Source organism: Phyllostomus discolor, chromosome 5 (genome assembly GCF_004126475.2).
Source record: "Phyllostomus discolor isolate MPI-MPIP mPhyDis1 chromosome 5, mPhyDis1.pri.v3, whole genome shotgun sequence".
NCBI lineage: Eukaryota > Metazoa > Chordata > Mammalia > Chiroptera > Phyllostomidae > Phyllostomus > Phyllostomus discolor.
Window position 1 is genome coordinate 59,221,776 of NC_040907.2, and position 72,089 is coordinate 59,293,864.

The window sequence follows — 72,089 nt, forward strand, 5'->3', positions numbered from 1 at the left end:
GCTTGCCTCTCTCTTTCTCTTAAGCTCTAAGGGCCCTTCTTTTGCTTCTGTAACTTCTTTCCTGAGTCCACACAGCTCAACCTCCTCACTTCTTCCATGGCTTGTTTCTCCTATCACTGTGACTTTCTAAATAAACTTTTGCTTGTATTTGAGTTTTGGCTTTGAATTTTTTCTCAGCCAGAACTCAAGTACCAAGTTTGCTAAACCAATGTCTGATCCCCAGTAACATTCTGGTGCTGTTCTTGCCACCATCTGTTTCAGAGACATTGTCTATTCGTTGGGAAGTTAAAAGCAATTAAAATACCTATTGAGTGTGGCCTGAAGTTACTGTTTTAGTAGGATTACTGCTAATTTTGCTTTATGGAATAGAAAGAAATTAGAATTTTCTTATGAGAGAGAGAGAGAAAGTTGAGTGATAATTTAACAAAAAGGAAAACCATAAGTTCAAGAGTTCCTCTTTATCCTTTAGCAGTTTTTGTTTTCATTAGGGACATCCACCATGGTAAAAATTTCAGCTAAGAAAGGGGGAAGTGTAATATTCTGGACTTCATTCAGGGCTCTTTAGGCCGCATTCTCTAAGGGTGCTACTCCCTTAGTTTAATTGAAAGCCTAATTTTGATAATTTTTAATGTCTTCCCTGTCCTTTCTTATATCTCAGGATCTTATAGCTCTGGGCTTAATACAACTGTAACCTCTAAAAAAGTTTTTTAATGAAAATAATATATATTAATGTGTGTGTTATTTAAACATTAATATATGTAATAATTTTGAACTACATGCTGTGAAGTTCTGATGTTGACTCTTATTTTCTTCTCACTGAGCTTCTAGTGATGACTGCTAATCAGTGCTGCTGAATCCTCTATTCTGACTTTCCTTGAGTTGTTCAGCTAATTGTTTTCTCTCCTTTTTCTGACCTCGTTAACTACGTGCAATTTGGTTGGGGGTTCTTAGTCTTTGCAATGCAAATGTTTAAAGTGAATTTAAAATTCAGTTGGTGAGGAAGTCTTGCTCCTTTCCAAAGTACTCAGAAAAATGCCAGCTGCCTGCTTTGCTTGTTAATGGAGAAGAGAAGCCAGTTCTCGTCTCTAAGCTGTTCCTGCAACTCTTCCTCCAGCCTGCTCTGTGTCTGTGTTCTTTCTCCCGCACCAAGGTGAAAGGAAGAAGTGAGTTGATCTCCAGGGTGGAAGAAACACTTCCTTGTTGGAGACAACTAAAAACAGATCTCCCATTGAGGGGTGCCTTGTCATTCCCCATGTAGCAACATTAAACACACTTCTAAAGAAAGAGACTTGAGTTGTTTTTGCTTAACCACTTTATAGGCCAAATCATCTGGTGCAGGGAGTCCCTGTCTGGGCCAAAGGGATCAAGGAAAGGTGTTGAGGTAAAAAGAAACTATGCAGGAACATCAGAAAAAAACTTATTTTTTAAACTAATTTCTTCAGTATTTAGTGTACAACAATTATATATACATACATATATATATTATACATATAAAATTTATATATATTTATATATAAATAATAAGACAAGTACTGCAGGAAATTAAAGATAAACTAGACATATAACCTGTCCTTAGGGAACTAGCAGTCTAAAATAAGAGAAAAATCTATTGCATAAATAACATGAGTGCTAAATAAGAGGACTAAGTCAGGGTCATTGATGATGGAGGGAGGTGGTGCCAACTGGAGTTGGGGTCAAGGTAATAAGGGGAAAGCTGCCTGCAAGAGGTGATCTTGATTTGGCCTCTAAAAATAAGAATCTGAGTCTACACAGGGAGAAGTTTGAGGGCCAAAGTGGTTCGAGCTAAAATGGTTTTGTACATACAGTAATGTGGGGTTCTGCTTGTTTAGTGTAATTTACATGGAAAGGGGATAGTGATATAAGTTTTAAAAGGTGAGTTTGAGAGGAATTGCATAAGGTTTTATTTTAACTACCTGGGAAAGGAACTTAAAATTTATATTCTAGAGCAGGTTTTCCTCAAATGTGGATTCCTTCTTTCAGACTCTTCAGTGTTATGAGTTGAAATGTGTTCTTCATAATTCTGTGTTGAAGCCCTAACCTTCAGTTCTAAAAATGAGACTGTGTTTAGAAATAAGGTCCTTGCAGATGTAACTGAGTAAGATGAAGTGATACTGGAATATGGTGGCCCCTGGTCCAATATGATGAGATTATACAGGAAGGTGATGGACCCCTAGTCCAATGTGATTGGCATCATATGAAAAGGATACATTTGGATACAGAAATGAACACAGGGAGAACACCATAAGAACACAAAAACAGAGATCAAAATAAACGTATCTTTTCCCAAAGAACACCAAAACTACCAAAAGCTAGGAGAAGGGCACAGAAAACATTCTTCATTACAGTCAGCCAAAGGAACCAAACCTGCTGACACCTTAATCGAGGGTGTCTAGCCTCCAGAATTGTGACACAATAATTTGTATTGTTTAAGATACCTAGTTTGTGGTACTTTATTAAAGCAGCCCAAGCAAACTATAAAAGATAGCTGCATATGTCCACATGCCCCCCCCTCAGTGGTGAAATGTCATTATTTTGAAACACGGAGGAAAAAGCAGCATGGCAGCTCATCGGCAGTGATTTCACTTGGGTTCTCAGCAGTGTTTGCTGATGTAACAGACCTGAAAACTGCTTCTGATTCCAATAGCCTTCTCCAGTTGAGCACCCATGTTGTCATGATATACAGAATCATCTAGAATCCCAGCCAAACAAATCCCTGAAAAATAACAATTTTTCTATGGAGGTGATGATGCGCCTGAACCCAGAACCAGTGGTTAGTGTTCTGTGCAAATGTTACTGATGAGCTGACCAAATCTCTCACCACACTAACTCTTTGTGGCCCTCCATGAGGCCCCCACTCACACAAAGATTCCTGAGAACTCGGACCAGAGGGAGGATGTGCCTCTTCAGTCTTCAGAGCCCGGGCAAACCTAAGCATCATCTCAGATCTTGTTCTGTTTCTGCCTCTAAACATAGACCCAGGATATCTGAATATCACTCCTCCACAGTGCTGCTGGATTGTCTTTAACTCCAAAGGTGAAACAGGAAATAAAACATCGCCAGTGAGACTGTTACTCACTGCGTTCTGGACAGCTAGATGGTGAGATCCGAGTCACTATCTGAGTCACTGCACCAAAATATATTATGGATGGGGAGGGAGAGACCTGAGTCAGGAGACCTTTCTCCCCCGCCTCAGTTCTTCTCTCGCCCACAAGAGAATTAAGTCACATGAGAGACAAACACAAACATGTGGAGTGGAAATGAGACAGCGAGTTTATTTGTGAAATATACACACAAGCATGGACCTGCAAACAGTCACTGGGTAAGTCTAAATGTCCCACATAGAGAGGAAGGAAAGTTGTTAGGATGTTTGTTAGTACGTTAGTAATTTTGTTCTATGCACTTGAGCAGAGGGTACAAGTGGGTACTTAGCTAATCTAAATATGCCAACTATTGGGGTTCAGGGGTGATATGTATGCCTCAGTTGGCTTCTAGGTCTCCCTCCTCCCCCTTGGGAAAAATGTACGCTACAAAGTCTTTCTTTCTCAGTTAGTAAAGGCTTTGTCTTCATGAAACTACTACAGAGGCCCCCTTCCACAGAATAGGCCCCCTCTTTCTCCTGTGCAGTCCCCATTTATGATGTTCAGGACACCCAGCTTTCTTAGTGAGAGTGGCACAGAAGCCCCTTTCTCAACACAGTCTCAGGGTCTCTCCCTTCCCCCTGTGCTATTTGCTTCTTTTGCTTGGGACACCTAACAATTTTATCAAACTGAGCTCAGCAGTGCTGAATTAATTGGTGAGACATGTTTTCCTTTTGCTTCTAGCCTCCTTTTTGTTAGATTGTAATGGCCAGGGCCCTGCCTTTATTTCACCTCTGACCACTCATTCCTAGCTGCTTCCTAACAGTATGAGATAAAACCTTGTTACAAATTCGAGTGTGTGTGGATATGAGACACACACATAAATATATACATATACATGTATATATAATATAGACAACTAAAATAGATGGATAGATACACATGGTTTTTATACACACACACACACACACACATATACATATCTTAGTACTTTTTCTTTCTGGTTGATTTCTGACATAGTACATTATTGAAGATGTATATTTTTTTCCAGTATGGGGGATGAATTGACTCTGATTCATCCTTAAATGTATCTCAGAATTATTTATTTTATTTTTTTATATGACTGGAATTTATTCTTTGGCTGCAAAAAACTATTTCATGCTGAATCAGAATGACACATTCATGAATTAAATAGAACAAAATACATTATTCTCACAATTTGTGAAAAATTGTTTTTATTTACATGGTGATTATTCTCTTTTCCAGATTAAAAAGACAAAATTCAGTCCACATTAGTAAGAAACCATAGAGAAGAGCTATATGGAATTTCTGAGTAAAGATGTTATGTGGGTGTGTTAGAACAAACGATTCTATCATCTTTATGATGAAGGAGGCATTCATACATTTGGTTGAAGATTTAAATTACAAAAAGTTTACATAGTTAATCTGTTCTTAGCCCATAGGGGTTCAGTAATATCATCCTGAAACACCCCTTTTACACTGGCAAGTACTACTTGGCACATACTCAATAGTTGAACAGGTTGTTCACTATGGTTACCACCAGCATCTTCCTTTCTGGTGTATGTCCCTTGTGCTCACCTTTGACCATTTCCCCTTGGTTGTGCAGGGGATGGGAAGAGGGAAGCTTTAGAAATCCAATCTGTTTTTCATCCAGAAGATAAGACCTTTTGTCTCAAAGATAACTTCCTCTTATATGTTCACTACAAATGAAACCTGGAAAATCTAGTGACATGGTATTGGTCCCATATGAATTAAGAAATCAATTTTATTGCCATTGTGTAATATTTGCTATGAACCCTGAGACATGGACAGAGTCATGAAACTAATTTAATTCCACCTCTTCATATTTCAGACAAGGAAACTATGGTTCAAAGAGATTATTGTCAAACTTGCAAAAGCCACATTAAATATTTAGTGGCAAGTTCCTAAGGAAAACATCCTTCTCGTACAAATAAGATATTCAATAAGTTTTGTTTTTGTCTTCTCCCCTAGAGGCATAGGCAGTTCTGTGAGTTTTCAGATTTCTTAAAAGAGTGTAATCAGCCAAGGACACTCTTGAGCTATACATTTATCACTCTTTGGTAACATGGATCCTGAAATTTTCTGGTATTCCATAGCATTCACGGTAGAAAGTAAAGGCTGAGAGTGTTGAAATAATCCCATTTTTGCTAACTTTAAAGTTCATACACTCCTGTTAGTGATATCTGCCATGTTTTGTTGGTAAACCTATGAAAACTGGCAGGAAATCAATGCTACCTTTATCTGCTCTCGGTGCTGCAGAGAATTCCTCTCTTGATGATTGAAGATTTAATAATATCAATGAGTGCTTTTATATTCTCTGAATATTCCACTGATGTTTACAACTTTAGTCAAACTATGTTTGCTATTTAGGGAATATTTCTCACTCTCTGCAGATTGTGAACTCAGTTGGGAAGGTGCTAATGAGGTCACGGACGTGTTATCCCATCTGGTCGGAGACAGGTTTTCAAAGCCAAAGAATGAATTCCAAACATCACCAAGTCATGTAAAAATAGTATTCCTGAGATACATTAAGGATGCAACAGAGTCAATGCATACTTGCTACTGGAAAAAAATTAGCAGCCTCCAATTTCATGCCTCACCTCAAGGCCCACATCCTCCACTCCCCTCACTGGCTGCATATGACTCACAGAGGCTCACATACACTCATCTGTTATCTAACCGTATTGACAGGAGAAAATAATGGAGTATGGTAATGAATGTTGGCCAGAAAATATGGCCAGAGAATGTTGGTAATAACAAGCATATGAACTTTGAAGCTGAATAGAATGGAGTTCAAGTCTTTGCTGATAAATATGCAAGCTGTATGACCACGGGCCATTCATTTAAGGTAGTATCAGTTTCTTTTTGTTTAGAGTGGGAATAATAATGATACATCACAGAGATGCAGTGCAAGTTAAGTGAGCTAGTACCTGTAATGCATAAACATAGTGCCTTATGCATTTTAGATAATAAATATTTGTTTCATTATGTGTTTTGAAAAATAAGTAATATCTAGTTCAAATTGCAAAATAACTATTTCCTTGGTGGCTCTTCTTGGATTATTTCTACTCTTTTTCCAAATTGACACAGATTAACTTGTAGGTTTGTCTCAAAAGTAATTTTGACATTTTCAAAGAACGGTTTGAAAAATGAAAACCATCTTTGGCTAGATGCTTTACCTGTGCGATCTCTTTATGGACTGAAGGCACCAGAGTAAATTATCTCTAATTCTCCTAATGGAGTGAAATTATCTTTTTCCATTATTATATGACTATTTCCATAACTGGTTCAGTCTCATTATCTCTTCTTTTCTAGAAACTTGGTTAAGGGAAAGACACTCGAGGATAAAGGAGAAGGATTTTATTGGCAGTAAAAAGGGAGACATTGAATACAGACCAGTACAGAGGAAAAATGCAGGTGGAACTATGCTCTAAGAGGCTGAACTTTGGATAGACCTAATCAGAATGGCTGGCTTTTTGTAACATAAGGTTTAAAAGCCTACCCAGAGACAGAAAAGCATTTGGGGTGTTTGGAGTTGAGGATCTCTGTGATGTGCCTAACAAAGAGTTAGTGTGGTAAGAGATTTGGTCAGCTCATCAGTAACATTTGCACAGAACACTAACCACCGGGTCTGGGTTCAGGAGCATCATTACCTCCATAGAAGAACGAGATCTGAGATGATGCTCAGGTTTGCCTGGGCTCTGAAGACTCAAGAGGCACATCCTCCCTCTAGTCCAAGTTCTCAGGAATCTCTGTGTGAGTGAGGGCCTCATGGAGGTGTCTGGGGTCAATCCCTAGGAAGTGCAGGGGTCTCATAGAGAACTCCCATAACTGTAATGGAACTTGGGCCTGTCTGGGGATGTGGAAAATAAGGGTTGGTCACCCAGGACTCCAAGTCCCCCTGGCTGTTTTAGGTGACATGTAAGAGAGTAGGTGATGACCAAAGGTGTAATGGCCTTTGGGAGCCCCTCTCACAAAACAACACACTTTGACTCACCACTCAAAATCCCCTAATCTTTTCTGCCTTTAAACCATGGCCAAATTTAAATCATTAACCTCTTGTAAGCCTGCAGCATTCCAACCTGACCCTTTGACCCTATCCCTGTGGTGCAGTGTTGCATTTGCCCTGTAAATGTCTCACAATCTTTTCCCTGTGCCTCCTCGGGCATGAACGTTTTGTTTCCTCTGTATGTTATGGTCCCAAGGAGACCTGCAGCCAGGGGAACAATGGACAGCAGAAGCACCCGTCTAAGCCACAGATCCTGTCTCCAGGACCTCCTTTCTTAACTTCCAGGTGAATGAAGGCAGCCCCACCTTAGCTCAATCCTTTCCTATCCACAGTTTTCCTAGGAAACCAAAGCAGCTCACCTAGGCTCTCTCCTATTACTTTCTCCACCATGTCTTTCCTTTGTTGCTCTGTCCCCAGAAGCAATAACTTCTTCCTCCTTCAATGTTCAAAAGAAAAAAAACTGGTACTTTTAAAACCGAAATGACTGAAGGTCACCCAAGCCTGACATCACCACCCTTCTTCTCCAGCCTCCTTGCGGTTGTCAAGGCTACAAATAACAAAACAGCTAGCTTCTGAGCAGTGTATGCATCTGTCAATGGAAAAAAAAAAAAAAGAACTGTTCTACTTCCAAGTGAACTAAAAAGAAACAAACTAAGAGGAACTGTGTATTGCAGAAAGACTTTATAAATTAAAAAGGGTTTATAAAAACCTTTGTAGGAAGTTTTCCTATATCTGCCTGAAATCCAAAGTTCTGTTTAGTAAAATAATTATGTGTCATGGTGTGTTACTCAAATACTTAATTAACTTTCAAAAAATTCATGTCTCTCAATCCTAGGAACTGAAGTTTTGTAAGCCTACATTGATGTTTCATGCCTTTTATTATCATTTTAAACAAATAGTCAAATATGATTTCATAATATACTCCTTAGGTCAAGTATGTTTGGCAAGCTTTCCAGGGTTTACATTTTAAAAGATTTTTTCCTATGGCTTTGGGATATTTCAAAGGGTCCCTGAAATAACTCAAGGATTTATTCCTTTTCTTACAAAGGAAAAAATTTAGACTAATCAGGTTTATTTAATATAATCAAAATACATGGAAAGCTTTTTGAAATAAGGAAATTATACAAGAATCTTCAAGAGACTACAAAGTTCTAATAATACACTTTCACTTATAATTCTAATGGTTATTTTAGAATGTTGAGTCTTGCAGAAAGGGCTAGGTAGGTTGCAGAAGGATTGTGTATGTTGCAGAGTGTCTGAGTGTGTTGCAGAGGGTTTGTGTAACTCATAGGTGGTCTGTGCAAGTTGAAGAATGATTGTGTAGGGAGGGAGCAAAAAGAAGGGATTGTGGAAGGAGAAAATGAAGAAAAGAATAAAGGAAAGAGATACATAGGAAGAAGGGCTTTAGAGTAGGAAATTCAATGAGAAAATGGGAACAAGGGAAACTAGGGAACAAGGGAAATCAGGAAGAAAAAGAAAGTCATAAAGATGAGTGGCAAAGACAGTTTTAATGACAAATAAAAAGTCAAGAGATCCCTTTAATTTTCCAAAGCCAATTATTTCCAATAAAAATCCTAGGTAAAATCGATAGTTAGGGACAAATAAATTGATTTCTCAGCCTGATATACTTTCACTTACCATTTTTAGTGTTATATTTCAAACAGTTGTTACAAAAAGCAAACGCCTTTATCAGTTATAATCATTGATTTATGACCTAACTTAAAGCCATTCACAGATTGTTCTCTTCCCATTGCTGCACTATAGCTAAAGAGCAATACAAAGAGGACCTACTAGGACTTATGCCAATAGATTAGCTAGTCATCATACTCAACAGCATACATCAAGCAAGGGAAGAATAAAATCCTACCCTTTGGGGGAACAATTAACTAAGGTTTTACAAAAGTACACAAACAGCAACCCTAAGTATACTAAGGGTCAGGCAATTCTAGAAATGCATTCACCCACTGAGCAACTGATAGAAATAGCCATCAGTGTTTTTTAACAGTCAGGACAGGGCAAAGGAAGAGCAAAAGCCACCACACCATAGAAACAAAGGCTAACTTGTCAGTTGCAGCATTAAGCCCTATGCCATCTCAGGGACACCTGGGTTGTCTTGCCCTGGCAAATACCTAAGGTTCTGCCACACCTAAAGAACAGATCAAAGCTCCAGAAAAAAAAATACAACTAAATGATGAAGAGACAGCCAACCAATCAGATGCATAGTTCCTAACACTGGTAACCAGGATGCTCACAGAATTGGTTGAATATGGTCACAGAATAGAGGAGTAAGTGAAGGCTACGAAAAGTGAAATAAAGGAAAATGTACAGTGAACCAACAGTGATGGGAAGGAAACTGGTACTCAAATCAATGGTTTGGAGCAGAAGGAATAAATAAACATTCAACCAGAACAGGATGAAGAAACAAAAATTCAGAAAAAAAAGTGAGGAGAAGCTTAGGAACCTCTGTCATTTATCTATGTTATCTATCATCTATCTACCCATCTATATCACACAGCTTAAAGTGTGAATTACCAGTCTCTTAGAAGTCCTCTGTACACCTTTGTCCAAAATCACCTTTTCACCTTAGATGTAACTGCAAGAATAAACTTTGTATTTACTACTTTCTTTTGTCTATAGTTTTAGCACTTAAATAGTTTTATTTTATGTATTTTTAGGTTCTTCATTTTGTATCTTTAATTTTTTAAAATTTAATCTTTATTGTATTTTTTCATTACTATTTAGTCCTCTGATGCCTCACTTTCCCCAGAAATCACCACACCACTGTCCATATCTGTGCGTCCTTTTGCTTTCTGCTTAATCCCTCCACTCCCTATACCACCACTAACTGTCATCCACTTTCCATCTATGAAGTTGTCTTTGTTTGGCTTGTTTGTTCAGCTCACTAGATTTCACATATGAGTGAAGTCATACTTTCTTTTTTACGGCTGAGTAGAATTCCATTGTGTAAATGCCCCATAGTTGTTTTATCCATCCATCTATTGATGGACACTTGGAATACTTCTATATCTTGGCAATTGTAAATAAAGGTAAATAAATTGTAAATAAATTGTAAACATAGGGGTGCTTTTGTTTTTTTGAATCAGTGCTTTGGGTTCCTTCAGATATATTCCCAGAAGTTGGATCACTGGGTCAAAAGGCAGATACATTTTTAATTCCTTGAGGTTTCTCCACACTGCTTCCCACAGTGGCTATACCAGTCTTCATCCCACCAACACTGTACAGGGGTTACCCCTTCTCCACAACCTTACCAGCACTTCTTTGTTGATTTATTGATGGCTATTATGACAGGTGTGAGATGGTATCTCATTATGGTTTTTATTTGTATTTTTCTGATGATTAGTGACATTGAGCATCTTTTCATATGTCTCTTGGCTATCTGTATGTCCTCTTTGTAGAAGTGTCTATTCAGGTCTTTTGTCCATTTTTTCATTGGGTTGTGTGTTTTTTTGGTGTTGAGTTTAGTAAGTATTTATAGATTTTAGACATTAACCCCTTATTAGATGTATTAGCAAATATGTTCCCCCATTCTGTGTGTTGTCTTTTTATTTTGTTGATGGTTTCCTTTGCTGTGCTAAAACATTTTAGTTTGATGTAATCTCCTTTTTTTTATTTTGTTTGTTTCTCTTGCTTGGAGAGGTATATCCAATAAAAAATTTCTATAAACAATGTCCAAGATTTTGCTGCCTATGTTTTCTTCTAAGATTTTTATGGTTTTGGATCTAATATTTAAGACTTTGATACATTTTGAGTTTACTCTTGTGTGTGGTATAAGAAGGTGGTCTAATTTTATTTTTCTGCACATATCTGTCTAATTTTCCCAATACCATTTATTGAATAAACTATCTTTAGCCCATGGTATGTGCTTGTTTCCTCTGTCAAATATTAATTGATTATAAAGGCGTGTGTTTATTTCTGGGCTCTCTATTCTGTTTCATAGATCTGTGTGTGTATTTGTATGCCAGTATCAGGCAGTTTTGATTATTTTGGCCTTGTAGTATAGTTTGATCTTAGGTAGTGTGATTCCTCCAACTTTGTTCTTTCTCAGACTTGCTGTTGTTATGTGGGGCCTTTATTGTTTCCTTAAAAAATTTTGAAACATTTGTTCTAGTTCTGTGAAATACATCATTGGAATCTTTTTTTTTAGAGGTTTTTTTTTAAACATTTTATTTATTTATTTTTGTGGGGGAGAGAGAGAGAGAGAGAGAAACATCAATGTGCGGTTGCTGGGGGTTATGACCTGCAACTCAGGAATGTACCCTAGCTGGGAATTGAACCTGGGACACTTTGGTTCCCAGCTCGTGCTCAATCCACTGAGCTACGCCAGCCAGGATACATCATTGGGATCTTGATAGGAATTGCATTGAATCTATACATTGCTTTGTATAGTATGGGCATTTTAATGATGTTAATTTTTCCTATTCATGAATATGATATGTGCTTCCATTTATTTTCATCTTCAATTTCTTTCTTCAGTGTCTTATAATTTTCTGTTATAGGTATTTTACACCCTTAGTTAGGTTTATTCCTAGGTATTTTATTCTTTTTGTAGTGATTGTGAATGGGATTATTTTCTTAATTTCCCCATCCTGTTAGTTCATTATTGGCATATATAAAAATTCAACTGATTCCTGGATATTAATTTTGTATCTTGCTACTTTGCTGAACTCATGTATTAATTCTAATAGTTTCTTGGTGGAATCCTTGGGGTCCTCTATATACAATATCATGTCATCTGCAAATAAGACAGTTCTACTTCTTCCTTCCCTATTTGTATACCCTTTACTTCTTCTTGTCTGATTGTTGTGGCTAGGACTTCTAGTAATATGATGAATGAGAGAGGTAAAAGCTGACATCTTTGTCTTGTTCCTGATTGTAAGGGGAACACTTGTAGTTTTTGCCTATTGAGTATGATGCTGGCAGGGGGTTTGTCATATACAGCCTTCATCATGTTTATGTATGTTCTCTCTATTCCCACTTTGCTGAGAGGTTTTTATCATAAATCCATGCTGGATTTTATCAAGTGTATTTTCTGCATCTATTGATATGATCATGTAGTTTTTGTCCTTAATTTTGTTTATGTGGTGAATCATATTTTTGATTTCTAAATGTTATACCAGTCTTCATTCCCAGAATAAATCCTACCTGATTATAGCTTGTGATCTTTTTGATGCATTGATGTATTTGATTTATTAATATTTTGTTTTGAGGATTTTAGCATCTATTTCATCAGGGATATTGGCCTACAAAGTAAGAAAATCAAGATATAAGATATTTTATTAAGATATAAGAAAGTTAAGGCATAAGATATATATGTTAAAATAAAGATACTACTTTGTAGGATCTTTATCTGGTTTTGAAATTAAGATAATGCTGACTGCATAAAATGAGTTTGGGGGCCTTTCTTCTTCTTGAATTTTATGAAATAGTTTGATAAAGGAGAGCTGTTTGTTCCTCCTGGAATGTTTTGTAAAATTCATCTGTGAAGCCATCTGGTCTACAGTATTTGTTTGTTGGGAGTTTTTTGATTAGTTTTAATTTCATTAGGTGTCATTTGTCTATTCAGATTCTCAGATTCTTCCTGATTTATTTTTGGAAGATTGTATGTTTCTAGGAATTTATCCATTTCATCCTGGTTATCTAGTTTTTAGTATATAATTTTTCATAATATTTTCTTACAATCCTTTGTATTTCTTTGATGTCAGTTGTTATTTCTCCACTTTCATTTCTTTTTTTAAATATATTTTATTGATTATGCTATTACAGTTGTCCCATTTCCCCCTTCTCTCCCCTCCACCCTGTACCCCCCTCCCACCCACATTTCCCCCCTTTAGTTCATGGCCATGTGTCATACTTATGAGTTCTTTAGTTTCTACATTTCCCGTACTATTCTTGCCCTCCCCCTATCTATTTTCAACCTACATTCTATGCTACTTATTCTCTATACCTTTTCCCCCTCTCTCCTCCTCCCACCCCCCTGCTGCTAACCCTCCATGTGCCCTCCATTTCTGTGGTTCTGTTCCTGTTCTAATTGTTTACTTAGTTTCTTTTGGTTTTGCTTTAGGTGTGGTTGTTAATATTTGTGAGTTTGCTGTCCTTTTACTATACATGTCTTTTCTTTATCTTCTTTTCTTAGATAAGTCCCTTTAGCATTTCATAAAATAAGGGCTTGGTGATGATGAACTCCTTTAACTTGACCTTATCTGAGAAGCACTTTATCTCCCCTTCCATTCTAAATGAGAGCTTTGCTGGATAGAGCAATCTGGGATGTAGGTCCTTGTCTTTCATGACTTGGAATATTTCTTTCCAGCCCCTTCTTGCCTGTAAGGTCTCTTTGGAGAAATCAGCTGACAGTCTGATAGGAACTCCTTTGTAGGCGACTGTCCCCTTATCTCTTGCTGCTTCTAGGATTCTCTCCTTCGTTTTTACCTTGGCTAATGTAATTATGATGTGCCTTGGTGTGTTTGTTCTTGGGTCCAACTTCTTTGGAGCTCTCTGAGCTTCTTGGATTTCTTGGAAGACTGTTCCCTTTGCCAGATTGGGGAAGTTCTCCTTTATTATTTGTTCAAATATGTGCTCAATCTGTTGCTTTTCCCCTTCCGATTCTGGTACCCCTATAATTCGGATATTGGAACTTTTAAAGGTGTCTTGGATGCTCTTAATCTTTTCCTCAATTTTTTGAATTCTTATTTCATCATGCTTTCCTGCTTGGTTGATTCTATCTTCCTTCTGGTCCACTGTATTGTTTTGAGACTCATATTCCTTCCTTTCACTATTGGCTCTCCTCTGAGTATCTTCCTGAATCTCTTTTATGGTAACCTGCACCCTTTCATCTAAACTGGGTCCAAAATCAATCAGTTCCGTGAGCTTCCTGATCACCAGTGTTTTGAACTGCGCATCTGATAGATCGGCTAATTCTTGGTCGCTCAAAAGGATGAGTCCTGGGGGACTGATCTGCTCTGTTGAAAACATATTTTTTTCCCCTATCTCTCCTTTTTTTTTTTTTCCCAGTCTGGTTGCTCCTGTTACGGTGGGGGGAGGGGCCTTACTTGCTCACTGGGGCTGGGCACCCCAGTCGCTAGATTGTGACGTTATATGTGGGGGTGGGGCAGGAGAGGGAGCAGGACGGGAGAAAACAATGGCGGTAGTTCCGTTCCCCTGGACTCAGACCCTTGTCTGGGCTTCTGGGCCGTGAGTTCTGCCCTGGTCCACAATCGCTACCCCTCTGGGTCTGCCAGCCGCAGCTTGCGTACTCAGGGATCACCAATGCGTTCTTGCGCCCCGGATGGCTGTCGCGCCGATTTTGCACCAAACTTTCCCCAACCTCTGCGTGCCGCCAACCCGAGCCAGCCCCGAGCCCGCCCGGCTTGCCTTCTCCTACCTGTCCGGATGAACGCGTCTACTTCAACTTTTTGGCTGCCCGACTTCCATTCAGATAAGTCCTCTGCCAGATCTGGGTGTTATTCTGATAGTAAATTATTGTTGTAAATTATTGTTTTTCTAATCTTGGTTGTACAAGGAGGTATGGTACGTCCACCTATTCCTCCATCTTGCCGGAAGTCCCCTCCACTTTCATTTCTGATTTTATTTATTTGGGTCCTTTCTGCCTTTCCTTTATGAACCTGGTTAAATGTTTGTCAATCTTGTTTGTCTTTTCAAAGAATCAGCTCTTTCATTCACTGATCTTTTGTATAATTTTTTTAGTCTATATTTCATTTATTTCTGCTCTGATCTTTATTATTTTCCTTCTAATTATATTGGATTTTGTTTGTTGTTCTTTTCAAGTACCTTTAAATGTGAAGTTAGATTGTTTATTTGAGAATTATTTTTTGAGATAGTCTGTAATGCTATGAATATCCTTCTTTTGATAGCTTTCCCAGTGTCCCACAGATTTTGGATTGTTGTATCCTCATTTTCATTTGTTTCAAGGTATCTTTTGATTTCTTCCTTGATATCATTTTATGTATTTTTAAATTCATATGAAAGTAATCATATTATATACCTTCTCCATTACTTTTTTCATTCAGATTTAATAATTTGCAATTCATTCAGCTTGATTTTATTAGCTGTAATTCATTCATTTTCATGCCCTATTCTTTCACATTGTATGAACATACCACAATTTATTTGTCCATTCTCCTATTGATGGATATTGGGTTGGGATTTTTGCCATTTTAAATAATGACAGTATACACATTTTTAAAAAATGTATCTACTGCTGCAAACATCCTAGTGTTTCTCTATTGTATTTTTCAAAGTTATGCTCATTTTCAAATTCACTGAGTAGTGTGCAATTGTTTTCACAAATGACTGAAAAGTGTTTGATTTCCACCAAAAGTGCTTGATAATCCCCCTAAAATATTTTAAATACCATTATGATATTTTCAAGTTTTTACATTTTTCCCTATCATAATATAAAGATTTTATAATTTTAATCTGCATGTATCTGCTAACTATATTGAGAGCATTTTCATTTATTATGAACCTTTGTGTTCATAATATGAGGAAAACTTTTTTGTCTTATATTCATTTTTCTTTAAGGCTCTGTAATTTTCTTATTGTTAGATATTCATTGTAATATGTGTTGGCCATACCTTCTCCCAGGAACTGTTTACATTTCCATGGTATGATAATTCCTTAATTTTATAATAATCTAATTTTTAAAATAATCTTTTATTAAAAATCATTTATGTATGCATGTATACATAAATAAATACCTAAAACATATCTATTTCATCATATGGTCCTAAAAACAATCTACCAAGTAGCTTTAAAAAAGTTTGTCACTTTTCCATTTATATTTCATTGTTTAATTCACCTGAAATTAGGATTCTATAAAGTAAGGATATGATTTAATTATTTCTCTATGGAAAAACTAACTTTTCCAGTGCCAAATTTCAAATAATTCATCCTTTCTCTATTGACTCATGGTGATGGATGTGCCATGAATTGTGTCTTTATACATGTGGGCCATTTTCTTGACTTTCTATTTTACTTATTTTCCTCTTTGTGGTAGGTCTAGGAACACATAGCTTAATATAGATTACACTAAATTTTAATTTTTTATAGGGCTGATCTATTCATCTCCTGTTGCTCATCAAATTGCTTTCAGTATATTTTGGAAATACTTGGGCATTTCTTTATGTATATGATTTTCAGAATTAGCTTGTTGAGTTAACAAAAACACACACAAGATCGATAATTTACTCTAACTTCCTGATATTATGTTTATTTATAAACTAGTCCCATGAATTTGGATATTTTTAAAACATTTAGTCAACAATTTTAGAAACATGTAGCCCTGGCTGGTGTAGCTCAGTGGATTGAGTTCCAGACTGTGAACCAAAGGTTCACTGGGTTGGTTCCCAGTCAGAGCACATGCCTGGATTGCAGGACAGCTCCCTTATTAGGGGCATGTGAGAAGCAACCACATATTGATGTTTCTCTCCCTTTCTTTCTCCATCCCTTCCCCTCTCCCTAAAAATGAATAAATCTTGAAAACAAACATGTACTATTTCTTCATTTGTTAAGGATTTATTTATTGTCTAACACTTGATGGTTTTTTACATAAAAGAGTTGTATATTTTGTTAGATTTATTACTACATTCTTGCTACTGCTATTTTAAGTGGTATACCCATATATAAACATAGATGAATATTACATTTTAATGAAATTCTTATCATCCATATATAAAAATTCAATTGCCTTTTGTGTATTGACCATTATATTTTGTAAGCTTGTTGATTTTTTACCATTGATGCTCATAATTTATCTGTAGGTACTTCTGGAGGTTTACATAGAGAGTGGCATCATCTTCAATAAACAAAAGTTCTGTTTTTATTTTTATCCTTTACATTTTACTTATTTTTCCATCATGTTGAACAATCAAATGTCTATTTCAAATTAGTTTACAGCTTTTTTAGTGAGTGAATGTTAATTTTATTACACCCTCTGCAAGATGGTTTGACCAGTATAATTTATTAGAATGATTAATTATATTTATATTTTATTTACTAAAAAATCATCTTTGGTTCTGAAATAAATCCAACTTTATCATCCTGTGTATGTACATTTTAATAATAATATTTTCTTATATTTAAAAAATATTCTACTTTATATAGTCTCCTTTAGATATATTGTTTAATTTTTAGCATCTTAGAAATTAATCATCTGTTACTAATCTCTTGGGTTTTACTCTACCTATCTTAACATGTAAATTCTAAGAATCAAGTCTAGATTTATTTAAAAACACTTTTTTAAAAATATAAAAACAAATTATTAATCTAATAATTCTAAATTCCTCTAAGACTTATTATTCAACATTATACATTATTGTTGTTACGTTTTTCGGCAATAATAATTCTTTAGATTCAGGTTGTTTTATTTAAATACTTACCAATATCTTCACTCACTATTTCTTCTCAGATCTTTTTTGGAATCATTTACAGTCCAACTAAAATACATGTTTTTTAAGTTTCTTTTGTATGGATCTGTTGGTGATAAGCTCTGTCTTGTTTTTGTTTGTAAATTATTTTCTCATTCTTTAAGGGCAATATAACTGTGTTTAATATTCTAGGAAGGCATTTATTTTTATTAGCCAATATTGTATTGTCAATCTAATTACTATTCTATCTTTTCCTTTTTCTTTTAAAGATCTTTTATTTTGTTCATGTTATATATTAAATGTCACTATGTTGTGAATGAATGTGGAGTTCTTTTTATTTTTCGGGCTTCAGGGTTTTGGGGGCTTTCTGAATCTGAGGATTGGTTTATTTCAACAGTTCTGGTCAATGTTTTCATCTTTACCTCTTAAATATCATTTTTTAACATTTTTTCTATTTTAATCTTTTGAATTTACTCTTATATATCTTCTTCTGCTCTGTGTCTTAACCTTTCCTTCATGCTGTTAATCATTTTTTTCTTCAGGGCTGTGTTCTTGAGAATTTATTCAAATGTATTTTCTATTTCCCTATCTCTCTACTCTATTTTACTGTTTAATCTATCCATGAATTTTTGTTTGAACTTGAGCCTGTTCATTTTTAGAAACTCTACTTGGTTCTTTTCAAGTTTCTTTTTGATAATCCCTTTTCTTTGTTGATCTTTTAAGCTTATCTTTGATCTCAAAACATACTAAATATATTTACTATACAGTCAACATTTGAAATGTTGAATATCTTCAGTCTATGACTCTCAGGTGCTGTTGTCTATGTTGTTACACATTGGGTTCTCTGAGAGCAGATCGTGAGGTGGAGTTAGAGCTTGTTGAGACACTTGTTGAGGACCAATGCCTGTGAAGAGCAGGAAGAGAATTCATACTGCAGCACAGGCTCCACACAAACATCAGCTAACCTGAAAGGGAGCTTGGGAGCTAATACTGCCCATTGGTGTTGTCCAATAAATGGTCGGGCCTTTATACCCCCATCTTGCTGTGTCACCAGCTGCAAGCTGTCTCAGGATGGGTGTGACTTTGAACAAGGCTATTCTCTGAAACTGAGGTAGATCCTGCAAGTTGTCTGCTGACCTCATCATCCCTTGCAGCTGGGTTGCAAAATCTTCCTTCAAGGGATTTCTGGCATCTCCATGTTGATCGCAATTGTTTGGGTTTTTTTTTCACTCATGCAACCTAATAGGTATTTTGTAAATTTTGATCATGAGTACTCCATTTCCTTATATGTTTAAGAGGATGTTATTTCAGGTTTGAGTTAAGATTGTGTTTTCACCCTGGCTGGTGTAGCTCAGTAGATTGAGCGTTGGCTGCAAACCAGGCATCGCAGGTTTGATTCCCAGTCAGGGCACATGCCTGGGTTGCAGGCCATGGCCCCCAGCAACCGCACATTGATGTTTCTCTCTCTCTCTCTCTCTCTCTCTCTCTCTCTCTCTCCCCCTCCCTTCCCTCTCTAAAAATAAATAAATAAAAATCTTTAAAAAATATTGTTTTTCCCACAGAGGATAAATAATTGCTTCTACTAGTTTCCTGGATACACTATTAATTTGGGACGATTTGGAACTTTACTAGGCCACAAAGTTTTTATGAATTTCAACTACAAAACCACATGAGACCTGAAATTTGGTTATACATGTCCAGAGTAGATTATTTTTTCCATCTTATAGGGGGCATTATTTTGACATTTTCTTCAGAATGGTGGATTTATTTCTCATTTATATTGAGACTGACTGTTTCTCTTTAGGTTTTCAGCTTTACGAGATGGTCTCCTAAAAGACTTCCCACCTTCAATGGGCCCCGGTTTTAGGCTTTATTTTCTGTCTCCATGCTCCCAAAGCTATCAAAGTGAGCTCAAGCTATCTAGCATGAATCTGACATCCTCACTCTCCTAGTTTCACATCATACTCTCTCTGAGCATTTTCTTCTTTTATGTTCTTCTTATTCTCCTCAATGAGATGTATTTAGGGTATAGTATTGTCTCTACATTCTATTCAAATAAATGTTGATATCTCTCAGATATTACAACTCAAAAGATCCTAGATAATTAATTCCAAAGCATCAGGTATATACTTCCCACAGTTTTAATTAGCACTAATAGATTTCAGTTCTTAATTGTATAAAACTACTTTATGTATAAATTATAGTACATTTTCCATCAGGCCAGCATCAGTTCATTCATAAAATGTGTAGCTTTGATATTGTTTGACATTGTTTTTGTCATGTACTGGACTCTGAATCTCATCATTTCTGCATCACACCATTGAGACTATTCTTGTAATTCACTGAATAAGAGTGTTTCTTTTTCTGTATGTTCTAAGTATTTTTTCTGTTGAAATCTTAACAGAGATCTATCTGGTGGCTTTTGGAAAGAATTCTTAATCAACATAGAGAAAGCCTGAGGTTTGTTTTTCTATGTTACACTCATGCAACATGGAAAAAGTTACACTACTACTTTAGCTCATATTTTTCATTTAAAGCTAAGTATGAGCCAAATTTGTATATTACTAACTCTATTAAACAGAATAATTGTTTTCAGATAGTAGCTACAGAGATAATAGTTCAATAAATTGCTGATATTGGTTACTCAGTTCCCCTTTGTAGAGTGGCATCACCTGAGAAACTGTGTCGGCTCTGCATATCAATTGGTCAGTAGTCATACCTGAGAGATCTGTGGATTCTGTACTGCCTTCGCCCACATCCTCATCCTCCCCTGCTAACTAGTGACAAACTGTTGCTCTCCTTTGCACTGAGTTGAGACAACTATAACATCTGCCACAAACAAATATATTCTGAATTTCTTTTGTACTTAAAAACTAGAGATAAAATGGAGAAGTTTCAAATTTTAATTTATTATCTTGCTACTGATTTCTCATTAGGCTTTCTTCCTTTTCAGGAAGAATCTGAATATAATTCAGTAGGTAGACTTTTGACTAGTATAATGGCTTGTAACAGAGTGTTATATTAATTCTATGAACCATTTCCTGATTCTAAACATGGAGGAAAAAGAAAGATCACTTGCTGGTCCAAGGTTAAGACATGGGCATCAGAGGCATGATGATAAATTTTATGTGGGGTATTTTTTTTTACTTTTAAGAAATCACTTAACCTCTGCTTTGGTCTTTTTAGTTGTAAAGTGAGGTGTAGAAGAGGTTATAAATTAATATTTCTAAAGTATTCTTAAAAATAAAAATGCTGTGCAGGTATTAATTATCTTGTCATGTTATTATCAATCGTAATTGAGATAATACATTTTAGAATACAACCATCATGCCATTTTTGCAACCAATCAAGCTGTTTTCCCAAAAGCAGCATACATGTTTGTACAATACAAATTTCATCATTTATAACACATCTTCTTTTTTAATCTCTGAAGTTAGTCATATCTAAATAAGTTGTAGTTTTATACTATGTTAAAAGAAAAATATGTAAAATACATGAGAAAACATGCAAATTAGTACACAAAAACACATTAGATGCATTTCCATGAACATATGTGCACCAGCCAAGAAAGAGAAGGGCTGAAAGGATATTATCTTAATGAAGGAAATAGGTCAGCAGTCCTCAGTTTATTTTGCAAACTCGGCTTTCTTCCGTCAATTCCCTTCCCCAGAGGCATAACAAGGAGAGAACTTCAAATGACTTTACTAGTTTGCACAAGCAATAAAAAGAACATACAGGGAGATAATACCAGAAGATAACACCACAAAGTATCAACAGCTTATGGGTCAAGTAAAAGAACAATTTTTAAAATTTAATTTAACACATAAGTCTTATAATTGGGTTCTCCAGAGAAAGAGCATCAATGTGTCAGTGCCTATGTAACTTCTAGATGGCAGTACATATCAACAGAAACAAGCCTGGCACAGGCAGAACACGGCAAAGTGAGTTGCTTGTTGGTTTTGCACAGTCTGGGCCTGGATTGTTGATTGTGACCACAATTCTGAGCCTACCAAATCCAAATATGGCTGTCTGGGCTTTGTGTATGTGGCCCAAATATGTTTAGCAGACTCATTTGCCTACAGAGACCATGCAGTAATCATTAATAAATAAATGTGTCAGAAAAAAAATAGCATGTGAAGAGGACTAAAATGGAGCGAGGGGAAAGCTATGGATGGCTGCCAGCCACTACTCACCTTCAACCAATTGTTCTAGGAGGAAATACAAGTCTGAATATTAAAAAGTCTTTATTTTTTTAAAAGAAGATAGTAATCTGTAGTTCTATATGGCTAAATGTCAAGGAACATGTATAAAAGACACATGGACAAAGCCAAAGTGGGTAGTTTCCATGGTGGGAGGTGGGGATGGGTGGTGTGGGGGACCACAGTGGGGTGAAAATGGAGACAAATGAACTTGAACAACAATTTAAAAAAAGACATTGTAAGACAAGCATTCTACAAACTCTCACATATAATAATAATAAAAAGGAGTGAAATTTTAGAAAAAATGATATTCTATTAAATTAGTATATTAAATTATGTAGAGTTCATTCAATAGCATAAACATATGCATATTTCCAAAACATACAAATATTATTTTATGGATTTTTTATTGCCAATTCTTCCATCTAATAATGGGATAATATTTGGAAAGTATTAATTTGATTTATATTTTATTTCTCCTAAATACTTTTCCCTTGTATTATTCTCTTAAGGTCAAAGCCAAGAAGCTTAACTCTAGGAAAGATGGGAATACCAATTAGAAAAATAAAATCATTATAAGGTTTTTACTGTCAAATTAATCATTAAAGTCACTACAAATTTCTGAGACAATATCCTGAAAATGTAGGCCTTACTAAGAGAGGATTTTCTAAATTCCTTAAGCTCCCATTAATATATCAAGAGCCAGTGGTAATAAAGTCAAGCTTGAATAATCAGTTTTATTCTAAGTCAGGTAAAGAGAACCCAAAATAGGAGGCAGAAAAAATACTCTCTGCCAAAATAGGATGTGGAAAATTGCTTGAGTTAGAAGGAAGAGAAATTCTAAGACAGAAAGTTTTAGTGGAAGAAAGTCAGTGCCAGCTTATAATTTTCAGTTTTCAGGGAATCTTCAAGGTGGTATATAAGAAAAATATCTAGATTAAGATGGGGGAGCCTGGGAAAGGATGAAATTACCCTTCGGTAGTACCACATTGTTTTGGTACCATGTCTAACATAGTGAGGAGTTTGCAAAAACTGATGCATTTCAGGTAAATGATCAAGAAGTAACATGTCTGTTTCTGCAGTAGAGAATGCAGGAGGATCAGAAAACTGAAACCCTTTTTGTGGTCCTGATGAAGAAGTCAGACTGCAAGGGCTCATGAACAGGGGTGAATGACCAGGAGTTTCAACTTCCATCGCAGATGTCTGCATAACACCACATTTTTTTGCTGCCTGGCATCTTGGAAAGATTGAAGTGGGGTAGGAAAAAATCTGGAAAGGCTGAACTTTTACCAGTAAAAAATGGAGTCCATCCAAAGAGACTGATTTGAACCTGAAGTGTCACAGTTATTCTCACTTCATCACTGCCCAGCAGGTTACAAGGTTAAGAACCAGATTCCAGCAGTTGGAAATAGTTATTTTATTGATCACCTTAAAAATATTTTGTCAGTTTTTGACATTATCACATTTTTAAGGAATTTGAGAACTTAGGGCTAACAGATTGTCTTTAGTGGGAAATTTGGTCTATTTCTTCTTTGTTTTAACTCCTGGTTGTCTTATGCTTTGCTCTTGTGCCCAACACTGGTCTTACCCCTCATCTGCTCTAAGGATATCCTTTCCTAAGTCAAGACATTTAATACCATATGGGGTAAAAAAAAAAAAAAGCCTGCAACAATGGCTCACATTCCAGATTTTAATTACTGAGTCCTTATCACATAATTTATGGTTTGCAATTATTTGTGTTCTCTATTGCAATTAAATTAAGAATATTTTAATTCTTCAAATTTGTACTCCTTGGCTGATTGCTATTTCATAAGCTGAGTTTTCTATTTCCTTTTTCTCTAACTTGCCTGCACAAAACTACATGACAAGAGTGTCAGAATGACATATTTTTTTTTAATTGGAGTATGGAGAATAACTTCACATATAAGATGGAGTCTCTGGTTAACATTTTGCTTTACTCTGAACTCAACCAAAAAAGAAGTTTGATCCAGAAATGTAAACTTTAAAGTACTTATATAGTGACAATATGAAAAGGCTCTCTTAATAGTAATAGCAGATTTGGAAGTTTCTTTGTTTTCATTTCCTGTACATATTATGTAGCCTATGCTAACATGACACTGACTTAAATTCGGAGCTTGGTTGGGAAATACTGGGATAGTGGTCATGTTTGCAAGAAGGAGATCTTCTGTAGTAGGAAACTGTCATGAGAGAGAACATGTGAGTGTGAAAAAGCAGCTGGCCCATGGGTGACATATAACAGGCAATTTACAGAAAAGAAAATTAGAATAGCCAAGGAAAGTGAAAAAAAGAAACTTTTAAACAGTATTGGAGTTATGGTTGGTATAACCATTCTGGAGGGTGATTTTTTTAGAAAATAAAAGTTTGAATACAGTGTGTGTATACTCTGTGGCATGGAAATTCCACTGCTGTGTACGGTGCATAGACATAGAATGTCCTATAGAGATTCACACATATGATCAGGGAGCTATATTGCAGCATATTTCTAAGAATTGAGTAAAAAATAATATAATTATAAAGGAAAAATTAAAGATTAAAAAATGAACTCACTAGATAGGTATATAAATTACTATTTCCATTATATTTCTATGCGTGCATTTGTGTATGTGTGAATACAAAGTATATATAATATATGCAAATTAAAAATAGATTTTTCATTTTTGAATTATTGAAAGGTGTTAGTTATATATAATTTTATTTAATATCTATATTTTTAAAATTCTTAAAATAATATTTAGAGTCAGAAATTTCTAATGTTCTTAGCTCTGAAAGTAAGAATGAATGTGGATGACACACTTAGTATCTATCAATTCTTTCTAAGAAAAATTAATCTGAAGTTATTTTTTAAGATGGGCCATAGTAATAAGATTTCTGCTCCTTTGCAGTTTCCCTTAAAGAAGCCTTTCCGTAATTCCTTAAAAACCTTGGCGGAGTAAATGAATGCGGTGGCTTTATCTCCAGGACTTATTACAAGCTGAGGTAGATGCTGGAGTTCTCCTTGATCAATAATTAGCCAAGACAGATCCTTCAAAGATAAGGCAGGCACACTTAAGTGACCATGGCTCTGGGTGGCTGTGTCCTGACTAAGTGTCATTTAATAGATTGCATAAAACAATTCTTTGTATTGATTTTTTAAAAATGTACTTGCCCCCAGTTTCATGATTTCTGTAAATTTATAATGCAGACACTGGCCTGCAGTGTCCATGGCATTATGGATGAGACACAAGATAAATTCACATGGACTACCGAGTCCTGTGGAGGAAAAGGGACAGCAGGGCTACCCTCTCAAGGGGAGGGTGCCTTGGAGTGGCTTGGTAATTCTCTCAAGAGGAGCGCGCACCGATCCTCCCCTTCACAGGTTTTTATTGGCTTTTAAATTGCACAAAAATAAAGGTAAGCTCATTAATCATTGTCAGGCAGTAAGGATCAAACAATAGATAGCATACAAAGAACTAGGAGGGCTTATTCTGAGTCAGGGTCTGTTAGCTAAAGGGCTACAAAACTTTGGGAAACAAACTCATTTCCTGCTCAGGTCTTTATCATTTAATTGAGAACATTCTTAGTGAAGCAGGTTTCACAGGAGTTTATGTATTCTTTCTCAGGCCTGATCACCCAGGAAACCAGCTCTTTCCAGCACAGGGCTGCACCGCCCTCTGTCATTGTTTCAGGCTTAAGTCAGGCAGGGGAAGTAAGGCAGCCAAGAGATTAGGAGATTTCTCGAAGGCAGTGTGAGGACTCAGGCTGTGTCAAAGCTAAGGGGCAAGGGTCCATCATCCCCTTTTGCTATAGCCCCCCAAGTCCTTCCCTGGGGCCTCCATGTGATCATGCCTGTCTTAGGTTGTCCCCCGAACTTGGGGAATCTTACTTGTCATTGGCTGACTGATCATGCATTGGGGGCCAGTTATGGAAAAAGGAGCAGAAGCAGAGCTCCTGCCAGGGAGATAAGCTTTGTCTACTTAGTGGCTTATGGTCTGAAGGTTGCTCACTCAGCCTTAGCCATGGTGGGGGGGTTGCAGCTCCTGAAATCAGGTGCAGCAGCTCCCAACAAATTCATGCAGAATTCAGAACACAAAGAAGAATACATGTAAATAGCTTTTACTAATACAAATTTTGAGAATTGTGCTTATATATCTATGAATTTCACACATCTTTCCAAAATACTTTGGAAATGAATGAAGCAGTTAGGTTAGTAAGCTTGTGAAGATGAGAAAAGATTGGCAGGTAGTTAATAAATATTTGTGGAAAGACAGAAGGAAAAGGTGGGAAATTTGATGTGAATAAATGTGGAGACTGTTGGGAAATGCCCTGCCTGGGTTCAGAAGCTGTAACCTCCCGTGGCTAAGGCTCAGTGAGCGACCTTTGGACCATAAGGCACTAAGGAGACAAAGCTTATCTCCTGGCAGGGGTGCCACCTCTGTCCCTTTTATTTTACCCTGCCTGGACTCCAATGTGTGATCGGTTAGCCAATGACAGGTAAGATTCCTCAAGGGAGGGAAGACCTAAGACAGGCATGATCACAGGGACCCCCAGGGAAGGACTTGGGGGGGCTATAACCAAAGGGGGTGATGGACCCTCACCTCTCGGCTTTGACATAGCCTAAGTCCTCATTCTGTTTGCAAGAAGTCTCCTAATCTCTTAGCTCCCTTATTTCCCTTGTCTGACTTAGGCCTGAAACAATGCAGCCCTGGGCAGGAACAGGCAGTTTCCTGGGGCAATCAGGCCTAAGAAAGAATACATAAAATCCTGTGAAACCTGCTTTGCTAAGAATGCTCTCAATTAAATGATAGGGGTCCTAGCAGGGAATGGGTTCATTTCCCAAAGTTTTCTAGCCCTTTAGCTAATAGACCCTGACTCAGAATAGGTCCTCATAGTTTTTTTATGTTATCTATTGTTTTATCCTTACTGCCTGACAATGATTAATGAGCTTTACCTGTATTCCTGTGCAAATTAAACACAATAAAAGCCCATTGAGGAAAAGGCTCTTGGCCCTTCTCTTTTGAGAGATCGTCCACCTTTCCTCCCCAAGCAGATCATGTCTTGGTAGACTTATTCTCAACCATGGCAGTCAGGGGGGCCCTGTGGGTGGAGCTCCCCAAAGGAAACCAAAGTTATATGTTGTTCAATTAGATTCATATACAGACAATTGATTGACTTGTAGCTTAAGACAGTAACACCTAGCTTAGACAATCATCTTGGCAATTTGTGTTACATTGTTCTCTAGCCTTAAGATAACTTGGGTGAGAGAGGGTTTGAAAGGAAAGTTGTTGGAAGAGATGCAGAGGAGAGAAAAGACCATCTGGGCGCTCCCTTAAGTTCATGTAATTTTCAGCCCAATATATTGTTTACATATGGTAGGTGAATCATCATCTTTTCTTTAATAGAAACATAAATTTTGGCTCCACCACCGAATACTTGTGTGCACAGGCACATACACATGGATTCTGAGTACATGGAGGACAAGAGGCCTTATATTCAAGTGACATACCTCTCTAGGGACTGAAATCTCTCCTTATGTTATGATTTTTGCCTTTGGATAGAAACCTAGGAAAACCGAATGTGAAGGAGAGCACTTTATTTTTTGTGCTGTACAGAATTGCAGCAGTCTAAGAAAAAGGACTTCTTGCAACTCACACAATATTGGGCCCAGATCACAAGGATCAAAGCTTTCACGTAGAGATTTCTGACTAAAAATGTAAATGAACTTTGTTTGTTTCTCATCTCCAAATACTTCTGTGATGACAAAACCCATAAATGCATTTCTTTAAAAGTAAAGTTTTGCATTTTCCCACTGCATTGTTCCATGTACACAGTACGAGTCCAAGTGCCTCGAGATCTAAACATTCACACAGTCGAATCTTACAGTTTCACTAATTCCTTCATTTTCACATTTTAATAAACAATATACTAAGAAGAAAAAATAAAGTTACTGCTATCAATGTGACTATGACTTCATTTTCTCTCTTATCATGATTTCTTCATCCTTAACCTGCCATTGCAGTGAACTGAAGTTGTGCAGGGACATAGTAATAGGAAATCTAGGTGTTAAACACTGGATAAAATAGTAACTTTTTTCTTCTAAACTTTATTTCTCCAAAATATTTTTAATATTGGTGTTTATGCATGGCCTTTTTTCTTCTAGTTTATTTGTTCAATTATTGGGCAGGCCATGAAACAATGGGGTTTTTCCATCTAAAATACAAGAATACATTGAGATTCTTATTACTGGTTTGCTTGCAATACTCTGAGTTTTATAGTATAACTTACCTTGATGGAACCTGTTTTATATTAAATTTTATGTGTAACATTTAAATTCCCCTCTGAACTCTCTGGCTTACTGGTTGTTTGAATTTATATTTTTCAAGTTGTTTTCCCAATTTACCCACCATAGGACCATATTTTCTCACTTAGTTTTTCATAAGTGCCCTGGTTGTAGCCAGACTGGTAAACTTCCTGCTGATGTGGCTGTAGTGTGGTTCGTACTTCTAAAATTATATATCCATACAGTAGGCCTCACAAGGAAGAGGTCATATCCTTGGTTATGTTCATTCAAGTAAATTGGGAAATAATAAAATTTTCAGAAAAGTTACCTTGCTGGAAACTGGTTTGACTTTGAAGACTTTGAAGTTAACCCTTCTCCTCTCTACCCTCTTCATCCTTTGTGTTGTAATCATAGTTGTGTAAGACTTCTATGCAATATATGTCATAGAGGTCCTTCCTTAAATTTTTACATTGGAGAAAAAATAGTTTTATGTATTCATTGAAAAGTTATTTGAATGGATGAACAAAAATTCTACATTTTCTTCAGCTTTATTTTTGTAAGATTCTTTAAGTCATCAAATCGAGGGAAAATATCCAAGTTCAAAACCCATCTTGCTTTCTTATGAAATTTATATAATTTCCTATTTTTCATACACTTAAACTGCATAATTAATAGCTGATCCTGGGCGGGAGTCTGGTGTGGGGTTTGGACTCCTCATTCTCAAGATATCCCGCCAAATTTTTATCCACCATATGTGGATGTGGGACAAGTCTGTTCTACATCTCTGCCCCTCCTACCAGTCTGGATGGATGTGGGTTCTTCAATTCTGTAGTAGTCAGACTTCCCTTCAGCTCAATTTCTGATGTTTCAGAGTGATGGTTGCTCTATACTTTAGTTGTAATTTTGATGTGATTGTGTGAGGAGGTGAGCTGTGTTTACCTATGCCTCCATTTTGGCCAGAAGTCCTAAAATTGTGAATTCTATGTTATATTTTTCTATATGCTTTAAGTAAAACATTATATATAACATAAAAATAAATTTTATGTATATGGTCTGTCCAGAAGGTATCCAGCCATGTAATATGAAAAATAGAGACATTTACTAAAGAAAATATAAGAGACAAGAGACATTGTACATAGGACAATGATGCCTCAGTTCCCTTCAAAGTAAGCACCTTGGGGCCTCAAACAGTTCTTCCAATCTTCATCAGCTATCCTGTCATATTTTCTGAATCTTACTGACAGTCTAAGATCTCTTCCCTTTCAAAGGTGATTTAGTTTTGGGAAATCCCAGAAGTCACAGGGCACAAAATCTGGGCTATAGGAGGACTGAGTCACCTGTGTGATTTGATGTTTTGCAAAACCCCTGCACAAGACATGATACATGAGCGGGCATATTGTTTTGATGAAGTTGCCAATCACCAGTTGCCTATAGCTTGGCCTTTTGAATTACCTGAATAATTTCCATGTAGGAATGTTTTATCTTAACACAAAATTTCATGCAGATTTGTTGCTCTATTCACTCAGTCATTTTGAATGTGATGACCACACAGTACACAAGCTCACTCAATGGCATATACTGCCTCCACTATTACAGTGAAGTCATCATTGTTCATACATGCACATTCTAGTTCACTCTCCTTAGCAGCCTGGTTACATCAGTGTTGCGCTAACCATTCTCATTATATTAGCAATGGTTTGACTTTTTCTTAATAGGCTTCATACATACACATATGTACATATACATATATATGCACATATAATACACATACCTATACATACATGTGTATACCATATTTTTCATTTATAATGTGCACTTTTTTGACCAAATTTTTGAGAGAAAAATAAGGATATGCATTATGTGTGATGTAATGATTACATGCCATGGGTAAAATAAATCCATGTATAATGTGCACAAAATTGTAGATGCGCGTTATACGTGGGAGCACATTAGACATAGCAAAATAAAGTATACATACATACATATATATTTATCTTCAAGAAGTGATTGCTAAGCTCTGTAGGTGCTGGGCATTTTCTAGGATCTAGGTTACACTGGTGAATGATACAGACAAATACCTCTTTCCTCTTGGAAGTGATTTCTAGTGAAAGACACAAAAAATAAGCAATAAGTGTAATAATCACATACATTATGTAGGATTCTGGAAAAAATTGAAAAGAGATATTGAGAGTGCCAAGGTAGAAATGGTTTGCTGTTTTAAATGGGATGAGTGAATGGTAGTAGTCTCATAAGGTGAGAGAATGAACCATGTAATTAGGGGAGAATCTTCCAGGCAAAACAAAAAGCCAGAGAAGAGGCTCAGAGGTGGAAACATTCTGAGACCAGGGAGAAGCATAGTATGCCTAGAGCAGAGTTGGCCACTTGAGAAACATAGTAAAGAGAGAGAGATAAGAATAGGTAGATCAGACTGCATGAGACTTTATAAGCCTTTATAAGAATTTTAGGTTTTACTCTTAACAAAATAGAGTGATACAATTTTTTTATTTTAATGGCATCCTTCATGTTCCTAGCACCAGTCCCTTCCTTTTTCCTGAGGCAATCACAATAATGATTTGTTGAATATGTTTCTCATTTTCATTTTTAATGTTTTACTTATCTCCAAACAGGTATACAATAGTTTGTCTGTAATCTTATATACTTGCATATAAAAGAACAATTCATATTATTAAGGTAGGCTTTTTACTTAATATTCTTTTGCCTCAGATGGGATCAGCATGGTACCTACAATGTAGAGATGTTGTAGTATATAGAAATTACTTGCATTGAAAGTCTTAAAATTGTACTTTATGTGTGGTAATAGAATTTGTGAACATGTAAAATGCTTAGAATAGTAGGGTGTAAAAAGGATTGAAAGAATATCAACTTTTATGATTAATATCATTATTTTATTTGACCATTATATTAAAGAGCATATTTTCTAGATCTTAGGTTATTTTCCAGGTGAAGTTATCCAGTTACTTTTATTGTGTATTGCATGATCATATCCTTTGACCATTTCTTATTTGAATATGTTTTCTTCTTATTTATTTATAATAGTGTTGAATATATTCTAGATACAAAAGTTTTTTAGTTACAAGCTTTGTCAAAATCTTCTAATATCCTCTTTAAATTAATTTATGGCATCATTTGTTGTAGTATCTTTTTTCTTATATCATTCTTTTATTATCCTGTTATATGTATATAAAGTTTAATAATTTTCCCTTTATATAATCTTCACAACTTATTTAAAATATTCTTCAAATTTTTAGTTACAAGCTTTGTCAATATGTTTATAAAGGTTTTTATTTTTTTCCCTCATTTAGATAGTTAATTCATAAAGCATTTCTTTTATTCCCCATTGTGGAAAGCTCACTTATTTCCCCATTTGGAAATCTGTTATTGAAGGAGCTTTTCCCTAGTGATTTGCATTGTCATCTCTCATTCCCCCAGGTGGCTGTTCTGTGTATGACTGACTTTTGTTTATGAAGATTTTGTGGGCACATATTATTTATTTATCTTTGCATTCATAGTAATTGCATGGGCCTGTTAATGATGAAGTATTTTAAAAAGATGTCATTTGAACTGAAGCTTGAAGGAAAACTTACAATTTACGGAAAGCACATCTTGGACAGAGCTGTTTACTAAATTCGGCTTAACAAATGTGCCTGAAAGTAAATATGAAAAGTGTGAACTCTTCTTTTTCACTAAATTTCTTAAGGGTTTAAGTCTGCAATTATATGTCTGAATAACTATTAAGCATGTAAACAGTAATTTTGTATACCTCAGGTTAAAAATGATTTTTATTTATTCAATGATTTAACAAAAAACAATTATTTCATACTAGCCTGTGATGGGCTATAACTCAGACATGGGGTGGAGAAACAGCCAGGTCACAACCGCTACCCTCACAAAGCTCATAGTCTATCCAAGGGTAGATGCCTGAGAAAATCAACACTAGTATCATTAGTGCTATAGGAAGCACACATAGGAAGGGCTGTGGAATGTGGTGAAGGAGGGTTAGTGTTGCAACAGAGAGTCAGGGAAGTCTTCACAGAAGTGATCATGCTTGAGTTGAATCTCAGTAAGAAAATTTAAAGTTCACTTAGCAGAAAAGAAGTATGCTTTCTTACCATACACTTTCCATTCTCACTTTCTTACCAGTGAGAATGACAGGCCCAGAGGCATGATGGAGCATAGTATGTTTGGGAAATAGCAACTGACCTTTTATATATAAAGCAAAAACATCAGGGGAGAAAGGAGTTGGAGATTAATCTGGAAAAATACATTGGGGTCATATTTTTAAGAGATCTGTATGCAGAGATTGAACATAATTCTGTAGGTAACAGGTACCCACTGAAGGTTTGAAATAGGCTAGTCACATGATCAAACTTGTAGTTCAGAAAATAACTGATGTGAGGCTGACGGATGGATTGAAAGGCAGACTAAGATTTACCAACGTTTATTTTCATAGCAAAAACAATGAAATAATTTCTAGATTTTTGTAATATGCTCTTCACTGGCCTTGTTCTATCTTTGCCTGCTATAATATAATCACAACACAGCAGCCAGAGCTATTCTTTTAAAAACTAAATCACCTCATGTCAGTTCTCTGCTCAACTCTTGTAATTGATTCTCCAAATCATTGAATAAAATCCTTGCAATCAATGGTATACAAGTTCCCATTACCTGTCTGACCTCTCTTACTACTCTTCCTCTGGCTCTCTCCATTCCAACCCACTGGCCTCCCTGCTGATCCTCGTACATGACAGATAAGCTTCCATTTTAAGACCTTTGCCCCATAAATGCAGGGTTAATTCTTTTATTGCTTTTAAATCTTGGCTTAAATGTCATCTTATTGAGGGCATTCCTGGCTACCTTATTTAAAATTACAAACATCTATCTCCACCTAGCACTCAAAATCCCTTATATCCAGTTCTACCCTTATCCCCTGGAATATTTGTCACTCAAAGCTGGTCTGTTAATTCTGAACCAAAGAAAAAGTCTGATATCCCACCCTAAAATAACAGTGCATTTTGTATTGATAATTTACGTGAACATCAGAGTGTTTTGAGTAAACAGGAAACAAAAGCAGTATGCTAGAGGGAGATGAGAAAAGTAAGAGCCATTTCATTTTGATACAGATGTTATTATTCTTTCTGGAAATGCTCCCTCACCAAAGAGCGCACACTAAAGCATTCCAGCAGAGCCCAGGTAAGTGTTGATGGCAACTACAATAAAAATGTTTATTTTTCTCTAGGAAATCAAAACAATCCACCCATTAATAGCTATCAGTATGGCTTACGAATAAAAACATAAAGAACAACTCAGAGTGAGGTGTGATCATTTTATTTTCTTTTATAAGGTCACTAATTCATTAAGGAAACAACTGATAATTTGCTACATGCTAAGCATAGCACTTTGCCTTAGATCTGTTCACATGTTAGCCCTGGTGTATTACGCCACAGGTTTTTCAGTACTTTTATCTGAGAAGAATTACTATTCCTCTGTCATCTTTAGTTCAATAAGTGCTATCTGTTTTTTTTTGGTTTTGATGGTTACTTTATATGATGCCACATTGTGTTGTACTTTTTAACATTCTTAAAACATTTATTAATTCATTTAGTTTTTACCAACATATAAACTCTCTATATATTTTGCTATCAGATATTGTTTCCAAATTATCCAGAGCTTTATGTTTGAGATGTAGAAATCACAATTTCATAGCATGTGAACTTGTCCACTCTGAGAATTGATTGTAAGTTATTCCATATCAATATTTGACATTAACTGGAGATTGCAGTTGACAGTGAAAATCTTGCTCAAGAAGTGTAAGTGCTCAGTAATACTTCCTTGATGAAAAGATTTAGACTTTAGAGGTGAGTTGACCCCACAAGTCACAACATCATGGAAAAAAACTCTATTTTTTTCCCTTACTGTTTCAGTAAATTCCAAACCAACAGCAAAGTTGAAAGAATTGTACAATATAAACACTCATGTATTCTCTAACTAGACCTACTAATTGTTAACATTTACCACTTTATCTCTCTTTACACACACACACACACACACACACACACACGTTTTTGCAGGGGCATTTTAAAATGAGTTGCATCAACCATGACTCTAAATATTTTTCTACGTAGTTCTGAAAAATTAGAATTAAAAAATGAATAAGGATATTTTTCTATATAATCACAATTACATTATTATAGCTCTCAAAGATTTTAAAATTGATAAAACAGTCTTATGCACAGTCCATTAACAACTGGTCTAATGTCTTTTACAGATGATTTGATGTTATGCTGAGCCAAGATTCAATCAAGGATTACATGTTAGAGTTAACTGTGAAAGCTCTTTAGTCTCTTTGTATCTAAAATAGTGCCTTGCTTTTTTTTAAATCCCCTGTAATGAAACTGGATAATACAGATCAGCTGCCTTTATGGTATAATATTTCTATTTTGCTAATTGTTGTCTCATGATTTAATTCCAGTTAAACATTTGTGTTAAGAAGGTTGCGTAGTTGCTATGGGATTGTGCTCAGTATGTCTCACTGAGACTCATGCAATGTCTGTTTCATCTATTGTTGATGATGCTTGTTTTCTCCATGGTAACAGCACATTTTGTCCATTATAACTATTTTTAAACTCAATATTAAATAAAGTTTAAACAAATCTACCTAGCATTTTTTTCTTTTGATAATTTACTAGTGGTTTGGAGAAGAGACTGCTACATTCTTTGTGATCTTGAGAATGTAAAGAGCTGGGAATAGCTTTTACTCCTCTTGCCTGGGCAAGGTCACTTAGCACAGTGTTCTCATTGTCCCATGACTCTATCTAGACCCCGTGAATTCCTGAGCATGCAGTTGTGGGATCTGTCTTAACCTTTGACCAAACATAGTATCGATGGAGTTTTCATACAATGACTTTGAACTGGTAAAAACAAAGTTGGGATTAATTATTCACAATTTAGCAAAATTGAATAAGAAATAAATTTCTATTGATATGACATTAATATTACTAATTTTAAATGCACCTGCCATATGATTCAAACTTTTAACATATTTCTAATTCTTTTCTGGGAAACTAAATCTCAGTAACTAGTGTTGTTCCAAAAATTATAGATGTAGTAAATAGAGAATATGATTATATGTCTTTTTTTCCTGGAATAGTACTTTTTGATCTGTTATTATTTCAATGTCTTCCTTTTGTTTTACAAATAGTACCTGATTTATTTCTCATAATCATAATGAATATAATCATCAACATTTTAAGGATGAGGAAATTCAGACTTCAGGGCAGAGATTTGCACAAAGTTTACAAAAGAGAAAGTGACAAAGCAAGGTCCAAACCCAGGTTGCCTAACTCCAAAGCATGTGCTCCTAGAAATGGCACAGTAACTTCCCCAAATACATTAAAGTTAATAAAACATAATAAATGCAATTAGTGAGTCATATAAATCATTCATTTTAATGCCTTCTTATAAGAGTTAAAGCTTCCTACATTTTCACCATTTTAAATCTTTCATAACATTCAGTCACCTTAAATTCTTTTAAATGAGGAATATAGTTAACTCTAGAGAAATAAGAAAGATTTTTAGCATGATTCCCATAAATCTTGGAAAAGAAATTCATACAATGAATACTTAGACCTATTTCTTAAACTAATATTTACTCAACTTACTTTCTAAGTATTCCATTATTATTATAATTTCTAAATTGTTGAATTCAAATATCTTTTCAGCAAAAGATAACACAATTATTCTGTAAGTCCCACATAGTTCTTATTTTTTAAGGTGTTAATGGTTACAGACAAATAAAGTTTTTAAACATTTTTGTTTGGTTGGTTGTTCGGTTCTGACTTTCTAGGTGAGGAGCCCATGGAGTTGCTACACATTTGAAAGCCTGATGAATGTGTCAACATGGCCAGGAGATTCACGGTGATTTACCACTCCGACCAAAACAACAACATTTACAAATAAAATATAATATTGCAAATAAAGTAATATAAATACAATATTATGTTTTCTGTTAACATTCAATACTTTACCAAGACCTGCATCAGTGCTAGGAGAAACTGAAATGAAGAGTGCCAAAATCTTTCCTTTGCGGGGGGTAGGGGAGGGGGGGGTCTGTTTTTGAGTATGAAGATGATGAACTATTTTGATTTTCTAATTTGGGAAGATAGCCAACTGCTCTACTGGGTTTGATCTTCTCCATTCCAAGGAATTATTTGGATTCAACAGGCCGAATTGATCATATATATGTTTTCATTTAATTAGGAGAATATGATGGTGGATTACATAAATTTATTCCTCTAGCTTTAAGATGGAGAATCTATTTCATTTAAATGAAAATAGGAGCATTCTTCACTTCACCTAGATTTAACTGTGCTCTACAGTGAAATAATTTTCCTAGAGGAGAGAGGTTATTAATGAGAAATAGCATAATACCTATAAATCAATGTAAGTTCTGTGCTTTAATTTCATTCCTTACCATTTGACATTTGTTGATTTTAAACTAATAATTTCCAGAAATGTCTAATTTGACCAGCTTTTGATAGTCTCAAGTAATCAAGAAACAATCAGTGTTTAATTTCTATAACAATTCATTATCTCAAAACAGAATGAAACGTAAGATATTTCAGTTGTATTCGAGTGATATCTAGAGTTGACAGACCAGGAGCCTTATTTCTATTTTGTGTCTCTTCTATATCAGTAATTTATGAGCTTGACGAGATGACCTGCAAGTCTTTAAAAAAATATTTTATTTATTTATTTTTAGAGAGAGGGGAAGGGAAGGGAAGGAGAAAGCTAGAGAAATATCAATGTGTGGTTGCCTCTCACAAGCCCCCAACTGGGGACCTGGCTCATAAGCCAGGCATGTGCCCTGACTGGGAAATGAACCGGCGACCCTTTGGTTCACAGCCTGCACTCAATCCACTGATGCATACCAGCCAGGGTTGACCTGCCAGTCTTGATATATGAAACATAAAAAAATTCTGTACACTCTATTTTCTGGACTTTTATAAAAATAGGCAATTTTGTGGGAGCTCATCATATGTCTTTCATATTAGTATGAATAATAATAAAAATCAGCTCTACATGTCTGTCTTGCAGGGCCTGGAAGGCCCAATTGAAAACCAGCATGGTGATAGGATAGATTGAGAAATTAAATTCACCCGTACCAGAAAAATCGTTGGCTCCTACCTGCTGTTGTACCATTCAGGTGTACATCATAAAAGCCATTCATGACTGAGCACAGATACGTGTTATTACTAACATCCCATCCTGGTAAAATTATACAGTGTAGGCATGCTTTGAGAGTTTTCTCTTTTGTTTGAGTATTTTTCTTTGAAAGCCCTATTTCTGGTCACTTTACTATGTTAAATTCTTCATTTCTTTATGGGGATACTTTGAATAGTTCACTTAATGAATATGACATGTAGTAAGAGGCATTATAGGGTTCAGTATAAATGGAGAATTTCTCTTAAAATTTTAAAGGATAAAATTTTGGGATCTCTATTCTATTTTTCTATCCTTCAAATAAAGAGTTAATACCATTCATTTGGTTTTGCGCTATCAATATTAATGGGCTTTCTTTCTAATATATTCTTTCCATCTTTCATTTATTTTCTTGCTTATACAATGTCTGTAACTAAAGTGGAAATGAGTAAATCACAGATCTTAAATATATTCCCCAGCCTTGAACTTCATAGGCATCCACCGTTCTCTACACAGGCTGAAGTTTTTATATTTTTAGAGCACTTTAAATTAATGATATCTGAGCAACTCTAATAATTTGAGCTAGTTTTTCCCAATTGTTTAATGTTCCATAAATGAACTATTGCTAAAAATAATGCAATGTTCACTTATAATTTTCAAATAACTTTTGCATGGATGTTCTTTTTACTTTAAACATTATATAAATTAACAGTCTGGGGTCTAAAACAGTTTTTACACATTTTGTAACATCTTGGGTATGGACAGTAACTTTACCCTTTTTTCTTAGATTAGCCTTACATAACAATAACAGAATATTATCTTTTCTTTAAGAAAGCATTCTGATAGACATTACAATATAATTTGCAACTGTGGTCCAATACTGTGATTATTTATCCCTTCCAAAGGAAGTGATAGTAACTATTTTCTGCTCCATAAGACTTAAGTTATTCAACACAGGACCAAGGACATTTATCTTAACACAATAAAAAAAATGCTCTCAGTTTACCAAGTGTTCTGTCATTAGGGGTCCAAACCACTGTACTCTTTTCTTGGATCATTAGGCAACCTGGTAATAATGAGAAAAAAAATGTAAACGTCTGGAACAATTTGTTCATAGCTGCAAGCCTACAACTGTGGTATTAAAAGCTCCCTAGTGGCTGGGGTAGTTTCAGAATTCCCATGTGATATATAGCCCTGCAGATGAGGTACTATGAAAATGTCCACAGATGGTTGCTTAGTGTGTAAATTAACCTGACTCAGTCAGGATCATGTCACTCACTGGCAGCTATAATTATATATTGGAATAAAATCTTGCTCCATAAATTTGTTCAGCCAGAGAACTGTAGCATATATACAAGTTTATTTAGATACTTTAATTATTTACTGTCATAATTTGTGACACATGTGTGCTTTAACTTGCAGACGCTAATAGAAATGATATAGCACCATGTTACTGGCATAAAATAAGCAAGGCAATTAAAAAAAAAACAAAAGAAACACCACAAAGCAACAAAGCCAAACATCCATATCCAAATACAATAGATTTTCAAAGTACATGGATCAAATAACAAACCAGTCAGCACAAGCATTTTACAGGATCCAATTAAATATGAAATTGATTCTTCTTTACATTTTTATAACTTTAAAATTAAAATCTAAGTTACTCCAATCAAACCTTCATAAACTAGTTGAACTCAGAGGTCTACTTCAACTTCAAGGTAACAGCTGAAAGTTTATTTAAGACAAGCATATCTACACTTAATGAGATTCATATGAATTTTCAGCTTTTATTTGAAAAGTTTAGGAAAGCACCAACCTTGAAAACACATCTGTTCCTGTTACTAGTCCTAGAAAGCAATCCCCTCTCTCCTATTAGCTACAAGAAAATATTCTCTGGGGAAGAAAAAAAAAATCATTGCAACTGACAGAGAATCTTTTTCTTTCTTTTTTTTTCCCCCTTGCCAAAGTAAGCTTTAATCCTGTCCTTTCTCAATTAAGGTAAACCTTAATTAAACTAAACTAATCTGAAGCTCTCATTCATTCATAATAAAGGAAGAAGAGGTAGAGTCCTTAAGAGGAGATTCATTATTATAATTTCAAAGGCACCAGTATTCCCTTTGACAACAACACTTTGTAAAAGATTAACCAGAACTTGCTGTCTAATGTTGAGTAACGCAGCCTTCTCTTTTTCCATAATGCCAGTCTTTCAATGGAGAGATGATTAAACTATTTACATCTTTCCTCACATTAGGGAGCTGTGCAGCATATGTAAGGAACACAGGCTAGAAGTCAGGACACTGGTTTCTGCAAGAATAAGTGATTGTCAGCAAAGCACTTAACCTTCTTGAACCTCATTTACCTCATCTACAGGGTGGGGCAAAAGAGGGTTTACAGTTGTTCATATGGAAAATAATGCAATAATTAATAAAATAATTCAAGAATAAACTGTTTCATGTACTCACAATTGCATACAATGAGAGGCTTGGCCCAGAAGACATCTAAGGTGTCTCATTCAGTTCTGCGAGTTCACTGTTCTATACAAGAGGAAAACGAGAACTGATTCCTTTTTTTAGATTATTCACGTGCTTTCAACAAAGCTTATCTCATGATAGGATGTTTCCAGCAAAATACTTTGCCTGAATTTTCCATTTCACTTTAAAGACACAAAAAAACCTACTTCTAGCTAGAAGAGGTGTATGACTTAGTGGTGTGTTTTGCGGCTCCTGGGAAACCTCTGTAACTCACTAAAGGCTTGGAAATTTTTAGTTTTAGAGTTGTTCTTTCATGTTTAGAAGGCAAAATTTTTCTGTAGGCTTTGAACTTGAAGTTAGTTTATTGTTGGGTTTATCAAATTGACAACGTGAATTTTCTTTATTATGAAGGTCATTACTACAGTGCAAATACATTTTTCAAATAATCTGACAAGGAATCCTGTTCTGGGCTTTGGTGCAGCAGGATTTAGATGAAGAAAGCCCAAGAAAGCCCAGGATAGTGCCCGAGGAGGTAAGACTCATAAGGGACAAAGCATTAAGAAAAGCAGGGAAAGGAACACCATGTTTCAAAGTGCTGGAGGTACACAGAAAATAATGATATTCCAATGGGACATATATTATCAACCTACTCTGAGGAAAACAGTTTTTTTTCTCTGGAATTACAAGCTTGTGGTGGGGGCAGGGGTCAGTAGGTTGGTGGTACTACATTCTTTACTCTGCTGATTAAAGGAGGGGTAGAAAACTGAAATGTAACCACTGTAAACAATTTAGTAGTCTGAATTTTTTTAAACAAGAAAAAGGAGAAATTGCTTTGATGATTGCTACCTGGCACTTGGGTTTGGTATCAGAAGGAAAAGAGAGATTAGTGGAAACAACTGCAAATTACCCATCTGAAAGGGGGCTGGCTGTTCAGGGCCTCCGTTCAGTTATTGACCTCATAGGACTGCTGGCTCAGTGCTGCCATGTCTTCTGCATTTTTATGGAAGGCCTTAAATACAGACTTTTTATATGCAATCCTCTTTTTAAAAAAATTAACAGCTATTTCAAAAATATTTAAATACTATGCAGGTCAAACCAAACACATTTGCAGGCTGGGTTTGGCCCAAAGTTCACCAGCTTTCAATTTTTGAACTAGAACTCCATCAAATATATTAGTACCTATCTCTAGTAGCCGTTATAGTTCATTTAATAGGAAAAAATCTAATGTGTGACCCAAAAACTTACCTGAAGGTGCATGATAGGCTGTCAGCTTCAATTCCTGTATGTTAGGCTGCTACTCAATTCACTGTGGCAGGCTTTTACTAGTTAATTATTTTTTCAACTAATATGGATGTGAAAGTATCCTATAGAATCAAAGTTCATTTATTAATATGGATAAAATAGAAGATACAGTATTAGAGACAATGCCGTACTCTCAAAAATTTAAATATTGGTGTTTGAATATTTTGAAAATGGTTACGGCATGTGCCTGCCCATGCGTTCCATAACCATTAAGTTCTTAAAGATGTTTGGAGGTGAATAATTAATATCTTCCTAAGCCAAAAAATAATAAGGTTTTAATTTTTGCTCAGTTTTTCTCATCAGCCATTAGTGGGGGGGTATGCAGTGTGTTTGTTTTTGGGGATTTTATTAGCCGGTGGTTAATATAAGCATTTAATAAATAATTATTAAAAAGTTGTATAAATGTAGGACATGCTAATTAGGAAAGATAAAGATACTATAAGACAGAGATTTACCATATCCTGGTGTGATAAGAGTTGGGAATTTGGGTAATGGGAGGCTTTGCTGAGAAAGGACCTATTATGTAAAACCTGGAAGAGAAGAACGATAACCAAATCAGGCATTGGTGGCAGAGCATCCCTAACAGCCACAAACCAAAGGTGGCAGGCTGAATACTTGTTCCCTAATGTAGTCCTATTCAGTATCCATTTAGGCCTAGCAGTAGTATCCTGATCTATGTTACTTTGGGAAATGACAAAACAAAAAGCAAGGCCTTGCATTACATACACTGGGTTCAATTTTACTCATTGTAGAAACATGCAGATTGTGCAAACTCTGAATCCTACTGTTCTTATTTGTAAAAGAAGACATAAATCTGCATGCCTTCTCTGAATTTTTTTAGGATTACATTAAGTAAAATATACTAAGTGGCTCAATTTTTATACAAAACAGTGTTAGTATTTCCTACTTTCTTTCTCTATAAAGATGAAAAACTGAAAAGATATATGTTAAAATAGCTAGAGTTCATAAAGTAGAATTAGAAACTTTTCAGTAGAAGGTGATTTTATCTCTATATTAAACATTTGCCTATAACTTTTTTCCTTTCTTATTTAGCTTTATGAAGCAAATAATTCTGCTTCTAGAAAAAGTTTCTATTATTTAATGCAAAGCATTAAACTGGGCAACTTTAAATGTTTTATTTTGTACTTACAACCCTGGATATTAGATAGTCTCACTTCCATTTTGCAGATGAAGAAACTCAGATTACTGATGTTAAGTAATTTGCCCAAGGTCAAATCCTTATCAAGTAACAGACTGCAATTTAAATTTAGGTTGCCTATACAAAAAGCCATGCTTTTAAAACTCTGGGATCTATTTTAGGAAGATTTTAACTGTGTGTGCATATAAGTGAGTAGAACTTGAAAAAAGCTTATTAAGTATTACACTTGAATTTTATATTTGAAATATAAATGAACTGAAAATGTTTATTTTATTATATAAACATCAGATAGTACAATTCAACAAATTTTCTCAGTTCAGTATCAGTGTTTTTGCCAGGGAAGGGAGGTAGAGACAAGGTTTAAATTTTATTTATTGTTTTAAAGAAGCAACAGATTTAAAAGTGCAGTGAATTTGAGAAATAATGACATGGAGGCATTTCTCAGAAACCCAGTAAGAATTAAGACATTACTATTATTATTATTACTTAACTACTACTGCCTATTGAACTAGCAAATTTTTGAAAATATAATATCTGCAACCAAACAAATTGAGGTACAATTGACATTTTGAAAGAAACAAAAATCACTTTTCTAAATCTACTTCGAATTAAATATCAAAATATAATAAACAAAATATTTGCTCTAATACATCTGGTCATCTCTCAAAAGGAAGAATATTTTAAAAATGTAAAATAGATAAAGGTGTTTATTTCAGTATTGTTTATAAAAGTGAGTGATTGGAATCAATACACATATCCAACAATAGCTAAATTATTAATTAAAATAAATTAATCTACTAAAATGAACACTAATTTTTTAATCATTTAAAGGGATAGTCATAGTCCTAAAAGACAGACAAAATGGGATAAAGAAGTAACTATCAGAGTACCTAGTTTTAACCACTAGCTCAGGGAAGTTTGTGTGTAACTCCGCTTTTTGTCTTTAAAACAAGAATATGATTAATTTTTATTTCTTAGTATAATTTTTCAATATGTACTAAAATTACTAAAGATTAGTGCATGCTGTGTATAACTAGAGAAGTAAATTTATTTAGCAAGTATTCCTTGCAACATTTTGGGAAATTTTAGGGTATACTAGTAAAAGCCTCAGCTGAAATCAATCAAAGGCTAATTTTAATAGCCTTTGAATATATGTAACATATTCAAATCATACTATTCAACTAATGAAGCAACAGAGGCTATGCCCTGGCTAGTGTGGCTCAGTGGATTGAGCTCTGGACTGTGAATCAAGGGATCACCGGTTCAATTCCCAGTCAGGGCCTATGCCAGGGTTGTGAGCCAGGTCCTCGGTGTGGGGCGTGTGAGACGTAACCACACATTGATGTTTCTTTCCCTTTCTTTCTCCCTTCCTCTCTCTCTAAAAATAAATAAAATCTTTAAAAAAAAAGAAACAGAGGCTACTTCCCTCCTTCTCACACTCCTTCCCATCCTTCTTTCCTTCCTTCATTACTTTTCATACTTCCTCATGCACAATCTTACCATGAAACACATGAGTCATACATGCCAAGCAATAATAGGCACCAGGAATGTACAAATGACTAATTCTCTATCCTCAAAGAATTTGTAGTGTAGAGGCAATTCTATGTAAGGGAAAAATAAGTAATCTATCCAGGGATGAGAACTGTAATAGAATTATGTACAAATACTAAAATATATAATGCCACGCATTTGGACTAGAAAAGGTTGCAAACGCATTCCTTCCAGGAGATAATGTTGAGCTGGGTCATGATATACAAATGAACAAAGTTGGATAAGAATAGAAAAAAGAATTTCCAAGCATAAATGAAGGGCTGTCTCAGTAGTCAAGAGAATAGTCAAGAGAAGGTATTTGGCATGGTAGAAGGTATGAACTATGTAGTTCTACAGGCTGGTTTGAAAAGCATGGAAAGAGATTCAAAGTTAGAAAATTGAGAAAGAACCAGCTCATGGAAGATGATACATACTGCACAATTGAATTTAGAACTGTCTTGCAAGTAAGGAAAATTAAAGGAAATTTTTAAAAAGGACAATGTCATAGTCTGATTTGTACTTCCGAGAGAGTATTTTACTTGTACAATAGAGAAAGTACTTTTTAAAAACATAACAAAGCTAGAAATAAGAAAATTTATTACCTTGGTAATGCAGTAATCAGATGAAAAATAATAGATTACATCTAAATGGTGGGGATTGGAGGTAAAGATTGAAAAGGGGGGTGAAATTTCTCTGCAGTTTCTAAATTGGATGATGGCATTTTTATTGGGTATATGCAATGCTATTCACTGACAGAGGAAAATAAAAAAAAAAACAGAGGGGAACAGGTCTAAAGGGAAAGAATGATGGAAACTTTTTTGGACACTTTGAAGAAGTATAGTGACCTGGAGTATAGTAAAGATCTGAACATGAAACATATTTAGAGTATTTTGTCTCACTTGACACATGCTGTTTGTTTTTCTTCTACTTTTGAACACTAAAAATATTTATGGAGTGATTACTAGGTATAGAAGTACTTTTCTGAGTCCATGAAAGTATACAGGGTCTGGCAGAAGTAATGTCTGCTTGAGGGTAGTTGGTAGGGTAGTAATAGGAGGGTAAAAATCTATAGTTTTAATTTGAACATTTTACCTAAAATGTCATATGATGTGCTTGACTGTGATATTGATGTTGCAGAATTACATGCTTATGATTTTGTAATAAAATATTTTATAATAAAAAGGGGCACTATTTGTGTCAAACACCATATATAGTGACCTGATGTTGGTATAGTGACCTAAATATTAGAGAATTAAAATAGAATAATCATTCCTACAGGGGACAGTATAAATAAGTATACAATAAAAATATATCAGTTAGTAAAATATCGATTGAAGTAAGATTCATTTATTCATTTATGTCACTGCCAAACAAAATTTTTAAAAATACTTTTTTTCATTTCTAACACTATATACATGTTTCCCAGGCCCATAAAATCCAATGCCCTGAGATAATATACAATATATTGGGTTGGCCAAAAAGTCTGAATGGCTTTTTCTGTAAAATAAAAGACAAATTTTTCATTTTCACCAATATCTTCATTGATTTGGTTATTTTGAGTATGTTGTATGTTATACAACATACTCAAACATTGTATAACATTGATTCTTCTTAATTAATATCTTAATTTGATGGCCTTCGACTTCAGCTGGTTTACCCAACCATGGAGCATTGTCCAGAGAGAAGTCTCCAGCATGAAACTTTGCAAACCTCTTTTGATGTGTTTGATCAGTCACAGCACCTTCTCCATACAGTGCACAAGCCTTTTTCCCCGTTTCAGTCATGTTTCTACCTTTCTTGAAATAATAAAGCATAATGTGATGAAAATGTTGCTTATTTTCTTTAATCTTCAATAATAAAATGGCTATATAAAAGTTCACCAATGTCGGTAAGATTTTTTTAATGCATGCTGATATGACAGCTGTCACGATACAATCTACCACAATTGTTTTGAATGAAGTTAAAGACAACTAAGTGCAGCTGCTACAGCTATCTTACAGAAAAAAACAAATGAACTTCTTTTTGCCCAACCCAAAAATATCAATTAATTGAGACTGGTATTTAATCAATTTTTATAAATGTTTTATTTGTGCATCTAAGAAAGCATGTTTTAATACATTTTGAGGGCAGAGTTTCATATATACATCAGCTAGATTATGTTTATTAATTGTATTGATTAAATCTTAATTTTTATTAAATTTGACAACTCGATCTATTAATTACCAAAACAGAATTTGAAATGTATCCACATTACTCATTATTGGCATATTTGTCAAACTCACTCTGTGTTTCTTTTTTCTATGAAAAATGTAGATTCACTGTGCAATAAGATTGCTTTTATTTAGGCATTATTTTTTTGCCTTAAATTCGACTATATCTGCTATTAAAAGAGTTATATCATCTTTCTTTTGGTCAGTATTGTCTTAGTATATGTTTTACGCATAATAGGTGTTTCAATTTTCATGTGTGCTTATATTTTTACATGTCTGTCATAAAGGTCATATAAATAGGATTTTAAAAAGCTCATTTAAGTAATTCTGTAGAAATATATTTAGCCCATAGTTTATTGTGATTACTAATATATTTGAACCCTTTTCTGCTAATTTAGTTAATTCTATTTTTATCATATTTCTATGCTTACATTTTCCTCCTTTCATACCTTTGTTATTTCTGTGTTTTCCCTGATGTTTGGAATTTATGAACTTCATTATTTTCAATTCTTTCATTGGTTTCCCTTAGGCATACTTAACTTTATACATCTAAATTAATAGGTATCTCTACTCCAAAGGGGTCTTAGGAATTTTATTCACTCTGTTTTAATTGCTATTATTATTCAATATTTTAGTTTTAATATTTTTAACTTATTTTCCAAACTAGGTGTTCCTACTGTTGTTCACGGAATAAATTGTAGGGTACATTTTAGAAATCTGCTTATCAACTCTTCTACTTACACTTTTTATATTTCAAATTGTTTTTCTGAAAACATATTCCTTCTTTCTGTTGTATATATTCAGATATTTCTTAATTGAGATTCTGTTATAGTGAACATTTCAGTTTGTTTAATTCTAAAAATAGTTTATTTTACCTATTTGCTACTTTACTAATTTAATTGACATATAATTATAAGTTGAGTTGTTTTTGCTCAGTCATTCAATAAAAAGGTCATTCTACCATGTCCAGACTCTCACTATTAATATTAAGAAATTATGCTGAATTTTAACGGATTATTTTTGTAGACATTTTACCTTATCTCTTTTATTTTAAGATTATCTTTTAGTTATTGATGTTCTTCAGATTAATAAATTACAATTATTTTATTTGTGATCTGCTTTGGACTTGTCAAGCTTCTTTTTTTAAATTGCTGTTCAAGTAAATTTGTCTCCCTTTTCACTCGACCGTGGCCCCCCTGCCCCAAACATCCCCTCCTCCCACCCTACCCCTGTTAGCTTTTTCATGTGTTCTTTATACATGTTCCTTGATGGATCTTCCCCTATGTTATCCCATTATCCTTCTGCTCCATCCCTCTGGTCACTGTCAGTTTGTCCTTTATTTCAATTTTTCTGGTCATATTTTGCTCGCTTGTTTGTTTTGTTGATTAGGTTTCACTTATAGGTGAGATCATATGGTATTTGTCTTTCACCACCTGCTTTATTTGACTTAGCATAATGCTCTCCAGTTCTATCCATTCTGTCACGAAGGGTTGGAGTTCCTTCTTTCTTTCTGCTGTGTAGTATTCCATCATGTAAATGTACCATAGTTTTTTGATCCACTCATTTCCTGGTGGGCAGTTAAGTTGCTTCCAGTACTTGGCTATTGTAAATTGTGCTACTATGAACATTGGGGTGCATAGCTTCTTAGGATATAATCCCGGTAGTGGTATTGCTGGGCCAAAAGGCAGTTCCATTTTTATTTTCTGAGGAAATTCCATACTGTTTTCCACAGTGGCTCCACCAGTTTGCAGTTCAATGGGGTTTTCTTTGTTCCACCACCTTTCCGGTGCTTTTTTTTAAAAATTTGTTTATGATGGCCATTCTCACTGGTGTGAAGTAGTATCTCATTGTGGTTGTAATTTGCATCTCTCTGATGGCTAGTGATGCTGAGCATCCCTTCATTTGTCAAGCTTCTTGTATTCTGAGGAATCATGTCTGCAATATTTTTAGTCATTTTAATTTTTGTTGCAGATATCCCATTTTACCTGCTTCTTATTCTGAACCACTAGTTAGACACATATTGGACCTCCTCATTCTGTGTTATATGAGATCTTTTCAGAAAAATTCCAGCCATTGCCAATATAACAGGAATGGTTTGAGCCGCATCCACATAACCTGGCAGCCAAGGAGAGTGGACAGGAATGCATATGCATGAACACTGATGATTTCACTGGACTAATTAGTGGGGACAGTAGATGCCATTGAATGAGCATGTGTACTGTGGCCATTACATTCAAAATGACTGAGTGAGTAGAGCAATGAATCTGCTTCAAATTTTGCGAGAAGCCTAAACATTCCTCCATGGAAACTGTTTGGCTGATTCAGAAGGCTGCAGCTGTGGGCAACTGATGATTGGCAGCTTCATCATGACAATGTGCCCACTCATGCATCATGCCTCATGAAGAATTTTTTGGTGAAACATCAAATCATCCGGGTGACTCAGTCCCCCTACAGCCCAGATTTGGTACCCTGTGACTTCTAGCTTTTCCCAAAACTAAAACCATCTTTGAAAGGGAAGAAATTTCAGACCATGGATGAGACCCAGGAAAATATAATGAGACAACTGATGGTGATTGGAAGAACTTTATAAGTCCCCAAGATGCCTACTTTGAAGGGGACTGGGGTGTCATTTTCTGCACAGTTTCTTATATCCTATATCTTCTTCAGTAAAAGTCTCTATTCATATTACATGTTTGGATGGTTGGATACATTCTGGGCAAACTTTGTATGTCTCTTAATTTCTTCTATATTTTTTATCTCTGTTTCTCAGTATCAGCATAGATAACTTTTATATGCTTTTTTAATAAACTTCACTAGTTCTCTCATAAAGTATCTGAATTCATCTGTGATTTGATATGTTACTGAGGTTTCCATTTCAATTGTTATATATGAGGGAGGGCTGAAAAAAAATGACAGAATTATTTTCTATAGGGTGGGCCCCTTGTAGTACAGGCTTCCCGTGCTAGGTGAATGTTCTAGGAACCCATCTGTACCATTGTACCAGCTGGCACTGTTGTGAGAGGTTGCATTCAGCTTCAGTGAATTTTTTTTGAAAACTCTTTCAATGCATTTGCCCATTTCATGATGGATGCTTTACAATCACACCTGCCCACTCCATGCTGAGTATTCAGCAGATTTTGGCCCAAACAGCATGACCCCCATGACGTCCCTATTTACCTGATCTTACCCTGAGCAACTTGTATGGATTAAAAAATTCCTTACAGGGAAACATTTGCTGATGTGGAAGAGGTGAAACAAAAACTGCAGAAGCACTAAAAAGCGTCAAAATCACTGACTTCAAAAACTGCTTTGAGCAGTGGAAAATAATCTTAATAGGTGCATTGCATCATATGGAGAGTACTTTGAAGGTGGATGAAGTTTAAACATGTAAGAATAAATATACAATTTTTATGAATAAATTTTGGTTTTGGGGGGTGCCACCCTTGTAGGTTCATTTTTATAATTTTTATTTGCTTAAGTTCTGAATCTTATTTTTGATGTTTTCTATTTTTTTAATTGTTAAAAAAATTAATAAAGTGTATGTATATAATTTAACTGACTTTTTAACACTGAATATCTTTGTAACTATAACTTTGCTCTTTATTTTTTTTTCTGATGACTCCTAAGCTTTTTTCTTGTTTCATTTTTTAATAAATGTGATGAGCTTGTAACTATGAGATTGGTTCATCCAAAGAATACTAGCATTTATTACTGTCAGATTCTGTTATAACTTTAAGTTAATTTATTTGGGTTGCATTTTCCAGACCTCCTTGTTTCAACTTCTCACTTGGGTGTAGTTCTTTGAGTGTCCTACCTTTATGTGTAAAATTACATCATTCCTTTCTTCCAAATAAGCTTAGGACTCTGATTTCAAGTTCTCTAATTGGGGGGTCCTTAATTTGTGGTAATTAGGTATATAATTAAAAATATTTTCCTCCCTCCATCAGTCACCACACTGTTGCCCATGTACAGCCGTCCTTTTTCCTCTTGTGGACCTGAGCAGTGTGGCTCAGCTGGTTGAGCATCCTCCCACAAAGTCAAGAGTCACTGGTTCGATTTCCAGTCCGGAGAAATGCCTGGGTTGTGGTCGGGGTGCATGCAATAGGCAACCAATTGATGTTTTTTTTCTTTCACATCCATGTTTCTGTCCCTCTTTCTTCCTCCCTTGCCCTCTCTCTAACAGATAAATTTAAAAATATATTTTTATATTGTACACAGCATTTGGAATGTTTTTTTGGAAGACAGTTTTGATGATAACTAACAGAAATTATTTCTAAACTATGATGATAGTCTCTTTTTTAATTTTTTTTTTTTCAATAAAACTATTGAGCACTAAGTACCAAACATTGTGACTGCAATAGGGAGGTAAGATAAAAATAGTTATTACTGCCCTGGCTGGTGTAGCTCAGTGAATTGAGCGCAGGCTGCGAACCAAAGCATTGCAGGTTCAATTCCCAGTCAGGGCACATGCCTGAGTTGCAGGCCAAGGCCCCCAGCAACCGCACATTGATGGTTCTCTCTCTCTCTTTCTCCTTCCCCTCCCTCTCTAAAAATAAATAAATAAATAAAATCTTCTTAAAAATCTTTAAAAAATAGTTATTACTGATTTACATGATATACTTAATAAATAAATCTGAATAGGAATGTGTGGACACACAGAATAGGGATAATCCTAGTCATTCCTTTGGAAATGATGGAGCAAGTATCCTTTTAGATATATCCTCAGGATGAATGTTGACAAGCGGAGACAAAAGTTTCAGTTGAAAAAATGATAGAAACAATGTCATTGAAATGTTGTAAAGAATGTTGTTCCGTGAATTGTAAATACTTAATGTTCCATTTGGTTAGGGAATGAAGTATGTAAAAGAGAGAAATGGGAAATAATACTGGAAAAAAAACAGGTTTATAAGAAGAAAGTTAACTAAGGAGTTTGAATTTTATTTTTATAAGTGAGGGACACTAATTTGAGTAGATGGGAAGTAGTATTTGATATCATTTGAGAAGAAAATTACAGAATCAATGTTCTTCTGAATTTGGATACTATTTTTAGAAAATTGTAGTTGGATAGAGAAATGATGGGGTGAAGGAAATAGTTCACTAGTCATATTATTCTAGAAGTTTCTAGTAAATGAAGGATTATTTTAACATGATAGCAATTGGTTAGAATCAGGGTTTTGTTGGAAAAAACTGAGACCTTCTTAGCTTTTTCATGCTGGGAGGAATTAAATACAGGGGTAGAGGAACTAATAAAACTGTTGTCATGGTTGGAAAAACAAAGGCCATGGAAACCATTTTTAAAGTTCATAAATTCAGATAATATGATAATTGCAAAGAATCCTCATAAATGATCTCAGCAACCTGCAAAAATGAAGAAGATAAAACACAAAAATGGATGAGACTTTTTTTGTGTGTGAAACCGTAGGAAGTCATCTGCTACAATCTTTCGGTTAGCCTGCTGTTGTCAGAACAAAAATGGCGTTTCATTCTCTTCTGCTTTCCAAATATCACTGTCTCATAGCTAACTTTAAAATAGAGCCTTGCTGGCAAAGGGGCCTGAGAAACAGTGGCTTCCAGGCTCTGAGATGCAGGAGGGGAGCATAAAAGGGAAGAAAAAGAATGTTGAGAGACCAACAGAAAAATCAGCATACTGTTTCAAATTTTTTTACAAAGCTCTCAATATTCAGCTCAGTATACAAAGTATTAAAAATGTAGAATTACTGAGTAGTCATTTTGGCACAGAAACAACTAAGCTGAAGTTTAGAAAATCATTCATATCTGAAAGTACTTCTTAAAAACCCAAGTTGTACCAGTGAAGAACATTAAGAATGCAAAGCAACATTTTGGTATGTCAATTTTTGCTCCATTTCTGAGCATTCATTACAGTTTAGAAACCATATTACAAGTTATTAACAGAAAGTATTCTAGAGATGAGGTGTTTTTTAGCTAACTCTAAGTAATAATTCAATTCCATCAGAGTGGACCCCCCCAACAAGTTAAGTGAAATACGTAGGGAATGCAAGATTTCACAAACTTACTAGGTAATCTTATTCACAATATAGCAAAAAATCAGACAGCTCAATCCACACCTAACTGGTATGCAAATGAAAAAGCTGCCTAGACAGCATCTAAGTTCTCAAAAAGTGAAATTGTTAAATGTTTGTTTTTCATAGCCAAGCTCATGTGGTCTTTAAATCCACCTGCTGCCCATTTTCATTCAGTCACACCTGTTCCTGGGTCTCCTTTAAGGTTGTTAACTACATATTATATATACAGGAGACCTTGCGGGAAAAAAGTAGTTCACCTGTCAGTTCAGGATTTTGCCCAAACATGCTTTATAGAAGATATATTAAAATAAATAAATATATATTTCAATTAATTTTTTAGGTTGTATACAAAATCAACTCCATTTCTGTGCTAAACAATGCAATAAATTACATTTTATACTACTATTTATTATCTCCTTTTAAACATTGTAAACAAAACTCATCAAGGAATAATTACAGTTGAAAAATAATTTGAATACTCATTGGACATCTATGAATGTTAAAACCAGAAAATATCTTTTTGTTTTACCATGTTTTCCAAATGTTTGTTTAAGTTTGATTGTTACATAACTGGATTATAAAATCAAATGGCCATTCTATATTTAACTTGAAGCCCTTTTAGCTCATCTTTCAGTGTCGATTGGATTTTATGTAGAGGTAATAGGATGCAAAATACTTCAGAAAAAGAAAAAATAAGTTAAATAATAAGTCAATAGTAAGAAGCCAGAGTACTGGATACTATAGTCTATACCATCACTTGATTTCTCCATTTTCAATAATTCCTGCAATCTCAAGTAAGTGCAAAATAATAATATTCATTTCATTATCTGCCTGAGTACATGACCCCAATTTATAACAGCATCCAAATTTGCCAGCCATATGACTTTTTTTTTAAGAGATGCAAACCAAACATTACTCTTTAGAGGTTAATGCAAGTAGTGCATTTGTACGAAGGGAGTTTTACACGTCCTCAAAGAAATCCATTAAAGAGGTTCAAGGATATTACACTGCAGCTTCCTTCAAACACAAGATTTCCATTGCCACTATTAGCCTGACAATAGTTTTAAAAATGTCTTATGCAGCCCTAGAGACCTTCCAACATACTTAATAAATGAGTTAAAGAATGGTTAGAATGTTTTAACTAAATAAATACCTGAGAGGTGCTCTTTACACATTGGCAAGAATCCACAACTCCAGCAGCTGAGTGTAAAACAAAGCCAGTTCTCTCATCAATCTCCCACACTCGGTTTTCTCAGAGTTTTCATTAATATGAACACTTAAAATTTAAACCCTGCAGCTCTCACCTTTAAGGTTTGCAGAAATAATTCTTTATTTATGGGAGATCAAAGAAGGTTATATAACACCAGTCATGCTGTCACAGGGGTTTTTGAAGTTTAGTTATATTTTTGTGCTTCTGTTTCTGTCTTAAAAATATACCAAGTTCCCAATAGAATTTAGAAAATATTTCAGAGTAAATTTCTTAGGGCTACATGAATTATTTTTCCTTTTACAAAAGATAATGCCCTCATTTAATCTGCTTCCTTTCATGAAAATATACTGAAATTATGTATTTTAAGAGCACACTTAAATTGAGTGAATATGAGGGAAAACAGAGACTCTTGTAGATAAAGTTCTCATTGTTTCAATATTCCATCTTTCAAAGTTGGTACAGTGGTACTCACGAAAAGTCATTCCCTATATTAGGGTGTGCATGTGCTTTTGTGTGAGCATGTGTGAAAGAAGAAAATAAAAAATATTGACTATTATCTTCAGAATGAATTAATCTAGTATTTATCAATACAACTTAGGGAATGTAACAGAAAGAAATAAATTACTTCATTAATTCAGTGTGCTGGCAACTCCAGTTGGGTAAAACATGTTCACACATTGAAATCGTCAAAGGCTATCCACAGGCAGTACTCTAGCTGTGAGTTAAGCATCTTAGTTATAGTCCTGGGGGATTCTAGTGTACTTTTAAGAAGTATGGTACCTTGGTATCATTTTGACTTACTCTTATATAAATGACAGACGTCTTGCCAAGTTGTTATCTGTGCCTGTAAGATGCTCTAGAGGCATAGGCAAAAGTTAATATGTATTGAAAATCAATCCAGTTCAATTTTCTGAGCACATAGAAAATAAATCAAACAAGGCTTGCTGCTTACCTAGGTTCCCAGTCTTGTAAACATTGGTTAGAAGCCAGAGGCAAAAGTTCCAAGCCTTTGGATACTTGGAATCCAAGTATATTTAAAAATATACTTGGATTTCTCAAGAATATTTTCAAAGACTTCACATTTCATTTTCTTGAAGGTCAAAAACAGCTCCAAAATCTCAGTTATTCATTTTAAATATAAATTTTAATTGGTGTCTTCTTTCACCCAAAGAATCCAAAGACAGAGAAAGAAATATCTAAATCACTTACCTCCATTTGAACTCCTTGTCAGGAAATGTTTGATAAGATTTGTGAGTAGATGGTCTAGCAGTACACTGAAATAATGATGAAACAAGCATTTTTGATTAAAGTATTAAAAACAACTTTTTAAACAACCACAAAATTACTGCTTTTAAAAACTTCATAGAAAACATCCCAGTATACAAAAAAGAGGTGGTAATGTCTTTGTAGTTGACATAAAACTACCAGATCTTAAAGACACAGTTCCTTTTAAATTCTTCTTGCATTGGATATCTCAACATGCAACAGTAAAATAATATATTTTAGGTAAATATATTCTATTTTTGCCTTAAATAACTTAGATACTCAACCTCTAAAACTCTTGTGATATGAAACTCATACCGTGTGAGTCTCTGGTTGTTGGTATCATGGATTATTGACCATAAACTCAAATGCCTGTAGGAGTCATAAAGGGAATTATGATCAATGTCCTATACTAGTCATCAAGGTATTGTCCTACCTTTCCTTATGTTGCTTTGGCTTACTAGGGCTGGTTCTTATTAACATCTCCTTTTTGTTCCTGTGTTCTGTGATGGGCAGCAGTATGTGGGACACTCAAAGGAACTTATTTTCCAGTACAGTTTTTTGATGGAACCCCAGAGGGTGATTTCCTAGTGAATCTTGCTGGCAATCCAGTTGGTGATTTTCTGTTTCTAGCGCTGTTCTTGGCATAGTATGGCATAGCTATACCCCTTCAATGAGAAGTTCAGGGGTGGAGTAAGGGTGCTCTCTTTCAAGTTTGTTTCTTCCCTGAGCATTCTTTCTCAGCCCTAGGGTGGTGGTTGCGTCACAGAGATGCTATCCCTGTAACCTATAGAGTTCCCTTCACCCCGTAGGAATTCATCCCTTATTACTAATAATTTTTATATTAAAATTTTCCAGTACAAGTAACTAGTGTGGTTTCTCTCTCTTGACTTACCCCTGAATGAAACATATTCCATCACCTTCAACTATTATTTGCTAGACTATGTTATTAGGTATTCAGATTTTCACAGAAGCTGAGATGTTTTCTATGAAACTTTTTAAATTGCATATATTAGCAATTCAGTTAAAAAATCAGTATGAGGACAAACTCTTCTGTAAATCTGACAATATTCTAATCCTACTATAGATAAATGAGGAAGCAGATAGGTAGATGCAGAGTCCTGAGGCGGCCAAGGCTTTGCTAAGGGTTTCAGAGAATCCAAATGACACTCCATAAGAATGACCCATTAAAGAAAAAAGACAGGGAAAGTTGGCTCTTTAAGATGGTTTTGGGAGCAAGTCAGGGAGAGGGAAGATTTCTTTCACAACAAAAATTACTAGCACTTAACATATCAGGAGGGAGTTCTACAAAATATTCACACACATACTCTATTAAAACATATAAAGAGCTGGTGTTATTTGAGGCCTGAATTACTCATGGAAATGGAAATGATGTCTCATTGTGCTTTAAACATGAGAAAAATCATAAGCCTTCTTAGTTTTTAAAGGGCAAATTGACACTTTTTTTTTCTTTTGGCAGGTAATGGTATTAAAGATTGGGAAAGTCTGGAAGGGGAAAACAAACAACTCAAAAAGTATATCTATTATTTATCTATGATTTTTGAACTGCTTCAAATAAATGCGTTATGATTTTGTCACTTTACAGTAACTGTGTATTCTGGAATTTGAGCTGATTTCAAAGGTTTGTTCTGTTTTTATAACTACTTTTTCACATTTAAAACTGAGAACAAAAGGAACGGGCAGGTGCATAGTGTCTGCTAATCCATATACTGACCACTCAGCCTTGGCACGATGGTTAACGGAGGAAGACTGAGTGTTTCAGCAGTTCAGCACACAGAAGCACAGGGTCAGTGTATCTTTACTATTCATCTATAAGCAGCTGGGCAGAAAATTAGCCAAATTAACTCCATCTGTCGCTATCTTTTCTCATTAGGTTTTTGAGGAAACATAACATTTTTGTAACATATATATGCCCCTTTGGCTTTTTAAAAGTGTGTGAATTATCATAATGCAGAGGTATGATGAAAAATATTATATATCATGTCAGGAGGTTTGAGTATTTTCTCCTAATGCTTGATTTGTATTGATCTCTCCCAAATATAACCTAGTTATGCTGCTAAGAAAAATGCTACTTCTATGATACCATATGAACAGTATCAATGGTAATTTGTAAAACAATTTTTTAAAAGTTTAATAATAAACGCCTGTCTGGGCCTTATTATATACAAGCAACATGAAGCATATAACCTTTAAAAAGACAAGGTCCCTGCATTCAGAGAGTTCTCTGCTTACTGAGGTTTACTAATACATATCTGACAAATTTTCATTCTTATTTGATTGTGGTGGATATTATAACAGAGGAATAATCAAACTGCCAAGCACCTGGGTGGCAAAGATGATTAATTCAGGAGATGAACTGTGATGTGAAAAGTGATTAGGTTTTTTTCCCAGTATATGCAGGGTAGCAACAATTACTCATTCAAAGGAAAATGTGTGAGAAAAATATAGACTATATGGAGATAAACCAATGGTGTAGTTAGGTTGGAACATGAGGCATTAGGGGCAAAACAAACCAATGGGACAAAAAAGAGAAGGGAGTGATTCTTTGCCAAGGAATTAGGATTTCATTGTCTTTGAAATGCTGTTGCCAAGATGTTTCCAGTGTGGTTACATATTCATGCCTGTGTTTTAAAAGAATAATGCTAGCAATGTAAGGAGGGTATTTTGGAGAGGGAATGCCATAGTCCCTTGGAGTTTAATGGTAGGCCTTTGGAATAACTTAGGTCCTGAACAACTTGATTGGTGAGGATGAAGCATAGACAAATTCCAAAGACATTTCAAAGATACATTTGAGAGGACTTGGCTGATTAGATTTAAAGGGGCAGGAGAGGTCAGAGTCAAAGATGATGAAAGTTTGCCATCCTGCGTGACTGGGAGGAGAGTGGCCCCATTACTGGAGCAAGGGGACACAGAGGAGCAGCAGCTTCAGGGCGGGGGTGGAGAGATAATGAGTCCAATTTGGAGCATCTTGGTTTTCGAGTGTCTGTGGGCAAGGCAGGCTTCATATTTTCTAAAAATAAAAGGGCTTTAGGGGCAATCATCTAAAATAATTGTAATATTAAAATATAATTTATAAATGTCACCCTAATGTAAAAATATTTAGCGATGCACATCATTAGCTCACAAACCATGCTATTTCCTAGAGGCCTATGTAAGCACATTAGGTCTAAGGTGTAAAAGTCTATCCATTAGAGAATGAAGCCCAGACAATTACATTTGATTTGACCTACCTCCTTGTACATTTTGGAGACACAAATTAAAGAAAAAAATTGTTTTTTTCTCTTATTTTGATAACGAATATTTGGAATCTTTCTTATCTATGGAAAATGGCATTTTAAAAAAAGATTTAGACATTAAATTATTGAGTCAATAATCAAGTGGCTTGGCTTTGCCTAATGGAAATAGAATGAACTATAAAGTACTTTTAGTAAAGATTATTTCTTTTAAAAAATCTAAAATCTAACAGAAGTGCTCAGGAGTTCAGTTAAATTACTACATTAAAACTCCTCTAGTTATGACTGCTAAATATTTGGGTTGGATTATAGAACAAAACAAACAATAGGATCACTACCAAATTTCAAATCCATTTTATAAAAACTATAAGTTTGATTAAATTAAGAGTACTTTAGCAATTAGTAGAAGCACATATAAGATGTTAGTTACTAGGCAGTCTGTAGGGCATGCTGGCAGGTTCTTAAAACTTTGGGAGTTAGATATTAACAGTATTTTAAAGTCTGTTTTCTCACATGTTCTTAACTTCAAGAATATGTAGTCAGTTTTACAGAAATATTAATCAGCTCATCATCCCAACTGACTAGTATTTTTAACTCTATTAAAACTTTTTGATTCAAATAGAATGCTTGGGGAGCAGCATGCACTAGCATTGCTGTTACATGCACTGTTTTTGACATTCATAATGCCCTAGTTTTACACAATGCTGACTTTTAGGACTTACTCCTTAGCTTTTAGCATAATAAACTTAGCCTAGGTGATTATTTTGCTCATCCCAGTGCATAAGACTTATAAGAATCTAAAATTTGAACCTGAATTGTGTATGCATAGCAATTTTCCTCTCCTTTTGCAAAGCCAGGAACTCCCTCCTAATATACCCAGGAATTCCCTCCTAATATGTCACCACAATTTTTAGACATATTTTGGATGGCAAATAGCAATGCACATTTCTTATGTATCATCATCATTTGGAAAGATTTTCACATATTTTTGACATGTTCAATGGCCCCAAGGGCTTATCTGGGAGGTATTATTTGTCCACATTTACAGAAGAGAAAATAGTGTCATTGTTATAAGGTGCAGCCAAGACAGGGGACCCCAAATTGGCATTTGAAATGGGGTCCAGAACTTAAGGTGTCCAGGAGATTTTAAGATGTCTTCACCCCTTATCCCACAGGTGTGAGTTGGGGGAAGGGGCACACAGAGCAAGAACATGCAGGGCAGCTTTGCAGCTAATCCATGGCATGGTCATTTAGCATACCTATAGCCTTTGGCTGGTCACTGAAGACAGCAGATTGAGGGCAAGTGTTCCCAAGTGTAGGAGGAGTCGGAAATGGGGCTGCAGAGGAAGAGTGGTGCGGGGGATTTAAACCCAGACACAGCAACCATTGGGAGAACCACGCGGCCTGGACAGAGTGGGGACTCTCCCGTCCCGTGGCCCTGGGAGAGAGGACCATGTGCCTTTGCCAGAGTGGGGACCCCTGCAGCTTTAGAAGGGGGAACCACCACCTGGTTTTAGCAGAGATCCTGGAGACTTAGCAGAGGGTGCCGGGAGCCCAGGGAGGTCTCCCTGTCGAGATGGAGTACTAACTGGGAAGAACCAGAGGACTGCCTGAGCCATGGACTTCTATTTCCTTTCCTGAGATACGGTACTCTGGACTGGGCAAAGAGGGAAGGAAGGAAGGACTGTGTGTTTGTGGGTGTTTTTAGGGACTTTAGGATTTTTGATAAAGACATTAGGTCACTACTTGAAGTTTGTATAGCATTAAATAAACATTTCCTTTCCTTTTCACAAATCTCTGGCATTGAGAGACGTCTTTCCTCTGGTGGCGGACATAACGGACCCGGGGCCTTCTTTCAATAATAGTATATTGTCCCAGGCCCCCCCTTGTTTGTTCTGTAACATCATGATTTGCTTAAGCTGACATTGCTAACAAATGATAGAAAGCACACTGGAATTCAGAACCTCAATTTTTTTTTCTTTATCTGTAATGTACTTCGAAGACTTGCAGACTTGCAGACTTGGTAGAATCCCTGAGTTCAGGGATTCAGCCTGGGAACAGCCTAGGAACATTGGTAGTAGAGAAAGCTTTTTCACTGTTTTCATGTTTGTCCTTGGTATTGTATTTTAAACATCTTTCACTCCAGTGAACTTAAGATGAGGATTCCTAGTAGAATAGCAAAAAGATGCTTGGCTCTTGGGGCACACTAAAGTAATATTACTTATAATATTCTTCTTGTATAAGTAAGTACAACTTGTCTATGCAGAGTGTCTTGTTTACAGTCGCTGTTTAAGTTCATGACAGGAACTCTTTAAGAAGCCATTTCTGTCAGCAGAGAAAGTGTGTCTAGGTGTCCACACGTCAAAGCAGAGGGGATTAGCTGCTCCAGATGTGTCAGCTAGAGAGTCCACAGGGGCACCGCAGGTGTGAGCAGACCCTTGAAAGACACAAAGGGGAGAGGGTGGCCAACTCAAGCCAGCTCCATATTGTGTAAGCTAGGGTCCCGGGAATGTGGGACCCTGAAGAAAGGGATGGTGGAAAACAACCATCTCTTTACTTTCCTTTTGTTCTGCTTTCCTATGCCCCCTCACTTCTAATGAGAAACTAGTCAGGAAAGAGGAAATCCTCTTCCTCATCAACAGTATTTAGCATCAACAGTCAAAACATACCGGATATAATATTGCAGCTTATTTAAAATGCTCTATGAAAAACTCTAAAATTCCCCATGGAAAATAGCAACATCGGCTCTAGGCAAAGCTACCATCCATAGAAAACATTTAATGGGAGGAGATATGCTTCTGTAAAGAGTGGTCATCATTGCTGTTCTTTTGGTGACAGATTGGGGTCTCCCTGAGGTAAAAACATATAAGACATTTAATGTACTACCTCTGTGGTAATTATTACCAAATCTCAGAGCCTATTTTTCACATGCATTTATGTATATGCCTTTATGCATTTAGTTGGTTAGCCAAACATGTGAAGCCATGTAGCCTGTATTTCTGATCTGGATTCAAATCTCAATTCTTTTTTTTCTAGTTGTAAAATTTGGGCTACTGATTTATCCTCCCTCAGCTTTAATTTATTCACCTCTAAAAGGGCATGGTAAAAGCACTTGCCTCATAGGGCTGTGGTGAGCTTTCCATGAGATAATGAATATAAAGTATTTACCATGGTTATATATTGTTATTGTTAATACCATTCACTTTATTAATAACAATTTCATCATTATTATTTGATATTTTGGGAATCCAGCATATGGGTCCATGATGGCTCTCCACTTAGAGTGCAGCTAAGAGCAATTGCCACTGACTGGTGATGACTCTGTGCAGGCACATATTCCTGTGGTTAGACCATGGGTCCCAGAAGATGCTGTAACAAAAATTCCCAAGACACCAGCAAAAGTTCCTTTGAAGTTGGCTAGTACAAAGGGCTCCATGAGAATGGCCCTTGCACTTGGGTGCAGTCTTTCTGAATTCAGTTCAAGTATTCCAGGTAAGTGCAAAGACTGAAAAGACAAATACTAAAATATGCTTACATATTTTAAATTACTAGTCCTTCCCACCCCTACCCCCAGGCCATCAAGTGAAGGTAGAAAGGAACACTGTCTACAAATCTGTATGACAGGTAGAGATATGGTTTTTCTTCTTGCCAAGCCCTGAACACTACATCCCCTGCTCTTCTGGTCCTGCCAAAGGACAGGCAAAGAAAGTGCTGCACAGGGAGCTGTCTCTGAATCTTGACAAATTGAATCACTGCCAGGGAAGGTATGTTTATTGAAATGCCAGACCTTTTGAAATTAATTGCAAAGCTAAATTGGCAGCACCAGCAAGTATATCTCAATCCTTACTGGATCCCTATCTCCCTAGCTGTAGTTCAGGTTGGGTAACTTGGCCCTCATGTTGGTACATTACATAAGGGTGGAATATTTTAAGAAACAATACCAGAACAGAAATGTAGATTTTTGTAATAGGTAGTTCAGCACTTCTTTGACCTGATTTGTAAATAAAATTTCTCTCTCTCTCTCTCTCTCACACACACACACACACACAAATTCTCTTCCTTTTTCCCTCCCTTCCTTCTTCTTCTCTTTCTGTTTTTCTCTGTCTTTCTGTATTTCTCTTTCTTCCTTTCTCTTTATTTCTCTTTCTTTCCCTTTCATTTAAAGTTAGAAATAAGAACGTAAAACTAATACATGGTATCCAGGTGGAAAGCTGAATTCAAGAATTAAGTTCATGACTTGATGAGAACAGGGTTGGGTTTTTCCCTCAGTTTCACTTTGGCTAGCATTTCCTGAGCAAGTCTCAACTTACAAAACTGTATGTAAGTATGTACTTCTCTGAAGAAAGAGCTAAAGATCTAGGCTGGAGTTATTTAGAGAGGAGCAGATTAAACAATGAATAAAACTCAAGAAATATTAAAGGATGACTAGATTTCCCCCATGTGATATTACTAAATAATCTTTCTGTTACCTTAGACAAGAGAAAGAGTAAAAGTGGACAATTATAGACACTCTGGTAGGTCTAAGAGGGTGACAAGGATTAAGCTGGGAAAGGAGCTATGCAATCCCAGATAGCTATGAGATAAGAAATGAAGAGTTTAGTGTATGTTAGTTAAAAGTCCAATGATATGAGCTCATGTTTTTGATTTTTTAAAAATATATTTTATTGATTATGCTATTACAGTTGTCCCATTTCCCCCTTCACTCCCCTCCACCCTGTACACCCTCTCCCACTCATATTCCCCCCTTTAGTCATGTCCATGTGTTGTATTTATAAGTTCTTTAGCTTCTACATTTCCCATACTATTCTTACCCTCCCCCTATCTATTTTCAACCTACAATCTATGCTACTTATTCTCTGTACCTTTTCCCCCTCTCTCCTCTTCCCACTCCCCTGTTGTTAACCCTCCACGTGTTCTCCATTTCTGTGGGTCTGTTCCTGTTCTAGTTGTTTGCTTAGTTTCTTTTGTTTTTGCTTTAGGTGTGGTTGTTAATAATTGTGAGTTTGCTGTCCTTTTACTATACATGTTTTTTTTTATCGTCTTTTCTTAGATAAGTCCCTTTAACATTTCATATAATAAGGGCTTGGTGATGATGAACTCCTTTAATTTGACCTTATCTGAGAAGCACTTTATCTGCCCTTCCATTTTAAATGAAAGCTTTGCTGGATAGAGCAATCTGGGATATAGGTCCTTGCCTTTCATGACTTGGAATACTTCTTTCCAGCCCCTTCTTGCCTGTAAGGTCTCTTTTGGGAAATCAGCTGACAGTCTGATGGGAACTCATTTGTAGGTAACTGTCTCCTTATCTCTTGCTGCTTCTAGGATTCTCTCCTTCATTTTTACCTAATTAGCCATTTTGGCTAATGTAATTATGATGTGCCTTGGTGTGTTTCTTCTTGGGTCCAACTTCTTTAGGACTCTCTGAGCTTCCTGGATTTACTGGAAGTCCTTTTCCTTTGCCAGAATGGGGAAGTTTTCCTTTATTATTTGTTCAAGTACGTGTTCAATCTGTTGCTCTACCTGTTCCCCTTCTGGTACCCCTATAATTCAGATGTTGGAACATTTAAAGATGTCCTGGAGGTTCCTAAGCCTCTCCTTGTTTTTTTGAATTCTTATTTCTCCATTCTTTCCTGTTTGGTTGTTTTTTTCTTCCTTCTGGTCCACTCTATTGTTTTGAGTCCCAGTTTCCTTCCCATCCCTATTGGTTCTCCGTGCATTTTCCTTCATCTCTTTTATGGTAATCTACATTTTTTCATCTAATCTGTGCCCAAAGTCAACCAATTCTGTGAGCTTCCTGATCACTAGTGTTTTGAACTGTGCATCTGATAGATTGACTATCTCTCGGTCGCTTAAAATGATGAGTCCTGGGGCATTGATCTGTTCTTCTATTTGAGACATGTCTCTCTCTCTCTCTTTTTTTTTTTTTTGGTCTGGTCACTCCTGTTCCGGTGAGGGGTGGAGCCTTAGGTGTTCACTGAGGCTTGGCACCCCAGTTGCTAGATTGTTACGTTGTATGTGGGGGCAGGGGCGGGAGGGAACAATGGTGGTAGCTCCACTCTCCTGGGGCCTCAGTCCCTTCTCTGGGATCCTGGGTTGTGCGCTATGCCCTGGTCCACAATCACTGCCTCACTGGGTCTGCCAGCTGCCTCTTGCATACTCAGGGTCCACCTGCTGTGATCTTGTGCGCCCCAGATGCCTTATGCACTCCCCCTGTTCTCCACCTGCCATGACCCTTGCCAGGCTGCTCCTCTCCGCCCCTCCTACCAGTCTGGATGAACGGGTCTACTTCAACTTCTTGGCTGTCTGACTTCCATTCAGATAAATTCTCTATCAGTTCTGGGTGTTATTCTACCTCTAAATTGTTGTTGTTCTAATCTTGGTTGTGCGTGGAGGTACGGTGCATCCATCTATGCCTCCATCTTGGCTGGACGTCCTGATTTTTGTTTTGTTTTTTTTTCAAATTTTTTGTACTATGAAAACTGATAAATGCATATCAGTCTTTTCTAAAATGCATGCTGTTGGCAGAAAGGGGAAATGAGAGCACAGCTGATTCATTAAGAATCCTTCACAACTGTTAGATAATTCAATTAAACAAGTACAGGCTATCATAGACAATTTTTTAAAATATGCAAATTCTGATCTCTGATCGCTTTAGCCGTGTACTTAAAATAATCCAGAATGTATGTTCTCTCTTGGCTTTTCAGTTCTGTATGCCAAAGTTTACAATGCAATACAATTATTTCAGGATCAAATGGTCTGCTGTACTTTTATAACTCATAAACCAAATTAAAACTGACCCTGCATCAATGATTTAGTTTGTTACTATTAATGTATTTTGTTCACTGCTGTTTGCATAGAGCCTGATGATTCCTGACACATGTAGTAGACTCTATAAATACCTCTTAATTAATGAGTGAAATTTCATGAAATGCTTTTACTTCATGTGTATTATAATAACTGTTTTATGCATATAGAGACAGATTTAGAGAGGTTTATTTATTTTCCCAAGAAATTCCATCAAGTGAGGGTGAAATGTGAATACAAGACTTCCAGATTCTAAATCTATGGCTTTTATAACATATACTTACTTGTTTGTAATACCAGGCTAGTTTAGATTAGATTAACTTTAACTTCCTAATCATGTCCAAACTAAGAGCAGTTTCCTAAGTCATAGATTCCTATATGTTAAATAGCAATTGTTCAGCATTCATACATTACTAATGAAATAACAGAATTTAAATATTTGAATACAGTAAACCAGGTTTTTAGCACCAGAGTTTGGATCTTTTCCACCTTACCATGTTACCTTCTGAGTAACATGAAGTCTCTGGTTTCATGAGTACATATAAGAAAAAAGTAAATTTAGTTTTTTAGAACACATCCAGTCCCAACCTAGTTAACTGTGGCACATAAGTTAATTATTTCAGCACTTCACATCTTCAAAGACTCGGTCTCTTTCCATCACTTCACTCTGCTACCCTAGGGGAGCCACCTTCCCTCACATGTAGTCACAAGATAGCTGCAGCATGACCGTCCCATGAATGCCAAAGGAGAGTCCCCAGAAGAAGAGACTATGCCTTACTCAATGTTTTTTTTTAAAGAATAAAGAAACTTTTTCTTAAAGACCCCCAGTAGACTTCTTTTAATAGATTATTGACCGCATTATGTCACATAAATTAGTCAATGGCGAGGAGAATGGTATTATCCCAATTGCCACACTTGACTAACATCATCAGCATTTACTACCAAGGAGCACTACCTGAGATAATACAGGCAGGTTGCTCAGTGTTGTTCCTTAGAAAAGAATGTGAACATGCAACTTCTGGACGTCACACTATGAAGTTTTGGCCGGCTCGAGCAAACTGAATGTTGTTCAGTATGGAGCCAGAGTGTCTTCTCTGAGCTGACAAGTCTACTTCCCTTTTGCTCTGTGTTTCCTTGAGTGTTGGGCAGCAGACTGGCGATTTTGGTTTCTCTTTCACAAATGACATCCGGCAAGCGCCCGGAGGTGGTAGAGGAGGCCTGTCCACTCCCCCAGTGAGGGTCTCTTGTTCTCCGTGGACCCCACCTTCGGGCAGGCCGTGAGGGGTGTCAGGAGAGTGGGGAGTTCTGGCCCTATCATGCACCTGCCGAGTGACTTTGGCTGAACCTCTTACATTGTGCAGGCAGTTTCCTTGAACGCGGAGGTGGCAAGAACCTCCCCACCGCTGGTGGGAATTCTGTGGAATCGTCCTTAAGGGATATGGGGCCCTGGTTGAGGAGGCAGAGCCAATAAGAGCTTCGGGTGTCACAGTGGTGGGAGAAATTGTCAAGCTAATCCTAATGTTCATATGGAAATTCAACAAACTCAGAATAACCAAGCAATCTTGGGAAAAAATAAAACTAAAAAATTCAAAGACTCACTCAACCCAATTTGAAAACTTAACAAAGCCTGGCATCATCACAAGAATTCGCCTTATAAAAAAAGTAATCTTTTGAAATGCAGGGACTTTCGGACAAGATGGAGGCATAAGTAGTCACACTGTGCCTCCTTGTGCAACCAAAACTAAGGACAACAAGAATTTATAAACAAAAAACAACCAGAACAGAGAGAAGTAAACCGAATGGAAGTCTGACTACCATACATCCAGACTGGTAAGGAGGGGCGGAGTTGGAGGCCTATGGAGAAGGGTCAAGGGGTACCGCAGGAAAAATCGGTGGCTGGCAGGCATGGGCGCGCAGGGCAGACAGCTGTTGGCGGACCCCAGAAGCGTGGGGGCAGCTGACTGACCAGTGGCAGACCCTGGGCACGGGAGGCAATGAGCAGACCCACTGAGGTGCACAAGGCAGCTGGCTGTCAGCAGCCACATATTTGCGTGCAGATAAACTAAGCAAAAACGAATAGTGACACAGACTGTGCAATGTAGGGACCCAGGGCGCCAGGAAACAAAGCCCGAAAGCACTGATTGAAAACACCTGTGGGAGGCTGGAAGATTCTCTTGGCCTCACAGGAGGCTCCTTGGGGAAACCCACAGAGTCCCAGAAAGTACACAAGCCCACCTGCCTGGGAGCTAGCACCAGAAGGGCACAATTTGCTTGTGGGAAGCAGCAAAGGGGACTGAAGTCCTAGAGAGAGCAGAGCAGGTGCCACTGTTCCCTCTCAGACCCCACCCCCACATACAATGTCACAACCAAGGGACTGAGGTCCTCTGCACTGGTGAATGTCTAAGGGTCCGCCCCTCATATGTAACAGGCGCAACCAGACCAAAGAAAAAAATAAAATTAAAATTAAAAAGATGGCTCAAACAGAATTAAAAGCCCCAGAGCCAGTTTTTTTAAGCAATCAAGAAATAGCCAACCTATCAGATGCACAGTTCAAAGCACTGGTGATCAGGATGCTCACAGAATTGGTTGACTTTGGTCATAAATTAGATGAACAAATGCAGGTTACAATAAGAGAAATGAAGGAAAATGCACAGGGAACCAAGAGTGATGGAAAGAAAACTGGGCTTCAAATCAATGGAAGGGACCAGAAGGAAGAAAGAAACAACCAAACAGAAAAGAATGAAGAAACAAGAATTCAAAAAAAATGAGGAGAGGTTTAGGAACCTCCAGGACATCTTTAAATGTTCCAGCATCTGAATTATAGGGGTACCAGAAGGGGAAGAGGAAACACAACAAGTGGAAAAGTTATTTGAACAAATAATAAAGGAGAATTTCCCCAACCTGGCAAAGGAAATAGACTTCCAGGAAGTCCATGAAGCTCAGAGAGTCCCAAAGAGGTTGGACCCAAGGAGGAACACACCAAGGCACATCATAATTACATTACCCAAGGTAAAATTGAAGGAGAGAATTCTAGAAGCAGCAAGAGATAAAGGGATAGTTACCTACAAAGGAGTTCCCATCAGAATATCAGCTGATTTCTCAAAAGAGGCCTTGCAGGTAAAAAGGGGCTGGAAAGCAGTATTCCAAGTCATGAAAGGCAAGGACCTATATCCCAGATTGCTCTATCCAGCAAAGCTTTCATTTAGAATGGAAGGGGAGATAAAATGCTTCTCAGATAAGACCAAGTTAAAGGAGTTCATCATCACCAAGTCCTTATTATATGAAACGTGAAAGGGACTTATCTAAGAAAAAGAAGATAAAAAATACGAACAGTAAAAAAAGACATCAAACTCACAGTTAGTAACAACCATACCTAAAACAAGAGCAAACTAAGCAAACAAAGAGAACAGGAGCAGAATCACAGAAATGGAGATCACACGGAGGGTTAGCAACAGGGAAGTGGGAGGAGGAGAGAGGGGGAAAAGATATAGAGAACAAGTAGAATGGACAATAGTTAGAAAATAGACAGGGGGAGGGCAGGAATAGTGTGGGAAATGTAGAAGCTAAAGAACTTATGACACATGGACATGAACTAAAGTGGGGAATGTGGGTGGGAGGGGGTGGGCAGGGTGGAGGGTAGTGAAGGGGGAAAATGGGACAACTGTAATAGCATAATCAATAAAATATATTAAAAAAAGAAAAAATGAATGTGAACATGCAGTAAATGTACAAGGTTATCTCTATCAGTCAGGACACAAGATTAGCAGCATATTCTGTGGAATTATGAAGGTAACCATGAGAAGAAACAAAATTGGACCTGATGAAATATAGTTTCCTCTTGTGGATTGTGGCTGGAATAGAAGAGGAAGGAGGGGATAAGTTTTTCCCAACTTTTATTCAATCGTACTGTTGAAATTGTTTTAGCATGCTCAGTTATTAATTTTATCATATTTAAGCCATTAGTCTACAATATTGAAGTACTATTGTAAGTATCAATGCCATTCATTTTAAACTTAGATATATTGTTTTATTGCTGAGTCTTCTTTGACATCTTTAATGATACTTTCATCATTTATTCAATTAAATATTTATTAAGCACTTGTGGTGGACTAAGCAAAATTAGAGACTCATAACTTCTAAAATGGGCCTCCTGTAGTATGGTGCCCATTAAGTGTGGTTCTCTAATAAACAACTATAAATTTTTGTGGACAAAATGGCAATTTATTATACCACAGTTTTATTATACCATTCTAACATTACTTTTTAAAAGATTGATTACAATTTTAATGAAATAAACCATAAACATAATCAATATGGAAGATTCAAATTTACATACTTGTCAATTTTATCTTTTTGGGTCAAATAAGTGATGTGATATTTTAAAATAAAATAATTAACTACCACAATTATCTTCCCAATAAGATTTTCTTAATAATTCAAGGTGTTTTTATCTATAGCTATATAACTATTTTTAAAAAGATTTTATTTCTTTTTTATTTTTAGAGAGGAAAAGGGAGGGAGAAAGAGAAGGAAAGAAACATCATTGTGTGGTTTCCTCTCACTTGCTCTCTACTGGGGACATGTCCCACAACCCAAGCATGTACCCTGACTGGGAATCGAACCAGCAACCCGTTGACTCACAGGCTTGCATCAATCTACTGAGCCACACCAACCAGGGCAGGTATATAACTTTATACATGAATAAACTGTCCCAACTTTACCTGTTAATGTAGTACAGTATTAAACAGCACCAGCTTTGAAGTCAGATAGACCCATGGTCTCATTTTTTAAAAAAAATTATTTTTATTTATTTTTAGACAGAGGAGAAGGGAGTGAAAAAGAGAGGGAGAGAAACATCAATGTGTGGTTGCCTCTCATGCAACCCCCAGCAAGGACCTGGTCTGCAACCCAGGCATGTGCCTGACTGGGAATCAAACGAGTGACCCTTTGCTTCCCAGGCTGGCATGCATCATTGTTTTATACTCTTGGCTTTTCCACTTAGACTTTGCATTTTTTTGACTATGGATCTGAATTTTCTAAACCTCTTTTTTTCTTGTCTGTATAAAGGGATCTTAATAATCCCTGCCAAAACAGGGTTATTGTAGGATGAAATGGGATAATGCAGTAAACAGTTTAATACTGAGCTAGCTTGACACATAGTAAGAAGTCACTAAATATTAACTCTTATTATTAGTGTAGACATTTCGTAGGCAGTAAATGGTATCTAGAGTGGTTCTTTTCCTCTATATTTTGACTGTATATTCTCATAGAAATCAAGTTTCATCAGTAGCTGATTTCTTGGAATTGTCCTTAAACACCAATTGTTCTGAAAACAAACTAAGAGATCACATTGGTACCATATGCCTTAGTTCTCGATCCTGCAAATTACTTCATTTGGGGAAAGGAGAAGGAAGGTGGGGAACAGGAGGTGGAGAAGGGTGGGAAAAGGAGAAGAGTTTCCCTTTCCTTGTTGGGTAAAATGTTAATTCTGGAGAAGAGTCTGAAATAAGTGAAATTTCTATTGCCAAGCTCATACATCCTCTTTTCATGAAGTCTCACAAAGAAAGCTTTTCATGTCTGTAGCATGGACATTCTCTAAAATAATTAAGATTTTTCAAAGTAATTTCATAACAGCAATAGAAACCTCAGGGAGTGATAAAATAGAAAAATAAAAAGGTCTGTGTATATTTTATTTGTATTTGTCTCTAACTTAAGTTTTGGCTTTTCTGTAGGATGTTTTTATATTGGAGTCTTTCTGTACCTAAATTTATAAAGTTATATGCATGGTATGTATTTGTGTGTGTCATATTGTAAAAGAATTTCGAGTCCCTTGTAAGAAAGGTATTCTGAAGTAATTTTTATCCACATAGATTATAATAGAGCTATCCTGAATATACTTAAATGGAGAAAATATATTAGCATAGGTAAGTGTTCAATTATTTTTTATAAAAATTTCATGTGGCGTTTCCCTCTCCTAATCTACTGGCACACAGAGGGGAAAAAAAGGCATGTGATTTACAAGCTGAAAGCAGAGAAAAATCCATACAAAATAAGAATAGAATTTGCAATCTCTCATAGTAGCTTTCTGCGTGTGGTATAAATGCTCTTCTGAAATGACCAGAAAGTAAATTTCTTTATTTTGAACCCTTTGGCTTTCATTCTATTTATTGGATTGAATGTTCATTTTGCCAGGGGTGGAGAAAGATACATAAAGAAAACAGATCTTTGCTGAGGTTATGTCAATTCCTTGCTCATTACTCAGTCTACTTCCTATTGTCCTCCCTCTTCCTCCCCAGATGGAGATCTTGGGGATAATGCCCTGTAAAGAGACTGCAGACTGTTCTCAAGGAGGTTTCTATAAGAGGTTCCAAACAATTTAGGATGGAGATTATTTATTGCCCTGGTTCTATCTTCCTCTTCCTTACCCTCTACCCAGTTCCCACCTGCTGTTGTCTTTCCAGAGGTCAAGCAACACTTTGGTCTTTCCCCTACAGGATACCTTCTTTTACTCCATGTATTGCCAGGGGTGCAGGTGGGTATAGTACTCATCCAGCTGAAATTTACCTACCAACTGCTAATTTAGGATCAAAGAGAGGAGCAAAGCATATTTTGCTAGTGGGTATGTTAGCTTAGAGGATTTCTATTCCCTCTGAAGACCATTCATTTGGCCCTAGGAAACATTGCACGAAAGCAGAGCTGGGGTAATGTCTGCCTGAAACTACACTCTCAATTTATAAATCCCAAAATGCTGTGCACAAGGTCATGAAGCAAAAATCCTACATGGACATATAAAATACCCTTGCTTTATTTATTAAAAGAATTAACCTCTCTCTCACAGACAGCTGGAATTTCTATCAGTTCTACTTAACTCAGATATTTTGTATTTAATTGCCACATTACCCCATTCAAATGAGAGACACTCTCAATTCACTCTGTAGCCTCCAGTTGTTTCTGTCACAAAAATAGGACCCTTGGCTGCTTTTGCTTCCTTTTAACAAGTATTTGTTAATTTTTATAATTTTCACAAGTTAAAGAACAGCAGTTCTGTTTGTATAAATCACAAGATTTAATTAGAGAAGAAGAATCCAAATGGTGCAAATAAAAGTCTGCACATAATAAAATATTAATTGCCTTTAAAAATACAAGAGTGCTCTCATATTCTATCACACTCCAGCGGAAAGTGATGCCAGCAACAGAGTGCAACGCCATAGCTCGGCTGCAGTCGGGGGCCTCAGAGAATGTTTGTGACCCAGAAAGGCTGTAGGAATAACGGCCTTTGTTGGATCACTGAGAAGCGTGCCTTTGTTCTTGTTCCTGTGGGGCTGGGGGACACTTAGTGTATACTCATTGTATAGCCTTCTCATCTGTGTGTGCTTTTGCACCATTTCCTACAAACTTCTGAAATCTGAAGGACTGTGAAGAATTAAATGTCTTAGGATTTTTGCTAAGTAAGAATTCATTTGTGGGAAAGCAAATTAAAGGGAAAGAAACGTTTGACTAGGAGTTGTTTTAGTCTTGTCATTGAAAGGCTGTGTCACTAACAGGCCTCAGGGACACAGCCTCACCTCATGGGACCTCTGAATTCTTCATTTAGT